Below are 72,089 nucleotides of genomic sequence, written 5' to 3' on the forward strand. Positions count from 1 at the left end.
CTGGGTTACAAGCCACCACATTCGCGGACCTGGGGCGCCTCCTTCTGGACCTTCCGAGTGGCCTGCTGGTGGTTGGAGGGGACTTTAATGCGGTAGCCTCTGGGTCTATGGATCGCCATCCCCCTAGGGACCTCCCCCGGGCACAGGCGTGGCTGCCCGGCCTTCTGGACACGCTGGGCCTGGTGGATTGCTGGCGATTAAAGCATCCCGCATTGCGACAGTACACCTTCCACTCGGGTGCCCATGGTAGCCTCTCGCGGCTTGATTACATCCTTGTCCCGGCGGCCCATGCAGGGAGGGTGGGGGAGGTGCGCCATCTAGCGCGGGGTATCTCAGACCACTCCCCATTGTTGTTGCATTTCGATGTCTTCCCGAGGGGGGATGGCAGGGTGGCCCCAATCAATGCATGGTATTTGCGCGACCCCACCATTCGTGCTGATTTGATCAAATCCTTACAGCGATATTTCGACGAGAATGTGGGGTCGGTCTCTTCCGCCATCTCCCTGTGGGAGGCTTTCAAGGTAGTCCTTAGAGGGGAGGCCCTCTCCTTTATCTCCCATGCCCGGCGGCTCGAGCGGGAGGAGGTGACCCGGGTAGAGGCCGAGATTGCAGAACTGGAGGGTGACCTGGGGAGCGGGGTAACAGACGCCAAGTTGCATGTTCTACACCTAAAGCAGGCGGCCTATCGGGCCCTCGTCACGGAGGCGGCCAGGGGCCTCAGTAGAGAGCAGCAGGGGCGATTGTATGATGTGGGGGATAAGGCTGGCAAATTGATTGCGTGGTTGGATAAGAGGGAGAGAGCGAGCCGCGTGGTGCCTTTGATTGAGAGTGTTGATGGTGCGTGTGTCACCGAGCCGGAAGCCATTGTCTCCTGCTTCGCGGATTATTTCCGCGAAGTCTACTCCCCGGTTTCCCCCTGCTCGGAGGAAGATTCCCATGCCCTGCTTCGGGACATCGCACTGCCCTCCCTAACGGTGGAGGACAGGGATTCGCTGGACGCCCCTCCCACCGCGGACGAAATTGCCTTGGCTATTCGCTCGGTTGCATCCGGCAAGGCCATGGGCCCCAATGGTATTCCCATCGAGCTCTACAAGCTACGCCCGGATGTGTTGGCGCCCCACCTGCGCGCGATGTTCCTGGCGGCCCACTCGCAGGGTTCCCTCCCGCCGGACCAGCGCCTGGCCACAATTGTGGTGATCCACAAGGAGGGGAAGCCCCGTGAACGGGTCACATCCTATAGGCCGATTTCGCTTTTGAACGCGGAGCCCAAAATCCTTGCCAAGGTGTTGGCCAACCGGTTGGTTGGCGTGGTGGGCGACCTGGTCCACCAAGACCAATCTGGCTTTATACCGCACCGCAACACGGCGCTCAATCTGCGGCGCTTGCACGGGGTGCTCGCGCGTGTCCCATTTGTGCGGGAGCCGGCCATCTTGGCGTCCTTGGACGCCACCATGGCGTTTGATACGCTTGAATGACCATACATCTGGGCGATGCTGGCGAAATTCGGGTTCGGCCCGGGTTTCATTAGCTGGGTCAAATTGCTATATTCGGGCCCATTGGCGCAGGTGGTAGTGAATGGGCGAGTCTCGGCCCCATTCGCGCTGGGGAGGGGTACGCGACAGGGTTGCCCCCTGTCGCCTCTCCTGTTTGCCCTGGCCCTGGAGCCCCTGGCGGAGTGGCTGCGGTGGCACCCTTCTATCCGTGGTCTCCGCTGGACCCCCGAGCATGAGGACCGTGTGTCCCTCTACGCTGACGACATCCTTCTGTATCTCGCCTCCCCGCGTAAATCACTGATCGTCCTGGTTGATGTTTTGCGCTCATTCGGTCGCAACTCAGGCCTGGTCATCAACTGGGCGAAATCCTGTGTCTATGTGCTTTCCGGGGAGGCTCCGGCCCTACCACGGGACTGTCCGATCCAGATTGCCTCCCAAGGTTTTCGGTACCTGGGTATCTATATCACACTTGACCCGGAGGCCCGCTATGAGCGGAATTTGCTGCCCCCCCTCCAGCGCTTGAGGGAGGACGTGGTGCGCTGGCGGCGTCTGCCGCTCTCGCCGCTCGGCCGAGCGGCTTTGTTCAAAATGATGTCCCTGCCGCGATTCCTCTACGCCCTCCAGAATACTATGGACTTGGTCCCGGCATGCTATTTCCGTGAGGTGGAGGGCCTCCAGCGGCGCCTGTTCTGGGACGGGAGGCCGCGCATTGCTCTGGCTAAATTGACGCTCCCGTGGTACGATGGGGGGGTCGCCCTCCCGGACATTAAACGGTATTACTGGGCCTCCCAACTAGCTGCAATTAATCATGGCCTTTATGGGCCCGCCTTGAACCCGGCATTTGAGATGGATAAAATGCTCCTACCCGGTGGCGATTACAATCGCGCGCTCTACTCTGGCGCGCCCGACTCCCGTTTGACGGGACCGACGCGTGTTATGGTGCGTGTCTGGCACGCGGCTAATGCAGCTATGGGGTGGAAGGACCGTTTGACCCGGGCGTCACCGCTGTATGCGTCTGAGAGGTTGGGCTCCCTATGGACGTCGAAGGGCTTCGAGAAGTGGGACACGATAGGAATCAGCACGGTGGGAGATCTCTGGACGAGGGGGGGATTCAAAACTTTTGAGACGCTGCAGGCGGAGTTTCAGCTGCAGGGCAGTGAGTACTTTCGGTACCTACAAGTCCGCCATGCGCTGGGCTCCGTCTTCCCGGACGTCGCATCCATTCCGGAGTCTTCCCCCCTGGAGGACAGAGTGCTGGACGGCCATGTACCGGACAGCACGATCTCCCTCATATACAAAAAACTGATCAACGATAGATCGTGCCTGCTGACTAGTCTCCGCGAGGCCTGGGTTGCCGACGGGCTGGAGCTGGACGACGAGGATTGGATTTCCGCGGTGGCCTCTCCGAAAGAGGTGGCCATCCCGGCTCGCCTTCGTTTCGTCCAGCTCAAGATCCTTCACCGGGTTTACGTGACGGGGCCAAGGCTTCTGCGTATGGGTTTTGCTGGTGACGGACTGTGTAAGCGTGGCTGTGGTGCGCTGGCGACTTTCATGCATATACTGTGGGAGTGCCCGAAGGTGGAGCGATTCTGGCGTGGTGTGCATGAGGTCCTGCGTGTGGTTACGCGTGTCGCGCTGCTGCCTGAAGCGAGGAGATGCTTGCTGAATGTATGGGAACCGAATGACTATTCGGTCCCGCAGACGCGGTGGGTGACTCTGGGATACATGATAGCTAAGCGTGACATTGCTCAATTGTGGGGATCCCAGAGGCCCCCTGCGGTGTCGGCCTGGAAAGAGCATATGGATTGGTGTATGTTTCGTGAAAAGGTGGTGTATGTGGCGAGGGGTAAGCCTGGGGCGTGGGTGAAACTCTGGGGCCCCTGGAACGCCTACCGCGGGGGTATTTGTGAGCCACCACTGCTACCGGCTGCCTCGCCTGCTCCGTCTCCCTAGACGGCCCCCCTCCCTCGGCCGCGGGCGCGCGGTCCCCCAGTCCCTGGCCTACTCCCATTCCCCTCCTCAGAGTTCTGCTGCTGGTTTGGATCCCCCACTTATGGAGCACGTGCTGTCACTTTGGATCTCGGGTTGCCTTGCGGGTGTGGTTTTTTGGTGTTGTTTATTTCAAGAAAAGGGAACCGTACTGTGGGCTTGGAGCTGTGTGGCCTGCACCATTGATTACTCCTGTTTCACTGCTCTGCACTGCCGAGAGACTTTTACTGTATGTATGCAATATGCTTTTGTTATTCTAGCGGCCGGCCGGGTGGTTGTAGGCCCATACCTGTAACTTTTACAACCTGCAATAAACGGTTTAAAAAAAAAAACAAAAAAAAAAAAAAAAAGAACTGAGAAGGAGACTTAGAATTAGTTTGGAAGCTTTGGTCATCGACTTTTAACGTGGATGCACTTCTTAGGGAGTCTTCACGAGCTGACACCTTTTCTTGATTTTGCCTGGGAAATGCTAAATAGGAATGCCACTTTAGTGTTAGTGTAGGGACAGACTAATTGTTTCTTTTTGCAGTCTAATGAAAACTGACTTAGATATTGGAGCAATCATTGCAAGCTTAATCTTTTTGGAATTTATTATCCTCTTTATGCTTCATCGAATTAGGTTGTTGCGTAGACTAAATTTTGTATTAGTGCTCATGTATTTCTTGAACCTCGTCATGAGGTGCTTGTATATTCAATTGTTTTTGGCTTTGTAATAAATCCCCTAAAACTTAATTCGGAGTCAGTGATCCTTCAGAATTGTTATTGATTGGCTATTGGTTTTGTTTAAATGAATTGGTTTCTCCCCTTTACACTCCACAGCAGATAAAAAGATCCAGTCGACCTGAGGATTCTTATGAGTGGTAATAGATGGTAAGATAAGATAAGAATCCAGCGTTATCAGTACTACGAAACAGGTGTTAGATGACCATTCATTGCACAGGCTGGGTGCGACATAGTTCGCAGTTTACATGTTTATCAGATTTGACAGTTCCACCGTTTATTTATTGTGGAAGAGACCAAATAATATATGTTGCGAGATTGATACATGGGAGGTGTCATGTACCTCACATTTAGTATGCATCTGCTCATCACATCACTTTGCCTATTATCCACAGGCATACCGTTGAAGATTCGTGCTTTATGTTTTATGCTGCTGGACATGTCAATTGTTTGTTTCACAATCTTACGATGTACTCAAGCCACCATTTTGCAATATGTATGCAAGAAATATGAGAAATGTCAAAATGTTAATAAACAGATTTAAACAAAAAAAAGGTCAGTCAAGGAGAGATGTAAAAGCATTCCATCCAACACTTTTTTGTATACTTCCAATAGGATGCCCTAAGTGGGATGGGTGTGCCGAGACGTGACACTCTGCACCACTGGAGCTAAGCTATATCTGATTACCTGACAAATGATCACTAAAAAGGGCGTGGCCGGTCTTGGGTTGCTTGTGTTCCAGTTCATGGAGGGCCTGGCAATTTGGGCTGGACTCTTTCCATTGGAGCAGGGTCAGAACTGATTTGCATAAGGCTGGGTCCAAACTGAGGTGGCACAGAGTGCAAAAAAACGATGGCCTGTGATGCGGCCCTGAATAATTATCGGTGGCTGATATTAATCCAAGCTTTCCATGCATCACTTTTGTATATATACAAGATATGTAACTCCTACACGTGGCCTATCTCCAGGAGAGTTAGCCATCTCATAATCCATCTCACCTCAGAACACTCCACTGTTTTTCTCTGCAACCTTCCTTTGGTGAGCTTTTACTTGGAGAAGCTCAAATAGCTAAGTGGGCAGAGTGAAATTGCATCTCTTGGTAAAGAAATCATTCAGATGGAAGTATTTTTAGCTCACACTTTGTGTCTCTTTCGTGAAATTATGGGCCTTTCGTAATTTGAACAGGGTCATCAAAAGCGTCTAATGTACACTTCATAAATGCCAAACATTTGCACTCAAATAAATATTATCCCAACGTCATGGAGCAAGGGACGGCCTGCTGTTTCATTTTGTATCTGACTGGGTCAGAGAATCAAAGTCCAAATTCATCCCACTGAGCTCTCTCACTCGTGGTCCAAAATGTAGTGAGTTGAATGCTACTTGTTCACCAAAATCGCCGTGGTGCCTTCTCGGGGGTAATAGCGCTATATAAAAATAATTAAAAACCGATGTAATTATCAGAAACCCATTGAACATGGAAATAGTTGCTAAATCTACCAACGTGCCTTGATGTATCTTAGCTTGGTAAACTTTAAATTGTATAGTGGTGGGGCGTGGTATGAGAGAAGAGGAAGGGTAAGGTTGGGATTAACATAAGTATTTAGTCTTAGGCAAAATGTTCCTAACACCTAAAAAAATTATTTTTCTTAGAAATGAAAGTCAGAAATAAGGCACTTTTCCCAGAGTCTCCTGTTTTGCCCCATTCCAAGGAACAGAAGGTAGCTTCATAAAGTCATGAATTGGGCTGGTTTGTTTCAGTCTCCCCATCCGCTGCATTTTATAGCAGTCTGTGGTGCGTCCTCATTGCCATGAGCGCTGCAGGACCTAATTACTAAGAATGAGAAATTGTGAAAACATTGCAACTGGAAGAGGTTACACAAAGGGTCCTATTTTATGCATCCCAGCAGTTACCTCACACTGAGTCAGAGTGAAGTGAAATTGTCCAGTTGATGACGTTGTTTGTGTCTTTTACAGGAATTGCTGTGCATCATCTCATATTAGGAACGCTTAGGGGTAGAAAATGCCATCTTTCTTACATGGGGCATATTAAAGCAGTTTACAACACACAGGCGCCAGAAATTGACAGGAGGTCCACAGTACATGCGGTGCAAGACCATGTATTCCACTGAAGCCCTTTTTATGATTACATGACAGATATTAGAGAAGGAATGCAACATGTGGATTTCAGGGTAACTACTTTTGACTCCTATCCCTATCTTAAAATTCAAATTGTTAGACTTTTTCACAGGTCAAATCAATAAACATAGCTACAGAATTAAATACTCTGTCACATTTGCGTAGGGCAGACCCATGAAATTATTCAATCGGAGGCTACCACCATTACAATGAAAACATATAATATTACATGTGGTCGCTCTTTCCTACTACTGTAAATAACACATGTTATTCCAACCCAAGTCAATTCAGTAGTACTCATTTTTAGTCCTCAGATGGACGAAGTCTGAATTAGACTTGCTGGTATCACCGTAATGTACTGCAAAAGAGTCCACTTAGATGTCCACTTTAAGCACTTCTTCTAAAGGATCAGTCTATTGCAAACACCAGTATAGCTACTTTTGTTTGTATCAAAAGCCTCTTCCTAAAGGTGAGAGCGGAGCAAACGGGGATTATGGTTGAGGGAGGGGGAGTGGGTGGGGAGGGGCCAAGTAGAGAAGATCAGAATGAAAGTTAAAATTTGTGGAGACATATATAATAGCACAAAGGATTTCTGAGACTACATGGCACCACTAGCACGCATTGCCCGACAGCACGACCTCAACATAATCTCCTATGCCGACGACACTCAGCTGATCCTCTCCCTCACCAAGGACCCCCTCACCGCCAAATCCAACCTCCACCAGGGAATGAAGGCCGTCGCAGACTGGATGGAGGACAGCCGCCTCAAACTGAACACAGACAAGACGGAAATTCTCATTCTCGGGTCCAACCCCTCCGCATGGGACGACTCTTGGTGGCCCACGTCACTGGGGTCCCCCCCGGCCCCCACCGGCCACGCACGCAACCTGAGAGTCGTCCTCGACTCGAAACTCTCCATGACCAAACAAGTCAACGCAGTCTCCTCCACCTGTTTCAACACCCTCCGCATGCTCTGCAAGATCTACAGATGGATCCCGACAAACACGAGGAAAACAGTCACCCAGGCCCTAGTCAGCAGCAGACTCGACTACAGAAACGCCCTCTACGCCGGAGCCTCGTTCAAGCTCATCAACAGACTACACAGAATCCAGAACGCCTCTGCACGCATGTTTCTCGACGTCCCACGCCGCAACCACATCACCCCCCACCTGAAGAACCTGCACTGGCTTCCCGTCGACAAAAGAATCTCCTTCAAGCTCCTGATCCACGCACACAAGGCACTCCACAAAACCGGCCCAGCCTATCTCAACAGTCAACTCTCCTTCTACGTACCCAACAGGAAACTCCGCTCTGCGGACCACGCCCTGGCCACGGTCCCACGCATCCGGAGAACTACTTCCGGAGGCAGATTCTTCTCCCATCGCGCCGCCAGACCTGGCTCTTCGACCAATAGCAGCAGCACCCCCCCGCGCCTTGAAACCCTCACGGGTATGTAGTGCGCTTTACAAATTATGTGATTGATTGATTGATTGATTGATTGATTGATAGGACACTAACACTAACGACATGTGACAATGCCATTGCATTGACTGTATATGCTATATAATAACAGAAGTTAATGTGTTGATCTACACTTAAAAGAGTGCATCGCTCCTGCAAGCTGTCTTTGGCCCTAGAATCCCTTCCCCACCTATATCTTCACTTCTGCTGAGGGTTTCTTCAGAAGCGGAAGAATGGTAGCATGTCTCCAGGCTTTTTACAAATCCGAGCACTCTAATAATCATTTGTACAATTGTGTGTAGTTAGTAGTCCATTAATCCACGTTCAGGCCCACGAGTATAGTCCAAATCTTCACATTAATTTTGTTTGAATGTCATTACAGTTGTTTCCGAAAGGAAGGCAATCCAACAGCAATTGTTCACAAAGTCGAACAATTAGAAAGTCAATTTAGAAACAACAAGCCAACACATGTTTCGTCGGTAGGTCATACACCTCGACTTCTACAGGACTGTTCGGGCGGTGTGTGGATGACCATCAACCCGGTAAATATCAAATCCGTAGGGCAGAATATTGCTAGAGTCCAGTAAAGCCAAAATTACATAAATCATAAATCCGAATAAGAATTCATGTCTCATAGGAGAATGCTTATCGTGTCCATATCTCCCACGCGATATTAGATTATTAGAGTGCTCGGATTTGTAAATTTACTCTTCTTTGGGAGGGTAGTGTAGGATTGTGGATGGTAACCAATCCTTTCCTAAGAGCACCACGTATATTTTGCAAACTTTATGTACTCTACTGTAAATAATAGTGCAGTGTGCCCTTTTGCTTGCTTTATACTTAGTTACCCTATCTTTTTACGCGCTGCATAGGAAGAGACCTCTTGGAATTGATTCGCTTTTTCGGGCAAAAACGTGCACGCGTTGCATTGCTTTCAATGGTAACGCGTGCACGTTTGGCGATTCCCTTGCAGGAGCGAGCTTTGGCGACATATGTTTGTAATTATCTGGTGCCCCTGCTCGCTCCGCAAGGGAAACGCTGTGTATGTGTGTGTGCACGCGCACCACTACACGCCTGCGCCCAGCCTTATCTTGTTTTTATTATACAAACCCCACCTCAACGTTTGTTTGCGCAGGGCTCACACATCAGACATACTGCAGAGTTTAGAGAATCCAGTAATTATCAGATGCGAAGGAATCTGCAGATGAATACATTTGGCACGATATACCAGCTGAAGTTTAACTTTAGGGAAACATGCCCGGTATTTACTGAGACCAGCAGATTTTGATACAGAAAGCACAAAATCCGCATGATAGGCCACATTTGACGGGTAAAACTTGTAACGGGTGCTGTTTAGAACACCCCGTAAATTCTAAACCCCGGGGGTTTGTTTTTATTGTATTCTATGAATACAGGAACCCCACCCCAGGCATTCGCAGTAAAGGCTGAAGCCTCGGAAGCAATATTCCCATAGCCAAGCCGCTCATAAAGTGTTGACGAAGAGAGGGACATATTGAGCATGCGGAGAAGACCGTATATGAGCTCTGGGAATTACGGCATGTAGACTGACGCACTGTCAGTAAATCGATGCTTTTCCCCCCAGTAATGCAGTCTGAACACTAACACACTAAACCCAGACTTAGATCACATTTACTTCAGCGCTATTGCGTAATTGCTTGCCTGTTTCCGTGCACCAGTTTTTAGCAGCAATTGCCTCTAGCCTTCTTACATTGATGTTTGCCGAATTCTCTGTTGGCCCCTCCAATTGTGCAGCAAACCATGATATTCTGCTACATCGAAATATACATTTCATATTTACCTTCTTTCCCTTGGTGTGATGCGAACAGGTGCTGTAAGCCTTTGGTGACGCGCCTCTCTAATATGCTGATTTCTTGCAGTGGTTGTTGCCTCAGTCTGCTTCACACAACGGCCACCTTCTCTTTCCCTTCCTCTCTCCAGACCAGGCTTCAGCCACCAGCTGGTGAGCCCTACAGATATATCCACGGCCACTGCAATATGTAATTCTGAGGCTGTGACGTTTTCAGCATAAATATGGATTTGCCACATAATCCATCATCTGGAGATTTTACTCAACAAATGGTTCCGAGCTCAATCGGTTCAAAAGTTCCTAAAACATGTTGACAAGTGTATGCACACAGTAGAAGGCAGTTCACAATGTTTGACTAGTTGTCTTTCAGTTGCTTATTGCTGTATTTGGTGTTAAACTGGTGCTAATAAGGTGAACCATTTGCCAAAAAAGTGTTACCATGTGAAGAAATGAGAAAATAAAGGAATATCACATAATGTGCTGCATTACACTGCATGATTTCCCTTTAGTCACATATTTTTGTCATCCCTGCCATATAATTTGAACTTCCCCTGCTGCATAATTCAAGTGGTACTGCAAACATCAAAAGACATCCATACCATGTGAACTGTAAAAGGGGTACGCGCAGAGTTAGCCTGCAGCAAGAAAATATCAAAATCCTATTGGACTGTGCCATCAATGACCAGTGGCATAATACAAAATCGTGGGTGCCCCCTGCAGAACGTGGTGAGAGGTCCCAGAGCACCTCATATATCACTGATATTTATAGGCCTGGGGATGAAAGTGGGAACTCTGAAGGGTGCAACCACTCCAAATACACTGCAGGGGCTTCATTACACCCCTGGCATGCTCCTCGTGCAATTTTAACTCCATGCAGGCATTTCCTGAATTTATCAAACATCTACTATCACATGCACGTAGAAGACACTTAATTGTACTTAAAAATCTCATCCCCTGAATATATTTGGTCTCTAAACTCAACCCTACAAAAACAAGCATAGGCATAACCAATAAGACTCGCCTTTGGGAACTTATAAGTGTTTAGCTATGCAACAGTTGATGTTGTTGCACCAATTATATTGTGCTGGATAACTAAATACTTATAAGGTCCCAAAGGTGAGACCTATTGGCTATGCCAATGCTTGTTTGTCATGTCTCTAGGCTTCGAGGAAGGTGTCAGAGGTGAGGGAGATGGTGAGGATCGGGGTGAGCATAGAGCAGATGGGGTCTAGACCTCTGGTGAAGATGAAGTGTGGGCAGGGGTCCAAAGAGGCTCCAGTTCTGATGGATCGCAGGGTTGTGGCTGTTTCCGTCATGGAGACTGTCAACTAGCAAGTCAGGGTGGTTCCTGGTGGATCATCTTGTCAGGTTGGAGGGCAAGGGCAAATGAGTCCAATTGGCTGGCAAAGGTGTTGTAGATATTGCTTATTCTGTCATGGAAGAAGAGGGAGAGCTGGTTGCAGAGGCCTTTAGAGGGGGGATGGTGTGGAGCTGGCTGCATGGTAGGTGAAGTCTTTCACAATTGCAACAATTTCTTTGGTGCTGTTGGCGCTGTTTGTGTGCCAATCAGTCAGGGCTGAGCTCTTGGCATCTTTGATTTGCTAGTGGTAGTGTCAGAGGGCTGATTTGAAGTTTCTTCTGTCAGAGTCGTGTTGTGTGTGTCTACTGCGGTGACCCAGCTGCTTGCAGTGCTGCTAGGAGAATCTGAGATCGTCCCTATACCAACTTGTTTGTGGTCATGTCCTGGGGATGGTGGTGGTTTTGAGTGGGGCAAGGGAGTCTACACAGGAGGTGATCCAGGCATTGAATGGAGTGATGGTATGTGTGAGGTCATCTCAGAGTTGCAGATGGCTGGTTTAAAGTTCAGAGATCCAGGCTTATTCTGAGAATTGTACAGTTCAGTGCTGGTGGGGGATGTGCAGGCTGAAGCTGAACAGAGATTGTTCATCCCGGTGAAGGGGATGGGTTTGTCCACTGTGATGTTTATGAAGTTAATGAAGAAGGGGTTGAGGAGAATTCTGGTGGTGTGGGTGGACTCTTCACGTGCTGGGTTGGTCTGAGAGAATTGAAGTCTTTCAGGAGGTTGGTGATGTTCAGGACTGTAATGTCTTCCAGGTGGAAGCTGAGGTCTTGAAGGAGGATGATAGTGATAGTGTTTCTGAAATTGGCCCATGGTCCTGGTGGTAGGTAGACACATGCTCTGTCTCGAGTGGTGTTGTTGTAGATGTGAAGTTTGAAGGTCAGGTGCTCTAGGTGACTGTTGGAATTTGTGGAGGTGGTGGAGCATCTGATGATTTTTTTTTGTGGATGACGGCAAGGCCTAGTCTTGGTTTGCTGGTTCTGTCTTGACTTGTCAACTTGAAGCCAGGAAGGGTAACCATAGCAATGGCAGGGGCTGACATCGGGGTGAGCCAGCTTTTGGTCAAGAGGAGGAGGTCTGGGTGAGAGGTCTTTCAGGTGGTCCTAGCTAAAGATGTTGTGGGTGTGAGTAGGAGAATCACGGGTGCAGTGGCGGGTAGGTCTTCCAGTGTTCAGGGTGCGCAGGTCAGTCGCACAGTAGCACTTGGGGATGTGGGGGAAGGGAGGAGAACCAGGGTTCCTGCCGCTGGACACTGGTGGAGCATGGATGGGCTTGCCGTTAGGATGCCTACAGAGCACCAGCAGTGTTCTAGTTGCACGCACCCTCGTGCATCTGCATTGCTGCCATCAATAAACAGGTTTGAGGGGGTGAGCCAGGGGCATTCAGCAGGGCTGGAGGGGGCCGCAACGAGTGTCTGGAAGTAAGAGAGATCAGTGCAAGGAGAAAAGGCAGGAAGGCCGCAGATGAGGGAATAGGATCCAAAAGGGCTGAAACAAAAGGTAAGGAGAGAGAGAGAAGGAGGAAAAAAGAGGGCAAACAACAAAGGAAAAAAGGCAGAAAAAACAAGCCAAAAAAGGTCAGACAATCAAAAAAGGAATGTGAGAAGTTGGCCTGGTATATGATGTTCACTAGTTAAAGTGACCACCTTGTACCATGCCAAGCAACCCTTATGGTGTGGTTGTAAGTCAACCTTTTCGGACTAGCTGCCCTAGTGGTAGCGTAGGCTAAGCAGTCTTTGAGGCTAAACTCGTGAAGCGTGTTAAGCCAGCTGTTTTACCAAATGCAACCCCCTTTTATACCAATGAAAGGACACCACACAGATATATATTCAAAATATATGTGTATTTATTTCTCAAAGTAACCCCTAGTCTCTTTATGAGCACAGGAGCACAAATCGTCAAACAAGATTACAGTAGAATACACAGAAGTTGCACTTTATATGGATAGGCCCTGGTGGCCGCTCAAACCATATACTAAAATAGTGGTATAAGTACCACGAACAGAAAAGGGAAAAGGCCTAGGGCCTCTAGAATCGCTGGGCCTACAAGGAGCTAACTTCAGTTAGTGACCAGGAGGTCCACGGGTTGCGTGTGCAGAGCAAATAGTCACACGCGAGCTCCCATAGGTTTTCAATGGGTGCGTAAAAAGTACAAAGTTACTGCAAAAGGAATCTTCCGTATGGGCTAGGAACTTAAGATTGGAAACACAGACACTAGAGATGATTCTCAACACTTGGGCACCGGAGTGCCAGCTTTACCTCACCCACAGGAAGCGGGTGCATAGGCGTCGAAGTGCGTCGGGTTTCTTCTATCTGTTCAATGGAGCCTGTAGATAAAGATGCTGCAGGCGGTCGCCCCGGAAGAGATGCGGTGGATCCAAGAGTGGATCGGAGATGTTGAAGACCTGTAAGCAGAGGGGACAGTGTTCACAGTCACTAGCCAATGACCAGCGTGGCACCAGGTGGGTACCAGGCGATGTCGGGTGCAAACAGGAAGGAAGGTGTAGCTTGTCTCTGCAGCCACGCGGTCCCTGAAGGTCGACGACGTCCAGGAGTCGAGTCACAAGCTGTCCCACGCAGGCTCTCGCTGTCGGCGGTGTCGGCGACTTGATCGAAGCAAACAAGCCTTGGCAAAAGCAATTGTTGTAAGAGATGAAATAAGCTGATGGTTCTGACCAGCAAGGTCAGAGGGATTGCTCCTTTGGAGGGGAGCAAGGGCCAGTCTGGAGCAACCAGACCAGCGGTGTATTTTGTAAAGTTCGTCGCCAAGATGGCTACTAGCCAGCGGGCCAGCAACCGGTTAGGCGCGTCGAGTGGCAAAATGCAGAAGGGCCCCACGCAGATCGTGGAGATGCTGGAGGGCTCACCTTTGGAGCAGATGCTGCTCGAGGGTTGGGCTTCTCAGATCCCAAAGCACAACTTGGAGGGAGCCTCGGTTGTTGCACTTGTCAGCTTGTCGTGGTCGTTTCAAGATGGCTGGCTCCACGTGTCTCGGTGCCTCCACGGGTCTCCTCTTTTCAGGGACTGTGGATCGGGCGGTGAGAGGTCTGGAGGTCCAGGTCTTGTCAGTCTCTGGGCTCGGGCTCCGGCGGGAGGCGGCGGCAAAGCAGACATTGATTCGCTGGATGGTGCTTGCGTTAGCAAGGTGGTCACTCCCTGACCACAGGGGAGATTGGCTTCAGTCCTCTGTGCGGCAGAGCGTCGAAGTTCCCGTCTTCTTCTTAGTTTCAAGTTGATTCCAGGATGTCTGAAGTCTTAGGACACAGCTCCTACCTTTAAGCGGATTCTAGGGGCCGGACTACCTGCTAGGTCCCTCCCTAAGGGTGGGACCAGGAAGGGGGGTGGTTACACCCCCAATCCTTTGTCCAGCTCGCCCCAGGCCCGGGACTGGTGTGCCCCAGGACTGGATTGAACTGGCATATGCACCGAGGCTCCTTGTGAGCCTCAGGCATGTCTGGTTTCTTTCAAGCCCTACCTGACCAATACACAAAATCCTGTCTGGGGTGGTGCACGCACCTCCCCTGGCAGGAAACCCTTTGTCCACACCTCCCAAGCTGGAAGGACTCCCAGCAGCAGGAGGGCAGACTTGTGTCTGTGGTGGCAGCATCCATTTTGTGGAGCTGAGGCTATGTCTGATTTTACCCAGGTTTCAGGTACTGTACATGTCGTGTCCCTCTAGAAGGGTGGAATGCTAACCCCGTCGCCAGAATTGGCGAGGGGTTAGTATTCCAATTCGTATGACACCTTACTCGACATGTTTTGATAAAGCCAAACCAAAGATAGCATTTAACCGCGAGGTTCATAATGCACTTAAGAGTATATGGTATGACGATATCTGGAAACAGTAGAAGGAAGTTGTTCCGACCACGGCAGACAGGCTCAGCTCATGCCAGAGCACCATCTCACATGGAACCAAGCACTCTGCCTTCAGGATTGTTAAGGCCTGCCATAGGAGTGACTTATAGGTTAACATGTGTTCCATTTAAGGTTAGGTATAGGTATACTACACCTAAGTAAGAGGTGGTTACACCAACTCACCCCAGCTGAGTGATCAGCCAGTTGTGTCAAATTTGTTAGGCCAAGCCTGGGGTGGCATAATACATGCTTCAGCCCCTGGCAGGCCTTAGATACACCAATGCCCTGGGTACCTAGTGTACACTGGTACAGGGGCTCACAGGGTGATCCACTTCCAATTGGTTATGTACCTAGGGTACATGGAGTCCATTTTACAGAGAGAGCAGATAGCCTGAGAGCCTGAATGGCAGGATCTCAGGCCAACTAAGTCGAAAAACCAGCTAGACACTAGGCAAAAATTTGGGGGTAACCATAGTCAGATATCCACCTTCCTACACAACCCCCCCCCCCCAAACGAAGGGAGATAAGGCTGACCTTGCCCAGGTATGCCTATATTGCCAAGTGGCCATACAAGGAGGAACCAGCACTGGCATGGTTACCGCCTGTCTCATGGTCCACTAAGCAATCCCTCACCCTAAGGGTATCAGAGGGTCTCCACCATAGGGAATCTCTACCTTTGGTGTGTCTTGGCAAAGTAAAAGGCTGGTGTTGAGATGGAGTACTGAAGTGAGTGTCCTCAAAGTGAGGCCTCAGCTTCCTCCAATCATCCTCCACCATGGATGCCTTTCTTTTCTTAACTGAGTTGCACTGTGCTCTCAGGGTCAGCCTCTGGCTACCTAAAGCTGGAGGCTGGGTCCCTTTTGTGGGCTTACTGGAGGGACAGGTCAGGTTTGGGGCCCTAAGGTCCCATGTTTGCCTGTGCCCAACAGAATCCCTCTGGGGGAGGTCCCTAACTACCTGTAAAGGAGATCCCTCAGGAATGTTTTTAACCATCACCTGACTAGGGCTACTAGCCAGGCAATCCTCATTGTTTTGATGGGGGGGTTCTTGGGGACAGGGGCCCTCTTGGGGTCCACTGGCCTCCCTGACCTCTGCAGCCCTGGGCTGATTGAGGCAGGGTAGAGAGAGGCAGGCTACCTGCACCAGACTGGGTCCCACCTTGGAAGGGGCCACTGACATCAGAGGCTCTGCCAGGCCAGGCCTGGCTACCTCTGGGGCAGTTCCTTCACAAGGGGTGAGGTCAGCTCCCTGAGGAGGCTGACTTTTTCCTAATGTCTGGGGAGAGGGAGACTTTTCTTCCTCCCCACTACTCTCTGTTTGTGTGGAGTGATCCATAGTTTCAGGCTTCACTACACCTATGTCAGTCTGAGTATAGGCTGAGACCATTACAGCCTTGCCAACCTTTTCAGGGGGGCACTCAGTTTGTGTTTGAGCTGTGACTGTCACAGCTCTGCCAGTCTCTACAGGGAAGTCTGTCTGTGCCTGGGCTGTGGCTACCACTGCCCTTCCAACCTTTCCAGGGAGGAAATCTATTTGGACAGGGGTTGTGAATGGCACAATCCCACTACCCTTTTGTGGAAGGCCTACCATTTTAGAATGGGTGTCTTGTTCAACTCCAGCCCAAGCTGAGAGTTCTAAGTCATTCCCCAGTAAGCAGTCTACAGGCAAGGTTGGGGACACTGCCACCCTTTTAGGGCCAGTGACACCTCCCCAGCTGAGACATACCTCTGCCATGGGATGACTGTTCTGTTTGCCATCAATGTTAGTTACCTGGTAGGAGAAACCAGGCAAAAGCTGCTCAGAGGGAACTAGCCAATGGGCCACCATAGTGACGCTAGCTCCAGTGTCTCTGTAGGCCTCAGCTTTTGTACCATTGATGTAGGGCTCCTGTCTGTACCTACCCAAAGTGTTGGGACAGGCAGTGAAGTTGGCAAACCCCATGCCACCATCACAGACAAGAGTAGTTGCTGTAGGGGAATTGGCTAAGCCAGGGTCCCCCTGTGTTCCCCAAGTAAACCCACCCAGATTTCTGGGGGCACTCCCACCACCTGGGGGATTACTGCTGACAGTAATAGGTGGTGTGACAGGAGTAATTGGAGGAACAGTTTTGTTTTTAGCCCTTGGGCAACTGCTGTCAGTTTTCCAATGCCCAGGAGTTTTACACTCATGGCAGTAGGGCTTTTTAGCTGTGGTAGAGGAGGGAGCTTGGGACCCACCACCCTGTGTGGAGTTTTGGGGCCCTGAGGAAGAGTTCTCTTTTGCTTTATCCCCACCCTTCTCTTGAGGCTTGGTGGTATCTTTCTTTTGGTCACCACCCTGGTTTTTAGGCCTGATCCTGGTCCTGACCCATTTATCTGCCCTCTTTCCCAATTCTTGGGGAGAGGTCAAATCTGAGTCTACCAGGTGTTGATGGAGAAGCTGGTTTTGACAATTACTTAAAATCTGCTCTCTCATCATCAAATTGTACAATCCTGTATAATCAGACACCTTACTTCCCAGCAACCAACCCTCCAAAGCCTTAGTTGCACATTCCACATATTCAGACCAGTCCTGAGTCTGTGTCTTCTGGGTGTCTCTGAACATTAACCTGTACTGTTCAGTGGTTAAGCCTAACCCATCAACTAGGACACTCTTCAGGACTCTGTAATTTCTGACATCCTCTTCTCTAACAGTGAGGAGTCTGTCTCTGCCTCTTCCTTCAAAGGAGAGCCAGAGGATTGCTGCCCACTGGTCTTCAGGAACCTGCTGCACTTTGCAGGCCCTCTCAAGAGCAGTCATCCATTTGTGGATGTCATCCCCACTTTTGTAGGGGGGCACAACCTTAGACAGGTTCCTATTATCAAAGACCCTATCTTTGTCCCTAGGGACAGTGCTGCCACCAGTGGGTATAGACCCACTCTCTCTATGCTGCCTAGCCTTGCTCAGTCTCTCTTCCATCAGGGCTACTTCTAGCTCCTGCTTCCTGATCCTCAGCTGGGCTTCCTGCATTCTGGCCTCATGTTCCCTCCTCTGAGGGGTGGTCATCCTTTTCCTGGAGTGACCTTGAGAGCCTCTAGAGCCATGAGAAGCATTGGATTCACCTGAGCGATTCCTTTGCCTCCCAAGCCCTGTGTTAAGTCCACTGGGGAGATCCAATGGGGTAAACCCACTGTCAGTCCCCAATAGCCTTAGTTTAGCTGGGCCAAGTATAACACTTGGCACTGGGCTAGTTCTCCCTTCATCCTCACTCACATCTGTATCCCCCTCACTTTCCTCCTCTGTAGTATGGTGTTCATCTAAGGGATGGCTATTGGAAAGGGGTACCTCAGTGGCATCTTCAGAAGGGGGGCCTCCTGTTCCTGTCCCTAAGGGGGCAAACTGGGAAGCTTTCTTGAGCTCTCTTTGATTTTCATCATTTTGCAAGAGTTCTCTGAGCTCAGCAGAGGTAGGGTTCTTGGGCTGTTTAAGGCCTCTAAGAGTTGCCAAATGCCTGAGCTCATTCTGATTTAGGGTAGCAAAGATGGATGGTGCCCTCTTGGGGTCACTCTCAACAGAGATGGGTACCTTGGACCCCTCTGCCCCAGCCATTGCTCTTAGGTGTGGGTGGATGTGTTGCAATCTACCTACACTTGGGTTTACCTACTAAACCTATCTAGTAGTTGTAGTCAGGGTGTGCTACTCCCTTTGCTCTACAACAACTAAGTTCAGTAGAACTTAAGTATATCTAATCTTGTTTTATATGTACCTACAGGTACCAATGTGATCTTTCAATTGGTAACCAAGAGATTACAATGGTAAAACACAGCAAGCTCAAATCCAACCGCTGCTCACCAATGTGAGAAGTTGGCCTGGTATATGATGTTCACTAGTTAAAGTGACCACCTTGTACCATGCCAAGCAACCCTTATGGTGTGGTTGTAAGTCAACCTTTTCGGACTAGCTGCCCTAGTGGTAGCGTAGGCTAAGCAGTCTTTGAGGCTAAACTCGTGAAGCGTGTTAAGCCAGCTGTTTTACCAAATGCAACCCCCTTTTATACCAATGAAAGGACACCACACAGATATATATTCAAAATATATGTGTATTTATTTCTCAAAGTAACCCCTAGTCTCTTTATGAGCACAGGAGCACAAATCGTCAAACAAGATTACAGTAGAATACACAGAAGTTGCACTTTATATGGATAGGCCCTGGTGGCCGCTCAAACCATATACTAAAATAGTGGTATAAGTACCACGAACAGAAAAGGGAAAAGGCCTAGGGCCTCTAGAATCGCTGGGCCTACAAGGAGCTAACTTCAGTTAGTGACCAGGAGGTCCACGGGTTGCGTGTGCAGAGCAAATAGTCACACGCGAGCTCCCATAGGTTTTCAATGGGTGCGTAAAAAGTACAAAGTTACTGCAAAAGGAATCTTCCGGATGGGCTAGGAACTTAAAATTGGAAACACAGACACTAGAGATGATTCTCAACACTTGGGCACCGGAGTGCCAGCTTTACCTCACCCACAGGAAGCGGGTGCATAGGCGTTGAAGTGCGTCGGGTTTCTTCTATCTGTTCAATGGAGCCTGTAGATAAAGATGCTGCAGGCGGTCGCCCCGGAAGAGATGCGGTGGATCCAAGAGTGGATCGGAGATGTTGAAGACCTGTAAGCAGAGGGGACAGTGTTCACAGTCACTAGCCAGTGACCAGCGTGGCACCAGGTGGGTACCAGGCGATGTCGGGTGCAAACAGGAAGGAAGGTGTAGCTTGTCTCTGCAGCCACGCGGTCCCTGAAGGTCGACGACGTCCAGGAGTCGAGTCACGAGCTGTCCCACGCAGACTCTCGCTGTCGGCGGTGTCGGCGACTTGATCGAAGCAAACAAGCCTTGGCAAAAGCAATTGTTGTAGGAGATAAAATAAGCTGATGGTTCTGACCAGCAAGGTCAGAGGGATTGCTCCTTTGGAGGGGAGCAAGGGCCAGTCTGGAGCAACCAGACCAGTGGTGTATTTTGTAAAGTTCGTCGCCAAGATGGCTACTAGCCAGCGGGCCAGCAACCGGTTAGGCGCGTCGAGTGGCAAAATGCAGAAGGGCCCCACGCAGATCGTGGAGATGCTGGAGGGCTCACCTTTGGTGCAGATGCTGCTCGAGGGTTGGGCTTCTCAGATCCCAAAGCACAACTTGGAGGGAGCCTCGGTTGTTGCACTTGTCAGCTTGTCGTGGTCGTTTCAAGATGGCTGGCTCCACGTGTCTCGGTGCCTCCACGGGTCTCCTCTTTTCAGGGACTGTGGATCGGGCGGTGAGAGGTCTGGAGGTCCAGGTCTTGTCAGTCTCTGGGCTCGGGCTTCGGCGGGAGGCGGCGGCAAAGCAGACGTTGATTCGCTGGATCGTGCTTGCGTTAGCAAGGTGGTCACTCCCTGACCACAGGGGAGATTGGCTTCAGTCCTCTGTGCGGCAGAGCGTCGAAGTTCCCGTCTTCTTCTTAGTTTCAAGTTGATTCCAGGATGTCTGAAGTCTTAGGACACAGCTCCTACCTTTAAGCGGATTCTAGGGGCCGGACTACCTGCTAGGTCCCTCCCTAAGGGTGGGACCAGGAAGGGGGGTGGTTACACCCCCAATCCTTTGTCCAGCTCGCCCCAGGCCCGGGACTGGTGTGCCCCAGGACCGGATTGAACTGGCATATGCACCGAGGCTCCTTGTGAGCCTCAGGCATGTCTGGTTTCTTTCAAGCCCTACCTGACCAATACACAAAATCCTGTCTGGGGTGGTGCACGCACCTCCCCTGGCAGGAAACCCTTTGTCCACACCTCCCAAGCTGGAAGGACTCCCAGCAGCAGGAGGGCAGACTTGTGTCTGTGGTGGCAGCATCCATTTTGTGGAGCTGAGGCTATGTCTGATTTTACCCGGGTTTCAGGTACTGTACATGTCGTGTCCCTCTAGAAGGGTGGAATGCTAACCCCGTCGCCAGAATTGGCGAGGGGTTAGTATTCCAATTCGTATGACACCTTACTCGACATGTTTTGATAAAGCCAAACCAAAGATAGCATTTAACCGCGAGGTTCATAATGCACTTAAGAGTATATGGTATGACGATATCTGGAAACAGTAGAAGGAAGTTGTTCCGACCACGGCAGACAGGCTCAGCTCATGCCAGAGCACCATCTCACATGGAACCAAGCACTCTGCCTTCAGGATTGTTAAGGCCTGCCATAGGAGTGACTTATAGGTTAACATGTGTTCCATTTAAGGTTAGGTATAGGTATACTACACCTAAGTAAGAGGTGGTTACACCAACTCACCCCAGCTGAGTGATCAGCCAGTTGTGTCAAATTTGTTAGGCCAAGCCTGGGGTGGCATAATACATGCTTCAGCCCCTGGCAGGCCTTAGATACACCAATGCCTTGGGTACCTAGTGTACACTGGTACAGGGGCTCACAGGGTGATCCACTTCCAATTGGTTATGTACCTAGGGTACATGGAGTCCATTTTACAGAGAGAGCAGATAGCCTGAGAGCCTGAATGGCAGGATCTCAGGCCAACTAAGTCGAAAAACCAGCTAGACACTAGGCAAAAATGTGGGGGTAACCATAGTCAGATATCCACCTTCCTACAAGGAAGAAACCACAAGTCAAACAAAAATTGGTAAGGTCAATAAGTCTATGCAATCCGAGAACTATTGTCGTTGCCAATGGCAATTTCTTTTAGCCATGCTGAATAGTCATGTAAAATAGAGCTATGACCCAGCCTGCGCTGTATTCTGAACACACACATATGTGAAAGCACTGCACAGCTGTCATCGCACCTCAATGAAAAAAGACTAAGGTTTTATAGATGACTTTTTTTGTGTTTGTTTCTCTGTGCTGGTACTATGTTTCATATTGCAAAATGTGTGTGGTTTTACTTCCAATTGAGGTGTATGTCCAGTCTCCTTACAGTGAAGAACTTGAGGGAAATGTTTAAAAAATACTAAGCATATGGCAGACACTTCAGTTTTTTCCTTGAAGTAATACACAAGCGTGCACATGTACCAAAGCCCTATTGCTGCTGTCTCTGAGAGTGGGAGGAAAGGCAGGTTGAGCTTGGCTCAGGCCGAATTTATATTCTGTTTAACAGACATGAAAAAGCTGTAAAAGATAGGGAGGGAGGCATAAAAAGAGAAATAAGGCAATCTCCAGCCATGATACCTACAAACCAGGGAACTGTGCAGTTTTCATGTTTATATTCAGTTGGGAGAGGATGCAGTGTTATGGCAAGAGCAGCTGACCCTGCAGCTGGGTAACTGGGTTTGAGTCTCAGTGGGAGGCTCAACATCCTGTGATACTGGGCAAATCACTTAATCTCTCCATGCTTAAAAAAAAATGAATGTGTCCATCTGTAAGTCAAATGGTGCTCATGTAAAGCGATCCATGGACAAAAGCAATGGAAAAAGATGCAAAAGAAAAACAGCGGCAAAAGGCAGAGAGCTCCACGGACAGTGTGTCTGTAAGGGTGAAAGAGCACTATGCAAAAAAGCAGAATCAGTGGAAAAAGGTGAAGAAAAAAACAGTGCCAAAAGTGGCAGAAAGATGTATATGAAAGTAAGAGCATGATGCAGAAATGCAAGAAGAGGGTGAAAGCAAAAGAAAGAGAGACTGCAGCGAACAGCAGCAGGAGATTGAGGCTCAGCCACAAAGGAGTGTGTGCTGTCAGCAAGGGTTCGGGCCTGGTCACATGCCTGGGCACAGGTACAGGTAAGTCTGAGGTAGGCCTGGGGGGCGGAGCTTGCCTGGGACCAAGATGGCCGCATAGTTCCCGGGCTCCGCCGAGCCCTCGTAATATTTGCTAACATCCGTACATAATGTGCTGCATAATTGCCTGATTCTGACCTGCCAACAAAGTTGGAGACTAACTCCGTCACCCGGTGCTGTTTAGTTCCCGGAACGGAGACCCGGGAACGGTGTGGCAGCAGTCTACAGCAGACTCCCGACTCTTACTAGCGGGGCCCGCAGCAACGACGGGGACAGACTGCTGGCCGGACCTGTGTGGCTGCCCATCCTCTGAGAACGCCAAACGGAATGTGAAAGGGCACATTGGGCGATGTGAGGGCTGCAGGAGGCCCTGTGAAGCTGTTCGTTGAGCCGGAGCTGAAGAAAGAAGCAGCCGCTTGACCAGCTACCGGGCTCGGAGACGCTCCCCCTCCCGGAGTGAGACCGGCGGAGCGCGTCATTGACTGGTGTTGCTGGCGACCGTTACACCCAAATTGCTGAGGGCACTCTCCCCCTGAACACTCGTGTCTCCCACGGCCCTGGGCTGGCGGCGGTGATTATACCTCGGGCAACATTGGTACGAGGGGGCCGGTCGCGGTCATTTTGAGAGTCGCGGTGCCTACATTATGGAGGCCGATTTGGGCTGCAGAGTGGAGGTGAGGAGGATCGGGGGCATGGCGGCGAGAATGATCGACGAGCGCTTTTCTGGTGGGGCAGACGCCTACACCCCTAACTGAATCATTGAGTGCCCCAACTGTTGTCACCACGCGGCTGTCTGCTGACTGGAGTCCTCACGGAGGCGCTTCCAATGCCCCAATGCGCACAGTTATAGTTGGACAATATTGCGATGACTGTGTGAACTGCGCTGAAACCCTGGAACATTTGATATCTTTGCACTGGGACAGGTCTGCTGGATTCCACTGAGTGCGGGGGAAGCCACAACCTACACACAGGAACACGCGAACCATGACCACATGGCCAGTTTATTGCTGTTGTCGCCGATCTGCATAGTGACAACACACAGATAGCGGTAGTGGTGCGCAGACGTGGAGGTGAGCAGGACCGTGAGGAGGGTGTTTGCTGGCGATAGTCCTGATAGATTCAGAGTCTGCTCATCAAGCCACTGCAATAGCTGTGGTCGCTGGGTCTCTTGGCTGTGGTGGGATACCTTGCGCGTAGCAGATGTGGTGGGGTACGCTGGAAAAGCTTGTGGAACCCATGAACCTTGCGCCGAGGAGCAGCCCCTCTGATTGAGCTGTGAGGCCCTACACCCCCCCTTTTTTCTCTCTCTGCACCCTCAATTGGGATGAGAGTTGACTAATACCAACCGTGCCAGGTGCCTCGTGGGGCAACAGCCATTTCTACGGACAGCTAACGGAAATTGGGGAGGGAAGTGGCGCTTTGATCCAGCGAAATACGGCGACACTGGAGAGAAGATGAACACATCCTCGTGTCACCATGGGAAAGGTGGATAAAACGCAACCTAAGCTCAACTTTGACCAACGGAAGTTCAGGCACCGGGAGCAGGACTCGGAAGAGGGCAGGGATGCATACGATGAAGACGGAGGGGGATATTCATGCTATATTAGCTTCGATGCAAAATAGTCTACAAAAGAGTCTGACCAATATAGATAGCAAGATAGACTCTCTAGCACTGGGCATGGACCGTCTAACAGAACGTACGGATAAACAAGCGGAGCTCCAGGACATGATGGAACGCAGAGTCATGGAGGTGGCGGAATCCCAAACAGAACTTAACTTAGAACAGAAACAAATGGGGAAGTTGCTCCTCACTCTACAGGACCAGGCCGAAGACCTCGAAGCTTGCCCTAGGAGGATTAATATTCGAATCACGGGCCTGCCAGAGACCACCAATGTGGGCAATATGGAACTCTTTGTGGAAAAACTATTGGAGACACTGTTTAGTCGTGACACTTTCTCTGTAATGTTTATAGTAGAGCATCCTCACTGCTCACTGGGTCCCAGACCCCCCCTGTTGTGGCACCGATACCGATCATCGCGAAATTGTTAAATTACAGGGACGCAACACTGAAAGCAGCAAGAGAGAAGCAAACACTCCACTATGAGGGATCCGCAATCTCGCTGTACCCGGATTTCACAGTCCATTTTCAGGAGGCATGCAGACGGCGGAGCGCGTCATTGACTGATGTTGCTGGCGACCGTTACACCCAAATTGCTGAGGGCACTCTCCCCCTGAACACTCGTGTCCCCCACGGCCCTGGGCTGGTGGCAGTGATTATACCTCGGGCAACATTGGTACAAGGGGGCCGGTCGCGGCCATTTTGAGAGCCGCGGTGCCTACATCATGGAGGCTGATCTGGGCTGCAGAGTGGAGGTGAGGAGGATCGGGGGCATGGCGGCGAGAATAATCGACGAGCGCTTTGCTGGTGGGGCAGACGCCTACACCCCTAACTGAATCATTGAGTGCCCCAACTGTTGCCACCACGCGGCTGTCTGCTGACTGGAGTCCTCATGGAGGCGCTTCCAATGCCCCAATGCGCACAGTTATAGTTGGACAACATTGCGATGACTGTGTGAACTGCGCTGAAACCCTGGAACATTTGATGTCTTTGCACTGGGACAAGGTCTGCTGGATTCCACTGAGTGAGGGGGAAACCACAACCTACACACGGGAACACGCGCACCATGACCAAATGGCCAGTTTATTGCTGTTGTCGCCGATCTGCATAGTGACAACACACAGATAGTGGTGCGGAGACGTGGAGGTGAGCAGGACCGTGAGGAGGGTGTTTGCTGGCGATAGTCCTGATAGATTCAGAGTCTGCTCAACAAGCCACTGCAATAGCTGTGGTCGCTGGGTCTCTCGGCTGTGGTGGGCTACCTTGCGCGTAGCAGATGCGGTGGGGTACGCTGGAAAAGCTTGTGGAACCCATGAACCTTGCGCTGAGGAGCAGCCCCACTGATTGAGCTGTGAGGCCCTACACCCCCCCCTTTTTTCTCTCTCTGCACCCTCAATTGGGATGAGAGTTGACTAATACCAACCGTGCCAGGTGCCTCGTGGGGCAACAGCCATTTCTACGGACAGCTAACGGAAATTGGGGAGGGAAGTGGTGCTTTGATCCAGCGAAATACGGCGACACTGGAGAGAAGATGAACACATCTTCGTGTCACCATGGGAAAGGTGGATAAAACGCAACCTAAGCTCAACTTCGACCAACGGAAGTTCAGGCACCGGGAGCAGGACTCGGAAGAGGGCAGGGATGCATACGATGAAGACAGAGGGGGATATTCATGCTATATTAGCTTCGATGCAAAATAGTCTACAAAAGAGTCTGACCAATATAGATAGCAAGATAGACTCTCTAGCACTGGGCATGGACCGTCTAACAGAACGTATGGATAAACAAGCAGAGCTCCAGGACATGATGGAACGCAGAGTCATGGAGGTTGCGGAATCCCAAACAGAACTTAACTTAGAACAGAAACAAATGGAGAAGTTGCTCCTCACTCTACAGGACCAGGCCGAAGACCTCGAAGCTTGCCCTAGGAGGAGTAATATTCGAATCACGGGCCTGCCAGAGACCACCAATGTGGGCAATATGGAACTCTTTGTGGAAAAACTATTGGAGACACTGTTTAGTCGTGACACTTTCTCTGTAATGTTTATAGTAGAGCGTGCTCACTGCTCGCTGGGTCACAGACCCCCCCCCTGGTGCGGCACCGATACCGATCATCGCGAAATTGTTAAATTACAGGGACGTGGCACTGAAAGCAGCAAGAGAGAAGCAAACACTCCACTATGAGGGATCCGCAATCTCGCTGTACCCGGATTTCACGGTCCGTGTTCAGGAGGCATGCAGACAATTTGCACCGATGAAGAAGCAACTACGGGAACTACAACTGGACTACACCATGCTGTATCTGGCGAGACTGAGAGTGAACAGGCAAGGACGCTCTCGCATTTTCACTGACCCCAAAACTTTGCAAAAAGCCCTGAAGGAAAAACCGCGCCAGAAGAATTTGCCTATCCATGAGGGGGCTTCCGGAGGCGACCTCGATGAACAAGGCTGACTGCTGAATTATTATACTTGTCAAATAAGTTATTGTGGGGTGGGGGCAGGAAACAGTGTCACATAAATGCCTGCAGAGTTCTATTTATGAGGTTAGCGTAGAGCGATAAGTAAAACGTCTGTGGTAGCTAAAAAGGTTTTAGACTACAAACAGCTCGGTATGGACCTCCGTAGAGTCATGTTACCTCGAGATTGTTTTAGATGGGGAGACATATGATACTAGCATTTTGGCTTGACAATAATTGTTTGAAGCACAGTACTTGCCTGATGGCGAAGGGTCACCCTGCAGCACTTGTTGCATAGGTAAATGTGCGGGGCCCAAGCAACATCTGCCCTAGCGTGTGAACCACAACCTGGAATTTTTCAGTTTTTTTCTTTGTTTGTTAGTTAGAACAGTTTTAGATGAACAAACAGTAGTTGTATCGGGGTTGTTAGAGGGATTTTGCCCCTGCAGAGATGGGTTATGCAAGGTGTGGGAGGGAGGACCCGGGGACAAGTGGTAAGTCTTTGCCATGGCACAGAGAACACAACACAGATCAAGGACAGAACAACACGCAGTATGGCGATGCAGAGAGTTACGCAGGCATTAACGGGTTGTGATATAGGAGACCTATACCCAAACACATGACACAGGAACAACCCAATATGCTTAATATACCGACCTGGAATGTTCGAGGCCTGAATGACTACAGGAAGTTGAGGAAAGTTCTGGCATATCTCACCAGACATAATATTGATATTGCATTGCTACAGGAGTCCCACCTCCCACTTAACAGCAAAATGCTCAGTTGTAAGGGGCTCCCTGGTAGCCTACAAGCGGTGGCGTTCACATCTCATGCCCGGGAAGTCATTACTTGGCTAAACACACGAAATCGGGACTGCAACATTGTCCATTGGAAACGGACACTGACGGGAAGTATGTGATCACGAGATTTAGGGGGAAAGGACTTGATCTGATTATTGTTAACATATACGGCTCGAACTATGACATCCCCAGATTTTTTAAGGGATAGCTAGGAAGATGCGATTGCATGAGAGGACTTCCCAATTTTGGGAAAACTGTGTGTTGCACCCGCAGTTGGACAGGTCAGGAGGTCCAGAGAGTCGCCCCACTGCTATGGCTCGGGCAATTGCAGGGCCGATGGCACAATTGGATCTATTAGATGTGTGGAAAACGAGATCCCAGGGTGAGGGGTGTATAAACACTACTCTCCATGCCACAGCTTACACACACAAATTGACTACTGGTTAGTTTCTAAGGGCTTATATGCAAAGGTCCGGGACTGCATGGTGCTGCCCCGCACTTTGTCTGATCACTCCCCAGTGCTCTTAGTCTCGGAGTGCTCAGGTAAACAAATCCCTCCTTTCACATGGAGATTCCCTCCTTACTCTCTGTTAGACTCTGCCTTTAAAGCTGATATGATGGATGCGATAGAAAGTATTTTTGAACATAATATAGGGTCCATGGACACCTTTGCTGTAGTGTGGGAAACTTTCAAAGTCTACATTAGAGGTATTGCCATGACTAAACATTTAGGTGTCCTTCAGGCATTGCGAAAACGACTATCGGACTTGGAGAACAGACTGCAGACACTAGAAAGTAGGACACAGGTGGACGCTGATGACTCAGTGCAGGGGGAACTCTGGGACTTACTTAGCGAGTATCATGAGACAGCTGACTTGGAACTGAAGCACTTAGGCAAGTATGCCACGGGCCGTACGTATGGAGAAGGCGAGCAACCGGGCTCAGTTTTGGCTTTCCTGCTTAAAAAGCTAAGGGAAAAGGCAGAGGTGACGGTAATTAATAACGAACAGGGGGAACCCATCACAACACCATTAAATATAGCTGACAGATTTCAACACTATTATTCCACATTGTATGCCTCCAGAACCGGAGAGATGGGCGCACAGATTATAGACTATTTATCGCACATTAAACTTCCTTGGCTCACAAATACACACAGGGAATACCTCATGCACCCATTAGAAAAAGAAGAAATATCGGCAGCTCTATCTGAAATTAAGCCGGAAGCGCTCTTGACGCAGACCGTGAACAGCTGTCCCGTGCATGCCAAGCTAGGATGCCGTTCTTTCTGAGCTGGAAGGAAGGGGAGAAGTGTTAAATGGGAGGGTTGGTCAACACGGGCGAGCCAGCAAATGTATAGGGACTGCAGAGCCGAGGGTTTAGGTTGATAATAAGAGCACGAGCCAAGCCATCAAAATGTTCTGGCAGGTAAATCGTACAACTAACGTCACTTTTGCATAGGACGAAAACGTCAAGTGTATTTCTTTATAACGCAAGAACGGTTAATTTTAGGTCATTGTCTTGTTACATTGAGTGTCTTTATTTAGAAGTGCTGATTTCTAAACGTGAACCTAGGAAAAAAAATCAACGAACCCTCACTGTATTATCCCATTACTTAAACAAATCAGCTGGAGAAACGTTATAAACTTATAAACATCACAGCTCCCATCCTCAACTAGGTGCACTCTCTGTAACCACACCTCTGAGGCGGAAGCCGGAGGAATTACGCGCCATTCCTTTAAAACTGTTATTTTGTTTGTAACATATTTTAAAAACTTTGATTCCTGCCTTGAGCTCTCTGCTGGGCTGCTTGCCTTATAGGTATTCCACATTCAGCGGACTCTAGCGCTGCTTCGTGGAGTTTGTTGTGGTCGGCTGCCATCGCCAGTCGCGAGGCCACGCCCACCTGACAGGCCACGCCCACCCCTCCCGCCTACAAGAACGCGCTGAATCACGAATGCGCTCTCTGTAACCACACCTCTGAGGCGGAAGCCGGAGGAATTACGAGCCATTCTTTTAAAACTGTTATTTTGTTTGTAACATATTTTAAAAACTTTGATTCCTGCCTTGAGCTCTCTGCTGGGCTGCTTGCCTTATAGGTATTCCACATTCAGCGGACTCTAGCGCTGCTTCGTGGAGTTTGTTGTGGTCGGCCGCCATCGCCAGTCGCGAGGCCACGCCCACCTGACAGGCCACGCCCACCCCTCCAGCCTATAAGAACGCGCTGAATCACGAGTGCGCTCTCTGTAACCACACCTCTGAGGCGGAAGCCGGAGGAATTACGCGCCATTCTTTTAAAACTGTTATTTTGTTTGTAACATATTTTAAAAACTTTGATTCCTGCCTTGAGCTCTCTGCTGGGCTGCTTGCCTTATAGGTATTCCACATTCAGCGGACTCTAGCGCTGCTTCGTGGAGTTTGTTGTGGTCGGCCGCCATCGCCAGTCGCGAGGCCACGCCCACCTGACAGGCCACGCCCACCCCTCCTCTCCCTAAATGTGCTTCCCACGCAAGCGCAGCGGACGAGTGCAGCGGGAGCGCCGTTTGCGCGCCGACGCGCGCCTAAGGCAAGCCCGTCTGCGCCCGTCATCGCCAGACCATCGCCTCTCGCCAGTCCCCCTGCTCAACTCGTACCACATTTACTGCAGTACGATTGAAAGTCCCTCCTCGCACTCAAACCAGACTCAAGATGCAATAAACTTGAAGGCTGCCTTGGGCAAACAGGTCTGTACTGCAAGCCGTGTTGTTTTTTGACATCTTCACCCGGGCTAGCCAGCCACAATACCACTGCTTATAAGCATTACACCCTTACCATCTTCCAACTTAATGTTAGATCCCTTGTGAAACATCACGCCGATGTGTTCACCCTTATAACAGAGGAACATCCAGACATTATGTTTATATGCGAAACCTGGCTCCACGATGACCAAAACAGCATCCTAAATCTCTCGCTGCCCGAGGGTTTCTCCATCAAAACCATCAATAGAGACTCCAGGGTTGGGGGGATAGCCGTCATTTACAAATCATCATACAACTGTACTTTTGAAAAGGAAGCCATTTGGGGCTGTGAAAGCGCAAGATTCAAAATCTCCACTAGTCCCCAGCTCACCCTTTCCGGACTCTATATCTACCGGCCCCCTGGCCCTACTGCCAGGTTCATTGAGGAATTCCTAGATGTCGCTCACACTCTAGTGATATCCTCTCCTAATTTTACCATCCTGGGAGACTTTAACTTACATTTCGACTCCTTGACCGATCCTACTATTAAGAACCTTCAGGCAGACCTCACAGCCCTTCAGCTAAACCCGCTCATCCAAACTCCCACTCACTCTGCCGGGCATTTACTGGATCCAGTTTTCTCCAACCTCTCAGATGCCTCGGCTGCCCCCCCCAAACCCATGGGGTGGACTGACCACTCTCTTATCCAATTTTCCCTGAAAATCAGAGACTCGATTGTGAAAAACACCACCAATTCCCGATACAAGAGGCCATGGCATAAACTGGCACCTAGCGACCTTACTAGTAAACTAGGTAACCTCCACCTCAACCTCACAGACGGAGATATTAACTCCGCCTACGCGGCCTTTCAAAATTGGATCAACTTACGACTAGACTCCCTAATACCAGCAAAACGGACTAAAACCTGTAACACTCCATCTAACCCGTGGTACAATGAAAATCTTCTAACCATGCGGAAAGACTGCAAAAGAGCTGAACGCCAGTGGAGGAAAGAATATAAGGACACCGACAAAGCTGCTTACCTGCGAAAATTGAAATCGTACCATAAGGCGGTTCGCACCACCCGTGCTTCCTACTACGCGGAAGCAATCAGCTCCAGCGGGAATCCCTCAAGAACTATTTTTGAAATTGTTCATAAACTTAAAGATAGTTGTAATCCTGTCCCTGGTATTACCTCTGCACAACAATGCGAGGAACTTGCCACCTTCTTTACGGAAAAGGTAAAGAAAATCTACACTTCCTTTCCTCAGAATCTCCCGGATACCTCCAAACCACGTGAGCCTTTGCCAGACAATCCCAGTTTGTCTCTCATCCCCAGCTTAACACACGACGAACTTGCCAAACTGTGCACTAAAGTCAAATTTGGCTCGCCCACAGACGCCATGAGACCCGCCAAATTCCTAGAATCTCTCGAGTTCTTCCTTCCTCCTCTTACTACCCTACTTAACCTATCATTCTCCTCAGCGGTGGTTCCCACATGCTGGAAGCAGGCCTGGGTCTCTCCAATCATAAAAAAACCCACCCTAGACCCATCAAAACCAGAAAACTTCAAACCAATTTCATTGCTTCCATGGGCCTCAAAATTGGCAGAAGCCCATGTGAACAAGGTGCTAGCCAACTACATGACGCAACACCAAATTCTAGACCCATCACAGAACGGCTTCAGGCCAGGATTCAGCACCGAATCCGCCCTGCTGACCACCATCGAACACCTACGGAACATCCTGGACGCCGGTCAAAGTGCTGCGCTGATTTTACTCGACCTTAGCGCAGCCTTTGATACGGTCTCCCACTCTATCTTACTGAAACGCCTCGAAGCCATAGGTATCAAAGACCTTGCTCTAGAGTGGTTTCGATCATTCCTGACAAACAGATCTTTCCGGGTCTCTGCCCCCCCGTTCATATCCCAGCCTTACCCCATAGAGCAAGGCGTTCCTCAGGGATCGGCGCTCAGCCCGTCCCTATTCAATCTTTATGTCCAGCCTCTCGCTGATATAGCAAAAGAATGGGACCTGACGCTAGTGTCGTACGCCGACGACACCCAGCTCGTCATTTCTCTGACTGAAGGCCCCTCGATCTCAGCGGCGAGATTCAAGAACGGGTTAGAGGCAGTTGCACGCTGGATGTCACACAACTGCCTCCAGCTGAACGCTGGCAAAACAGAGGTGCTGCTTCTGGGTAAAAATCCTGACTATTGGACTGATCACTGGTGGCCGTCCGCACTGGGCCCTATTCCCCCCCCCCCCCAAACCGTGGTAAAAAGCCATGGTGTCTGGGTGGACGCATCTCTTAATTTCCAGACCCACACCAAGAAACTGGCTGCCACCTGTGTGGGCCTGTTGAGGAGCCTTCATCCGATCCTTGGCTTTTTTGACCATCATACGCGCCAAATGATAGTCCAATCTACCATCCTGGCTCGACTGGACTACGCCAATATCCTTTTTCTTGGCCTTAATAAAGCTGAGATGGCGCGGCTACAACGTATACAAAACTCTGCTGCCAGGGCAGTTGTAGGCCTCCCTCGTAGGTGCTCTGCAAGAAACACCATCCAGAAACTACACTGGCTGCGCATGGAAGCCCGAGTTCAGTTTAAAGCCCTCACTACTGTTTTTAAAATTCTCAAAACTGACTGTCCTGGCCTCCTGCGTCCACTCCTAGAGCCCTATACCCCTCAGCGGGCCCTACGCTCTTCGGGTCAAAACTTGGTGGTTACCCCACGTATAAGGCTAAGCAGAATGGGCGGTCGCTCTTTCAGAGTCTTGGGGGCAAGACTCTGGAACTCCCTGCCACCTCACATTAGCTCCATGACTAACCTGCTGGCCTTCCGCAAAGCGATCAAAACATTTCTATTCTCCCCATCTTAATCTCCTACAGGCCGTCCTTTCCTTCTCCCCTCTCAGGTTATCGTTATAGTTCAGCGCCGGGACGCCTCGTTGCTGGGGCAGCTGTTCGCGCTCAATGAAACGTTATAACATAACATAACATAACAGACGGACTAACAGTATCCTTTTATAAAGAGTTTAAGGATGTACTCATTCCACTTCTCCATACGCTGTTTGAAGAGATCTATGTGAGTGGACAACTGCCTTTGTCCATGAGGGAGGCTCTTATTGTTGCCATCTTTAAGCCAGACAAACCGCCAACAGAGTGTGCGTCGTACCGCCCTCTGTGGTTGTTGAGTGTCGATACAAAACTGTATGCTAAAATACTTGCGAACCGTTTAACCCCACTTGTGCGGCTGCTGATTGCACCGGAACAGGCCGGCTTTGTTCCCAGCAGGAACCTGACGTATAATTTAAGAACAGTATGTGGAGCGATTCAACATATCAAACCAGAAGTGCAAGCAGTGGCAGTGTTCCTAGATATGGAGAAGGCCTTCGATTCGCTCGAATGGTCTTTTATGGGACAAGTTTTGACACGCTTAGGACTGGGGGGCATATTTCTGCAGATGCTGGGTGTTTTGTACAAAAATCTAACTGCTAGAATAAAAATCAGAGACATGGTAACAGACACCATACACATTACCAGATGGACAAGGCAAGGATGTCCGCTCTCCCCAATCCTATACGCGCTGACCGCGCTGACCGCGGAACCGTTGGCCTGCGCATTGAGAGAATACCATAGATACGGAGGTATTCGCTTCCCGGGGTACTAGTTAGTTATATCGACAGATGCAGATGATACGCTGCTTTACGTTTGGGACCCCACAATCTGTCGCATGTCCTTCGTGAGGTGGTACAGTTTGGTGCACTATCTGGTCTTATGGTCAACTGGGCCAAATCGATTATATTCCCTCTCACTACTGCCACTGTGCAGTTTACCCCAGAGTTCCCTTTGCAGTGGACTACGGACCTGGTGCGATACTGGGGAGTCAAAGTAAACACAGATTTGGATTAATTTTCCGAGAAAACTTTGGAGTTGCAGTTAGCAAGCTGGAAGACGATGTAGAGCGTTGGCTTGGACTCCCACTATCACTGTTGTGCAGGGTATCCATCATGAAAATGGTGGTACTACCTCGGGTTTTGTTCGCTAATATCCCGATGGTCCTTCCTAGCTCCTTCTTTCGCACGCTCACAGCGCTACTACTTAGATTGGCCTGGGCTGGGAAACATGCCAGGATACGATGGGATATACTCACGTTGCCTTATCGAATGGGTGGTCTTGGGGCGCCGGATCTGAATTTGTATTATAGGGCCGCACAGTGCGCACATGCTCATTTTTGGATATATGGCCCTGCAAACACACTGCACCTTTAGATTGAGAAAGTGGTTGCAACGCCGTTTCCTATGCCAGCGCTCTTATTTCAACCCCGAACCGCAGAACTGGGACTCTAGATTCAATCAATTTGACCGTTCATGCTTGGTACTATCTTCTTAAGTTGCAAGCTGGAGTCATATTAAATTTCCCACTGGCCCCTCTTGATTGGTGCTGTTGGCTGCCGGCATGCACCAGCCGAGGGGTAACTCGGGCACTGGGTATCAATGTTACTAGATAGGTGAACTGTTTGCAGAGGGTCTGGCGAAGACGTGGGATGATGTGGTCACACAGAGTCAACACACTACATTGCTACACAGATTCCACTTTCATAGAATGAGGCTCTTGCTGAAGGAAACACTGGGGAGCGATCTCGCTGAGCCACCGGATGTCGCTCCACTCACTGCTATGATTAAAACAGAATTGTCAGAGCGGATTGTGTCCAGGTTATATAAATCAGCACAGGACTACTGGGCCAACCATTACACTAAAGCCCGCCTGGCCTGACAGACGGACTTGGGGATGGATATAGACAATCTAATGTGGAGGTACTGTTGTGAAAGTACAAAACGCATATCACTAAATGGCATATATCGATTAATTCACTTTAGATTTCTAAATAGAATATACTATACCCCTGAAACATTACATAGGTATGGTTTGAGGGAGACTACCGATTGAGAAAGATGTGGTACCACCCCAGCTGACTTCTTTCATTTGACATGGTTGTGCCCGGGGATTGACAACTTCTGGGATTTAATATTTAAGACACTGGGGGAAATCACTAAAGAGCAGCTCACTCTAGATCATGCACTGGCGCTATTGGGATACTCTAAACACCTGCCTGAATCTATTAGGCGGTTAATTGACATGGGGTTACTTGTGGTGCGACGCAGGGTGGCTATTTGCTGGTCTCGTGGCCCTATTCCCACCACAAACAGATGGTCGCGAGACATGGTTTACTGCTGCACACAGACGGAAAATTATAGTGAGCTTCTCCCACCACGCAATCGCCCTAAGAATTTTTGGGAACTAAATGCAACTTATAGGGCTACTAAAGGCAACGACGACGCCAGCAGGGACGCCCCTCTGTAGAATTAGTATCGAGGGAGTAGGATAGACAGGATATGTCAGTTAAAATAGGCCCCCGAGTAAGCTGCCAGGGCCCTATAACTGTATAATTCTTATATGTCATGTTGGAATGATCTAGGAGGTAACATATAGGTGGGAATTTCTTCTAGGCTCGCAGTACCCTATAGGTTGTGTTGAGGTGTAATTCCTGTGAAAGTGAATTTTACTCCTGTAACGTAACTCTCAGGACTAAGAAGAAATGTTCAAAGGTCTGATATAATGTTGGCAATGTATAAGGACTTATCGTGAAATGTCTCTGTTAATTTTGTTTGCTTTTTGATTTCAGTTGCACTGTATGGAAATACTTAAGAAAAATATTAAGGAAAAAAAAAAGTCTCAGGTAGGCCAGGCAACACCTACATCTAAATCTTTTTGTGCGTTTGGGGGCAGCCTATCTGATGCTGTGTGTATTGCCAGTTTAAAAAATGACTTACATATTCACAGTGCTTTCTGTGACAACTGGGACCTTGTAGCACTGAAAAAACGCTAATCACTATTTCCCACTGCACCAACAGTATTCAGTTTTGTGGCTCTCTGGTTGCACGCAGACATCTGCAGTGATTGCGTTAACTGATATTTCCTAATGTAAAATAGTGCATTTCCCAATAATTGGTTCAACGTGTGTTTATTTTTCATTTAGGATGTGTGCATTTTTGCAGTTACCAGAAAGGGAATGACCAACAAGATAGTTACATAATATTTTGTTCTTTTTAGCCATGTCTTTGTCCCAACCTTCATCTTTGCTTCGTTACCCAATGAAAATCCTAGAAAAACTCAAAAACAGACTACTTTCGGTACACCTCAATGACCCCTCTCAATCGGGCTTCGGAGTCAACCAAAGCACCAAATTCACCTTTATCGCTACCACCAACAATATTGGAATGATCCAGGACAGAGGAGATACAGCAGCACTCGTCCTGCTTGACCTTTGCACCTATTTTGACACCTCAGAGGACCTGAACTCTGATGGATCTGCTCCTTCCTCACAGGAAGATCACAGTCAGTCAACCTGCCACTTTACACCTCTATGGATGCCAACCTGATTTGAGGAGTCCCCCAGGGATCCTGATTCAACCCTACACTCTTCACATATATAATACTCTGCTCACCGGCATCATCAGATCCCACAGAATCAACATCATATGTTATGTGGACAACACCCAACTTATCCTCTCCATCTCCAAAGACGCGCCCAACATACGGACCACCTTCGCCACCTGCATGTTAGAAGTTGCTAACTAGAGGAAGGTCAACTGCCACAAGCTCATCGACAAAACAGAAGTGGTACTTTTCAGGATGGACACCACTCTTTGGATTTTGGCCTGGTGGCCAACCAAACTTGTACAAGCACCCAACCTTATCATTCACGCCAGGAACATTGGCGTAGTGGAGGACAAACAACTCTTGATGACCAACCAGATCAACACTGTGGTATCATCCTGCTTCTACACCCTCAAATTCTTCAAAAAGCTCTTCAAGTGGCCCCCTCTCGACACCTGGAGAGCAGTCACCCAGGCCCTGATAACCATCAAACTAGACAGATTATTCCCTGAGCAATATCAAATTATATGTCCTTATAATACAAAAAGAATCAAACTCCAGATTAAAATTGTAGTAAAGTCCAAAGGAGTAATAAACAAAGTTTTTATTTTCAAATTCCGTGATTCCTCTCCAAGACTTGTTCGTTCACGATTCCGTCACATAGTACAGCCAATTCTTATTTGAATTAGTACAATCGTATGTACTGTTGTTTTCAATTCGTACAACCCAACAGCCAACACGTGTTTCGTCAATGGTAAATTGCCAAATGAATTCCTCAGGGCTGTAAATTAAACACATAATACATTGATCGTAAACTCCCTTTACTAAATAAAGTTTGGTTTAACCTCCACCGAAAAGACGAAAATGAGAAACAGAAACCAAGAAACATAAAGCTCCCACCATATCGTGTATAGAGTACCAACCACCAAGAAGATGTATTCTGCACACCATGTTCTTGCCCTCAATTACATAATATCCATAACATGAATATAGAAGGACGTGAATCCAAGATTGAAGTAAAACGATTACCATGCTAAACCATTCTCAATATAGCGCTGACCTTAGACGGATAATGTAGTGTACACACTACTCGTATTAATAAGATCTAAAGTAATGAATAGAACACCAAAATTCATCATCAGTTGTAGCCCTGATAATATATTACACATATATATCCCTTGTTTTTATTTCCCCTCAACGATTAAACATCCACTCACCAGAAGTTTCGAGAAATTCTTACTTCTCACTGTCAATTCTGTATAATCAGTATATTCAAATCCAATACATATCCAAAGTGCTTCCCGTCTATTGTCATCTAATATAAAAGATACAATATTGTTTCAGCCACAAAAAGTCGTCCTAAGATATGTCAACTACCAAGCCCACTCAAAACCACCCTAATTATTTCCTTAACAAAATATTACGAAAATACCTTAAAATCATATCTTTCTTAAACATGTATAATCCGAAACCACATCTGGCTCATAACAAACTTTAAGATACAAATTTGGACCCTGTTATTTATGTACTCACCTCCCGTAACGGGACAAAAGTTTGCAGCGTGTTCTGCCGACAAAATATTTGGCGTGTTGCACCAGCGCCATGTTTCCAACGTCATTTATTCAATATAATGGAAACTGAAAGCGGACTTTCCACTTGCTTTCACAAACAAATACCGCAATAGTAAACGCCATTATAGAACGATACGAGTGTTTAACACAATACTGAAAATGTTTTTGAAACTTATGAAAAAGGAGTATTTGAGGTCGAGTAGTCAACCGACAGATATTTCAATCGGCAAGTCCAAAATGTATTATAAAGACTATCATTACTGTCGTAATGATTGACCATAGCGAATTTCTAAAAATGAAAACACAAATCATTCACAATTAATGATTCTCACATTAACTCCAAGTGATGTCCAAACTAATATCACAAATTGAGCTAAAAAGAAGAGCGAAATAACGCTTACTAATTGTGTTATGGTTACCCAAATACGGGCGCCTTCTTGGAACGGTAAAACTTATCGTAATCTTGCCAAGCGATAAGAAAATGTCAATCAAAATTGACAACCACCTGTTCTTGCTAAGTCTACACGACCATAAATAATTAGACTAAAATTCAAACAGCGAGCAAAGGTAGTCCTTCCTGTTCATATGTCATACTTAGAATATCTAATTCACAACAGTTGAATATCACAAGAAAAGAAGCAGAATATAATGGAAAAGGAAAAAGTAGCACAGAAGCAGCTCAACCCATTAGAGAGAAGCACCATTACCGCACAATGCGAGTGTTAAAAAATCATTTTTACAATAACATATATTATTGTTGAACAGTTCCCAAATAATGGAGCACATTATATCACATTTTTACATATCCATGAATAATTACTAGTGTCTTACTATTGATGTACAAGATTGTATGGAAACCATATTCAGATTCCCTAACTTGACATAATCTAATACTAGCCATTATTCTGCATTTGTCATATAACAGTTAATAGCATTTTGTAGTACTATCGATGTCATTAAATGACATACATTTAGTATTTGAGATCTTTCAAGTGGCCAATAGATCTATACTTTACATTCCATAATTTAAAATTACGATGTTACATGCGGCCAAGTATCATATAGTGATATCTTATGGTATAAATAACAGATTGGTATAGGTTCATCTTTTTCATACAGAAATGTCCAACATTTTAGTACCCCTAAAAACACTGTAGCTCTGAGTCAACATTAAGACCCTGTTCCACAGCATGCAGATTCAATATCCATCTTGCTTCACATTGGCGTACCTTGAGTTCCCTATTGCCTCCACGGTTATCACTCATAACATTCTCTATCCCGTGAAAGGAAAGGGATAATTTACCACTCTGGCTTAGGCAATTCCTAGCATGATTTACAAGAGGGTATCTCAAGTCCAGATTTTTTAAAGCTCTGAAGTGTTCCGCCATTCTCTCTTTTAAACATCTGATAGTACTACCCACGTAGATTTTAAGGCATTTACATCGTATGGCATAGACAACATATTTTGTCGAACAGTCAATATGTTGGTGGATCTTATATTTAACTGAACCATTATATTGAAAATCCAATATTCCATGTTCTGCGAATTTGCACATACTACAATGCCCACATTTGAAAGAGCCTACGTTTAGTTTATGTAACCACGTATAGTCAGATTTTTTGCTTTGTGGATAACTTGGGCTAATCAAATTACGTAGTGTAGCACCTTTTCTATATGTGATACTTGGTTTGTTATAAATGTGAGCATTTATTGTGGGATCCGATGTTAATAAATGCCAATGTTTTTAAAGTATATTATACATCTTATGGGACCAAAGGTGGTAATTGGTGACCATTCTCACACATTGCATTTTGTTATCATCTCGCTGTCTTTTAGATTTCAAGGTATCCTGTCTTCGTAGCTTAAGTGATCTCTGTTTCGCTTTACAAATGGTGTCCTTCTGATAGCCCCTATTCATGAAACGCACTTCCATTTCTTTGACACAGCTAAGATAGTCCTCATCCCTACTATTGTTTCTGAGTGCCCTATATAATTCACCATAGGGTATTGCATTTATCTGAGCTTTAGGATGGGCACTAGTCGCATACAATGTTGAGTTACAGGAGGTACTTTTTCTATGAAGTCTACTGTTGATTTTACCATCTGCCACAAAAATTCTGTATCGAGGAATACTATACTCTCCTGGCTAGATGACATAGTGAATGACATATTATATTGATTATCATTCATATTATCAAAAGATTTTAGCAACTCATCATCGCTTCCAGTCCAGACTTCATAGAAAAAGTACCTCCTGTAACTCAACATTATATGCGACTAGTGCCCATCCTAAAGCTCAGATAAATGCAATACCCTATGGTGAATTATATAGGGCACGCAGAAACAATAGTAGGGATGAGGACTTTCTTAGCTGTGTCAAAGAAATGGAAGCGCGTTTCACATCACAAGCCACCTAAAAGAAATTACACTGGCTCCCAGTTCACAAACACGTACTCTTCAAACTTCTCACTTGTACATATAAGGCACTACATAATCTTGTCCCACACCTACCTGAACAGTTGCATCAGCTTCCATTTACCATCCAGAACCTTCTGTTTGGCCAACTTCCTGCTAGCTCATAATCCTGTATCAACAGAACTAAAGCCGGCAGTCAAGCTTTCTTGCATGTAACCCCTAAAGTCTGGAATGACCTCCCCCTGCACTTCAGAGCCACAAGTTCTGTCCTTGAGTTTCACAAGAGACTCATAACCTGACTCTTTAACTAGGTCCCAGTCAGGACCCACCAATCTACCTGGATGATATGCGTGCCATACAAATACACTTTACATAACATAACAGGTTTCAGATAATAATGTGCTTTCAAAATATAGATTTTAGTAATACACAATCAGATGGTACACAGTGCACACATTTTATATAAATGTCCATTAAAAGCAGGCATTCCAGTACTCGGCTACTCAGCTTATCTCCCTAAAACAAATCTATGTCACCATGAAGTTCCAAGTGATTATGTCAGTTAAAGCAAATACTGGCTTCCAAGCAGCCTTTACATTTTCAAATTAACCATTTGCACACATTTACATTTCTTTGAAGGACAAGGCATCCTGACAAGAAGACTTGTTTCTTCTTTAGCTGTCTGTCCTTCTCTTGGCTGCATGCCACAGGAGATTCCCTCCCATCTCAACTGTTGGACTTTAGCCTTCAAGGAAAATTGTCTTTTAACAAAAAGTAGAGAAATTTAAAAAATATAGGCATGTCGTTTTCCTCAGATCCCTCCCTCTTTGACCTACGGTATTGTCTCACCAACCCCTTCCCATTCCTGTGGGACAGCGTACAGTCTCATTCTAATCACTATAGTATGTTTTTGCGGTAGAGTTATGGTTCTTGAAAGAAGCCGGGATCTGTTGAAGTCTTGGTTCTCTTAGTTCATTACATTTTTTACTCTTGGCAAAATCATGTTCTTGCATAGGTCTACTTATCTGCCATTAATTGAGAATTTTGTAAGCAGTTCATTACAGAAAATGAGCAACAGTAAACATAAAGGACATTTTCCCAGGACAGTTGCGGTTATCATTCACGTATGCTTATGATTGAATAATAGTTGGAGAATTGTTGACCAGTCTTCTAATTAATGAAAGACTATTTAGGCCCTGTGAAGATTGTTCTAGAACAGGGTGCAATATTTATTGGATCAGATTGTTAGACTTGGCATCTTTTGGCGTGTTTCCCCTGAGTCTTTGCTTTCTGACCTCCCGGTTTTGACTGTTTTTGCTGGCGTAGTGTTTCTGCACACTTTTCTCACTGCTGATCAGTGGTAAAGTGCAAGTGCTCCTGTGGTAAATTGTGTTATGGATTGGTGTTTCCATGATTCGATATTTGATTTACTTGTTAGTCCCTAGTAAAGTGCACAGAGTGTGCCAGGGCCTGTGAATCAAATACTACTAGCGGGCCTGCAGCACTGATTGTGCCACCCACGTGAGTAGCCCTGAAAAGGTAACTAAGACCCGCCATTGCGAAGTCTGCGCGCAGTTTGTAACTGCCATGTCGACTTGGCCAGTGTACATACTTGCCAGTCCCTCACCTTCCCTTTTCTTACATGTCAGTCACCCCTAAGGTAGGCCCAAGGTACCCCTGTGGGCCGGGTGCAGTGTATGTGAAAGGTAGGACATGCCCTGGTGTGTTTGGCATGTCCTGGTAGCGAATTATCGCCAATTTTGGTTTTCGCAATTGCAAGGCTACCTGTTCCCCATTGGACAGAATGGGGAGTTTGTTTATAACATTGTATAAACATAACTGGCCCGGGGAACTAGGTAGGAAAATAAAGTTTAGTATGCCTGAACTCAGAATCTAAAGCTGCATCTTTTAGTGAAGGTGATTTTTACATTCTGTGTTTGAAAATACCACTTTTAGAAAGTAGGTATTTTCTTGCTTAGTCATCCCCTGTGCCTCTGCTGGAATGTGGATTGCCTGTCTGCGTTTTGGATGACAGAAGGCTGGGGAGCAGGAGTGGCTCCAGATAGTCTAGGTGGGTCAGGAAAGGGCTGAATAGACCTGGGCTGCAATTGGGGAAGGGGGAGGAGATTTCCTTGCACCTCAAAGGACCTGGTCTGCCTCTCACAATGCCGTCTCCACCTCTTGCCAGGAAGTCACACCACAGAAGGCAGAACTGGTTCTGGCTGGGCACAGACATTCTCTGCCTAAGAGATCAAATAATTTTTGGATATAAATATTGGGGCCCAGACCCTGAGCTTTAGAAATCTTTTGGACCAAGAAGACTGCCAAGAAGGAGAGCTGGAGAAGCTGTGAGGAGGAACTACCACTTTTCTGTGTGCTTTGCTATGCTAGCCTGCAGTGGCTGCTTCTGTCTTCTTGGGCAGTGAAAGGACTGGACTGAACTTTCTGCAATCTATTTTTGTGAGTTTCTCCAAGGGCTTGAGGTAGAGCTTGCCCGCTGTTCAGGAAGTCTCAGGATCAGCAAAGACTTAAAGCTCTTCTGCCCTCAGCACTGGTGACTGTGTGTTTTGTGCTGAAACAGAAGAAAAAGCAACTCGACAAAGTCTACGACGCCGCTGCTGATTACTTCGTGTCCTGAAGGCACCGCAGAGGGCACCGCAGCACCGTGACCCTGGTCTCACCGACGACGCCTGCTGATGTCGTGACCGAGCTGCTGCTTGCACCACAACCTGTGGGCACCGCACTCCGCACCGCCTCACCTCACGACGACGACTTGGTATCCCTGACTACGTCGCTCCATGCCGAAATCTACACCGCTGCTTGCACCGTGGTTTGAGGGCACCGCTCGTAAAGTTGCACAACGCACCACCCTCATCCCGCACCACAACCTTGGTCTACCGACGCCAGCGCCATTGACTCCAGACAAAAACGCTCCAGCAACGACGCCACGCCGCTTGCATTAGGACCTGCCAGCACCGCGATGAGCACCGCATTCACTTCACACAGCGACTCTGGTTTCACCGACGACGCCATCTGATGCCGCCACTGAGCTGCTGCTCGCACCGCGACCTGAGGGCACCGCACGCCGCACCGCTGCACTTTGCACTGCAGCCCCCGATGCCTGTCGACGTCAGCTTTCCTGACTTCAACCGAGAGGAGTTCGATCTGCAACGCGTGTGACTTCGAGGGCCCCGATGACCCCTGCACTGACCTCCGGAACCAACACCTGCGGACGCTGTGCCTTCGGAAGCTCAATGAGAGGTCGCCGGCACCCTGCATTTCTAAAAGGTACTGTTTGCAGGTCCTCCCGACACCGTAGCTGGCCCGCAACGCCGCGGTCAGCCAGAACTGTTTGGATTTGTTTGCACACGACGCCGTGATATCCCCAGACGGAGTCATCGACATCAAGGAACTGTTTTTCAAGCATATTTTGATAACTGAATTTTTTTAGGTACTGTATTGTGGATTTTTATCATTTTTGGTCTTGTCTTAAGTATATAAAAATATTGGATATTTTTCTAAACTGGCGTGGTGTCCTTTTGTAGTGCTTACACTGTATTACTGTTGGTTATGTGCAAATGCTTTACACACTGCCTCTAAGTAAAGCCTGACTATCGTGCCAAGTTACCAAGGGGGTGAGCAGGGGTTATTTTAGGAGTGTAACACCCTTATCCTGACTAGAGTGGTGGTTTCTGCCTGGCTTTGGCACATGCCCTAGCCTGCCAAAAATCCAATTTCTAACACAGATAAAATCCAACATGCAGTAATTGGAACTTAGCAAGTGTGATAAATAATAACAATTAAGGTCTTTGCTCTAAGAATGGGGCATTATATCCAGGATTTTGGTGCTTTTCACACCAAAATCTGCATGTTCTGGTCATTGCTAGGTATTGTTTGTGATGTTTGCTGCAGAAGTTAACTGAGCCAACCATAATCAAGCTTAAGTCTAAATTTCTGCCTATGCTCTTATATTCAAGGATGTAGGTATTAACGGTGCACCAGGAGCTAGGAGTTTCAGGGGCTCACTGGATCCTAATTATGGTTGACTTCCATTTCCCAAACAGGAAATGTTGGGCCCATTTTCCTTCCTTGCATTATAGCCCGTGAGGCCCTTGATACTCCATTGCTCACATTATGATTACAGTAACACTCTGTGGGAGTACAAGAGGTACATCACATTCATTAGTGCTAGAAAATTGGTTAGTAAGCTGAAATCATAAACGCCTTACCGTCAGTATTCACATTCCTTCTTGATATGATAGCGTCTCTGAAGGAAAAGGTGACCCAGTCTATCTTTTGCAAGACACCGCCTGACCTGCGTTTCTTGACTAGAGTTTCCGAGTGAATAAATGCACTTCTATACAGCTATTGTTTACTGTTTGCAGTGCTGCTCTGGGGGCTTAATAGCTCTCCCCTCTTTGTCTGGCATTCTTCAAATTTTCAGTAGCCGTCCTGGTAAACCGAGAGGGTTGAAGGAAAAAGGGTAAAGAGCTGCAAGCAGCCAGAGGGTTGTACTATGAGTAACCCTGCCATGGACCATCCAGCTAGATACTTGCCTTCTGCATAAAATTAGTGCTTAATTTGAACCGGTGGTTTCCTGTGCTTGGCACTGGCACTAAATTGCCAACACCTGCACTCATGACAGTCTACCACATGGTGGCGCTGTTTGTTGAAATTAGAGCTGAACACAACAACAGCTTTTTATCAATTCGATATACATTAAAAATTACTGTCTGTTGCCCAAGCCATTCTTGTAGCTTTGGGGGTCTGAAATAGTCTGAATTGTCACACCTGTAGCGGAGTTATGGTAATTGTTTGTGTTGGTTCTGTCACTGGTGGCAATGGCAGGAGCAATAGGTGGTACAAGCTGCAGTGGCCTCCTCACAAGGGCCCTGGCACTTTTTTTTGTTCAAATTAAGCACTGCTTAAATCAACTTACATGGGACAGACAGACTAAAACCATAACTGGCAGTTAATTACAATTATATTTTGTGCGCCTGTTTCTCATACCTCCTCCATCACACTGCTAGGCGCTGAACACAAGATAAGAAAGGGGCACTACTCTGCTCACTAGTTCATGGCTCCAAAATTTCTTACACACAGGGTCACAACAAATACATCATTCAGCCAAAATGCAGTCCCTCACAGTGTAGCGTGCTAGGTGTTTAAAAATTCACTTCACACCTCTCAGTGGGGTTTACTGTGCTGCACAAATGATACAACATAATAAAGTACAATTGCTAGGATTGTAAATTCACATCTATTTATCTGGATTGGTATCAAAGGAGCCACAAGAATGCACAAAACACATAAAGAAGCATGTGGTTTCAAAGTGCTAACAATGACTATTACATTTTGTAGTAAGCACGCGGGACAAGAGTTAGTTACGTGGTTTATTACGGTTACATGGTAAGGGAGATTGAAGGACCGACTCCAACAGCAGCTTACAGTCAACTGAATAATCCTAGCATGGTTGCTAGGAGCGTCATAACATTCTCAGAACAGAGAGCAAAGCAACATTCACAACAAGGATATCCATAAGATATTATATATCTTCCTTTCTTCTAACGAAAAAAACAAACAAAAAAACAACAACACTGAATTAAGATCTATATCTAGCAGGTTTAACAATGGACCTAGAACTCCGTCGAACTTTGGTCAGGTGATTAAGAGAAAGTTCAGGAGACTGACCAGAAGGAGAGGAGACTTTGTTACAAACCTTAACAACTCTGTTGAGGTTCCATCAATGACCACCTTTGACTTTGACGGCATCGCCAACAATTTTAATCACTTCGACAGGCTCCCCAAATTTACTGCCACCCTTTCTATTATGCACTGTAGATTTAATTTTGACCATGTCACCTACATCAAGAGAAGAAACCTTCATAGCCTTTTTTACATCGCACCATGTTTTTTGTTTGGATTGAGATTCAGACATATTTTCCATAACAGCAGACATCAATTTTGACATATCAGAAACATACTTCACCTATTTAGTCATTCAACCAGGCCTGAAGCTGGTATTGGCCTTTCTCCCTCCTAACAATTGAAAAGGACAAATCTTTGTAGAAGTGTGAGGTGGAGTTCTATAGAATCAAACCATACTGTCAAGAGCCTTTTGGACATCATAGTCTCCTGCCCTTGCCCATCTGACACATTCACCAATTACCCAATTCATCCTTTCCACAAGGCCATTGGACTGGGGATGATATAAGGAACTTTTGATGTGCTTAACCCCAGATGCCAAAAGAAAAGATTAAAATTCATGACTAACAAATTGCGTGCCATTGTCCGAGACCAACATTTCTGGACAACCTTCTCTCAACCACCCTTCTCTCAAAAACTGAATAATGCACTTGGTGGTGGCTTCTTTGACAAGTTTAACTTCGGGCCATTTGGATGCATAGTCCATGAGGACTAAAATAAAGTGGAAACCATCTTGGAGATAATCATAAGGATATCTATCCCAAGTTTCAACCAGGGTCCCTGTGGACACTCAATAGTAATCATTGAAGGGACAGACACTTTCAGACATTTATCAGCTGCACCACAAATACAGCAACCTGCAACCATACCTTCAATCTCTGTGTCCATTCTTGGCCACCAAGTAAGTGTCACGAATGCGGTGCTTCGTGAGAGTGCATCCAAGATGACCCTCGAGAGCTCTCTGTATTATCTCATTTCGGAAAGAGTGAGGTGGTACAAACTTATCACCTCTACGGAGCAAACCATCTACCAGAGACAGTTCATCTTGCACTTTCCAGAATGGTTGAACAAGGGATGAAACAGCCTTTTCACTAGGCCAGTCACTTGTCACATGATTACAAACTTCTTGAAGTACACAGTCAGCCTCTACAGCCCGCATCCATTCATTCTATGAGCAAAAATTCAAGCTGGGTATTTCCACAACTGCTACTAAGCAATCATCACAATCCTCGCTAGAAAAGTCATCCAATTTAACATCTCCAGGATCATCTGACTTGACCGGGAAACGGGGCAAAAGGTCCACTCGTCCATTGCTTCCCCCTGAGATATGTTTGACATCAAATTGATACTGAAGAAGTTTAGAGACCATCCGCAAAATCCTTGGAGTGGAACATTTACTCATGGCACCTCCAAGTATGTTGACCAAAGGTTTATGTTCGGTTTGTAACAAGAAACGTTTGCCCCAAATATAAGAGCGAAACATTTCAATAGCCCAAGTACAGGCCAACAACTCTCTCTCTATGACCTCAGAACTCAAGATGCAAAACACACAGTGTTTTCTAACCCATTATCAGACTGAGTCAACATGGTGCCCAAACCTACTTGACTAGCGTCTACGGTGACAAAACAAGGCAGATCGGAATCAAAGGGTTTGAGTGCAGAACCACATTTCAAAGCAGTTTTGATGACATCAAAGGCAACATCACAGTCACCACACCATTAAAACTTCACTCCTCTTTTGAGGATGTTGCTTATTGGCCTCACAATAGAGGTAAAATTAGGGACAAACCTTGAATAATATTCGCACAACCCAAGAAGAGAGTTGACACCTGACTTGTCCACAGGTGCTGGGGCATTCATGATTTCAGCCAACAAACCAGGTTTAGGGCTAATACCATCACTTGAAATCATGTGACCTAAATACTCAACTTTGGAGCGTAAGATTTCGCACTTTTCTTCCTTTAGCACTACCCCATATTTTCGAAATAGAGAAAGCACTTTGTCTAAGATTGCATTGTGAGAAGCAACGTCTTTACCGAAAATCAAAACATCATCTTGAAAGATCAAAACTCCGTCCACTTCTTTCAGAATGTTGGCCATAATCCTTCGAAAAACTGAGGCTGCCGAAGCAAGCCCAAAAGGCATGTGGCAATAGCGGAAAGTACCTAAGGGGGAGATAAAGGCAGTTAAGTGTTGAGATTCTGGATCCAGTTCCACCTGGTGGTGTGCACTGGCCAAATCTAACTTCGTGAAATAGCAAGCACCTTTGGTTGAAGTGAGCAAGTCACTTATTTTAGGTAAGGGGTGTGAGTCTATCCAGATTTCCGTATTTAGAGATCTCAAGTCCACACAGACTCGAAGCGCCCCCCCTCTTTTCCTGGCGACAACCATAGGGAAAAGCCACAGAGAAGACTCTGTCTGTTCAATAATTCCCTTTTTAGCAGAGACTTTTGAGTTCTTTATCTAGATCATTGTCGGATGGATGGTTGGAAAAAGAAGCGGGGAGTCCGTATAGGGTTAATTATGAGTTTTTTAAATTTGGGCTTGTACATGAGATTTCAGAGGATTCGTAAAGTTCTCAAAAAAATAATAATATTCTGAATGTCTGTTCCAGCACAGCGTTCATATAATAGTCCTTCTCTTGTTTTGGGGCGGAGATCCAATCGGCTCTGGTGCTTCTGTGGAAGACGCTGGGGTCCCGGTATTCTCTCGAAAACAAAAAAATAAGAAAAGTGGCAGTCAGTATTGAGTCCTACATCGTTTTGAACCGTCACCTAAGCACGTGCAGTTATAAGAGATAAAGGGGCTTAGATGAAGATGATCAAAAAGGAGGGTAGAATGAGGTGGGGAGTTTAATCCGACTGGTGGATTCTTGTGGTAGCGTTTTATAATGCTCGTTTTACTCTTTATCTAGTATTTGGGGCGAGGATACTTGTGATCAAGAGAGGTGAGGTAAGAGTACAGAAACTGAAAAAGTACAGAACACCCGTCACCAGAATGTCCTTCTCGTGTGTTCTCCTTTGTTGTATCAGCTGTTTCCCTCCCTCCGCCCCCTTTGTCCCGCCACGTACCGCTAAAAGCTACAACTCTCCAGAGTTGTGGAGGCTTGTGCGTTTTCCGGGCTCCACCAGTCGTCTTCTTCCTCGGTGGTTTCAGCTCCGGTGCTTGCAGCGATATCGGGCGGCGTCTCGGCGTCTCTCCACTCGTCCGCGTCTTCCCCTTCCGGATGCTTTTCCTTTCGCTGAGACCCCGGATGCGGTCTCTTCTCCGCTTTTCTGCCACTCATGACCTCGGCCCAGCGTAGCTGATTGGTGGGGCGGGATATCCGCTCCGCCTCCTTCGGGACGCTTGGCTTCCGGGTTACAGGCTTCGTCCTGTGGTAAGGAGAAGCCGTGAGTTAGTTCCGATGGGGACATTTCTTCATCCTCATTGCGGTAAGGTGTCCACACGGTCTCGGTTGGGGCTTGGCCGATATTTGTGATTGTAAGCCCAGGGTCTTCCTCACAGTCATCCCTAACACTAAATGGTACCCCTCTGAGTTTGTGTTTGATTGGTACAGCTCCGTCCTTTACAGTTATTTTATGCTTGAAACCTTTAATTTTGCCTAAGACCTTTCCAAAACCATCAGGGAACTTGTCGTTCCACACTTGACATACTTCTCAATTCCCAAGCACTAGGACCTGTTCTTTGGCACCAGGTTTGAGAATCATGCTGAAGAGGCCTCGGTGAAACCACCCCAATATGTTAAGACCTTTAACGGCAACTATACTTTATCCCTGATCCTCCTATTTTTAAATGTAAGTTCTTCTTCAAAGAAACCCAGTAATTCAATTCTTCGTCCTTCATATGACACAGGTGACCTATCAGGAGGAGACAGAGACTGCAAACCTTTCCAAACTTCCTTATAATAACTTCTGTGTAATCATTGTTATTTTAGTTCCAGAGTCCACTAACAATTTGATGGTATAAGGACCTACACCGATATCAACAATTGGATCAACGCAGGATGTGTGGTAAATAATTTTCCTTTACCTGGACTTAATTTGATACAGAAACATAATTAAATAGCTCAGTAAAATGAGAGGCAGAATCCGTGGTATTAGAGGTTCGGAATGGGCTTTATTCCAATGATCGATTATAATCGGTTGCTCCAAGTTCCATCACCACGGAGGTTCAGGAAGTGAAGTACATACTTTATTGACAAGAAGTAACCTTTATAGTACATACATTACAATGAAGCGAATGCAATAGGCGTAACAATTGATAAGGAAAATGACGATTTATCTGCGTAACCAAAAAATGGGTGTAATAAGGAGTAAAAAGGAACATAATTGGTTATGATGTCACATATAGGTGGATCTATAAGATAATACTTGGCATAGATGCGCGCGCAGCAGTATGACGTGTGATTGACGTGCAACTAGGGGGTGAAGGGGACTTGACATTTAGCTCTACATGTGGAGACAAAAAGTCTGGGGGGTCAAGTCAACCTAATCCCAAATCATATCTAACATCCTATGTTTAAAGAACTATGTTATCCACAAAAGAAGGACTCTCGGACAGAATCTATTCTATACTGACTGTGCGTGCGTGTACAAGCGTCTAAGTGTCTACACTGAAAGCGAGGGGGTAGGAATATTCCATGGTAACAGGGCTATGAATTACTTGCATGAGGACAGAGAAGTCGAGCCTTTTGCTCGGTAGCTGGAAGAATGTTTACTTAAACTACTAGACAGGAATGCATCGGCTGAGGGGGAAGCAGATAACTCGAAGGCGAAATACAGTTCTTGGCAGAGAATAGGCTGATGTCAGGCTTCGTGAGCCGCGCAGAGAATGAGACAAAGTTCATGGTCACAGATGCAGGCTCGAACTGGAGTTTTCAGAGGCAGAAAGCAAGAGGAGTTTGATGACAGAATCAGGGCCTACTTGCCTGGACTGTAAAATGGCATAAGTGAACCATATAAAGCCGGTGGCCTTTCATATTTAGGAATGGAATATCCGGCCTATTCATGGCGGATCTGACAGAGGGCATGTTGACGGTGGACGCACATGTATTTGCGTCTTCATAACTGGAACTGGAGGGAACATACATGTACTTGTGACATGCACATAGAACCGTTGGGGTCCAAGATAGGGGACATAACTGATCGGAAAAATCCATATTTCCACATTCCCTCCTTGTCCCCTACTTGCCCGTTAAGAGATATCAATCTTCATCAATCCATTGATCTGTTCATATAACATCATTTGTTCTTCTTTCTTCTTCCGGGACGAACGAAATCTTGGTGGTGGAATACACGATGTGGTACACAGACCACAAATCGCTGGTCCACATTGCAGACATAGACAGCAACTGAATAGTATGAGAAGGCCAATACCTAGGAAGGATAAAACTCTCCATCCCCAGGCTGATATCACACTCCAAAACCAACTGGACCAAGTCCAAGTGCCTGGGTTCTGGTGTATCTGGTTTACAATCTTATGAAGGCGAGTGATGGCTTTATATACAGATGGCGAATTTTCTGGTATGAATACGCAGCAGCTTGATCCGATGACCCTACAAGCTCCGCCCCTATCAGCCAGGATGACGTCAAGAACAAGACGATTTTGAAGCACAACAATCCGCATAGCAGACTGCTCTTCCGTTAAATTGCCTAAGGCGGAAATAGTCTCATTCACTACTGCTTCAAGGGTTCTAGTTAATCTACGTATCAGTTTACTATTAGTAACAGTACCTATATAAGGAAAGATGCCTTTATTGAGATCTGTGTATTTTTCCCATGCTGTTTCAGTGTAATCGACAATTGGGAGATCTCTCCGCTCTCTGTTGTGTACTAAATGAATATTTCTGTAATAATCAGGAGGAGCTAGGAAAACAGGTGGCAAAAGGAATGCAATGTAGCAGGTACCATCCCAGTCTAGAGGTAGACGCATATATGCAGTCTGACCACATATAAAGTAGGAGTGGCGATAAGCTCTAAATGAAGATTTGCCTCGATCACTGAATTCTACTATAGTAGTGCATTTACTATGGCCCATATGTATGGAACCAACCTTTCTTACACATAATTCACCCTTCGCTGGGAATACTGACATGGTGGGCAAGACTAGTTCAACTTCGGATACGACATTTAGAATCATGAGATTAGATGTAAAATTACCTAATCCATATACTTCATTTTCTAGATCAGTTCCTGTTCTCTTGGGGCGACCCTCCTTGTCAGGGTAGCAGACCTTGAGTAAAACTAGGTTCAGATTTCCCCATACCCAATGATCTTGGTAAACTGCTGTGTCTGAGTCTATGGAATTGATTAAACTAAACCATGCTCCACAGGATCCATTATGTGTAAACGGATGTGGAAAGAAAGGCAGGACTCCTTCATAATTCTGATAGGGAGGGAGTCGGCCACACACCCAACAATTAGTGGCATTACTAGTCTGATGGGAATGATGTAACATACTAATGAAAGTGTTATTGTGCAGCGCAAGTCTATAAGACAATTCATGCGGGCCTGCAACTCACCGCCGGCGCGTGAGATGAGAAAGTGTCCATTCATGTGGTAAATAATTTTCCTTTACCTGGACTTAATTTGATACAGAAACATAATTAAATAGCTCAGTAAAATGAGAGGCAGAATCCGTGGTATTAGAGGTTCGGAATGGGCTTTATTCCAATGATCGATTATAATCGGTTGCTCCAAGTTCCATCACCACGGAGGTTCAGGAAGTGAAGTACATACTTTATTGACAAGAAGTAACCTTTATAGTACATACATTACAATGAAGCGAATGCAATAGGCGTAACAATTGATAAGGAAAATGACGATTTATCTGCGTAACCAAAAAATGGGTGTAATAAGGAGTAAAAAGGAACATAATTGGTTATGATGTCACATATAGGTGGATCTATAAGATAATACTTGGCATAGATGCGCGCGCAGCAGTATGACGTGTGATTGACGTGCAACTAGGGGGTGAAGGGGACTTGACATTTAGCTCTACATGTGGAGACAAAAAGTCTGGGGGGTCAAGTCAACCTAATCCCAAATCATATCTAACATCCTATGTTTAAAGAACTATGTTATCCACAAAAGAAGGACTCTCGGACAGAATCTATTCTATACTGACTGTGCGTGCGTGTACAAGCGTCTAAGTGTCTACACTGAAAGCGAGGGGGTAGGAATATTCCATGGTAACAGGGCTATGAATTACTTGCATGAGGACAGAGAAGTCGAGCCTTTTGCTCGGTAGCTGGAAGAATGTTTACTTAAACTACTAGACAGGAATGCATCGGCTGAGGGGGAAGCAGATAACTCGAAGGCGAAATACAGTTCTTGGCAGAGAATAGGCTGATGTCAGGCTTCGTGAGCCGCGCAGAGAATGAGACAAAGTTCATGGTCACAGATGCAGGCTCGAACTGGAGTTTTCAGAGGCAGAAAGCAAGAGGAGTTTGATGACAGAATCAGGGCCTACTTGCCTGGACTGTAAAATGGCATAAGTGAACCATATAAAGCCGGTGGCCTTTCATATTTAGGAATGGAATATCCGGCCTATTCATGGCGGATCTGACAGAGGGCATGTTGACGGTGGACGCACATGTATTTGCGTCTTCATAACTGGAACTGGAGGGAACATACATGTACTTGTGACATGCACATAGAACCGTTGGGGTCCAAGATAGGGGACATAACTGATCGGAAAAATCCATATTTCCACAGATGAGAGATCACCCTCAACCACACCTTGAGAGCAACATATGAATTCATTATTATCAACAGAAATTATCTCGGAATCTGAGTCGTCCTCAGATTCGATTCTACAAACAGCTTGTTTTTTTAATTCTTCTTTTTGAGACAAACCTTCGCAAAATGTCCTATTTTATTGCAGTAGTTGTACATTACCTCTATAGGAGGACATTTTGATCCTCTGAGATGCCATGGATTACCACATCTCAGACATATGTTGTTACCATTACCTCTATTAACACCAGCATTTTGAGACTTAAACTTGGAAGAGGCGTTGGAGGAATTAACAGTGGGCTTCACACGTTGTTTGGAAGGATTGTTACCATTAACAACATTTACAACATCGTTAAGTTTCTCATCTAGTTCTTTCAAAGAAACCATGGAGATTTCTATGCTCTTGGCAATCTTAATGGTTTCTTCTAAAGAAGGGTCACCCATGCTCAACAGTTTCTGTCTAATGTTCTTGTCTTTACAATGGCAGACAAATTGGTCCCTGATCAACTGGTCAGTAAAGTTTTCGAATTTGCAGTCAGCTGCAAGTCTGCGTAAAACTGAAATATTGGAATCAACATCCTCGGATTCCGTTTGTTTCCTTTTAAAGAATTTGTGTCTTAAAACCAAAAGACTTGGATGTTTGTCAAATCTGTGTTTTAGTTTCAACACCGCTTGAAAATTGACCTTCCTTCAAATCCCAAAGAATGTAGTAATAGACATTTCTTTCTATCTGCAGCAAAACGAGAAGCGCCCATGGCACCTAAGTATGTCTCGAAAGCATCGTGCCATATTTCCCAATGAACTGTAGGCTCTCCTGGGGAATCTAAAAATGCAGGAGGAGGATTGATGGATTGCGTGGTGCACATTGTAGTTTTTTTTGTTGAAAAATGTTATAAAATACAGAAAACAGAGATGTAAAGTAAGGTTGCAGCAGGACGCTGGTTGAAATGTAACAGGTGTGTGTATTAGCACCGCGACACACTGTATCGGAAAACATGGAGTAATGGTATTGACCACTTTGTAGTATAATAATGAAGTTTCTTAAAAAAAACAAGCTTGTTGAAAATTGTTAATTCTTGTGCAACTGTAGTGCACCGCTGCTGCAATTCGCTTTTTAAATAGAAAAGGGTGTGTGTATCACCGCGTAACACACTGCGTGAGGAAACAGAAGTAAATGTGAGGAACTTGCCCCAAACAAAAATGGCTGCTGGTGCGTGGCGTAATGTGAGGACGTTGTTTACGTCCCAACATGAAGGACGGCAATGCGAAGGAAGGAATACAGTCTGCACAGAGAACAAACAACCGCGCTGGTTGCCAAGCACAGGAGCGTCAGTGTTGGTTGCCAGGTGAGGAGCTTCAGTATTCAAGAGAGCATGCACGGTCGGCAAATCAAAAGATGCCGGGAAGAAACGAGCTCGAGGCAAGACCGTTGTTCCCAATGGAGACTTAATGGGAATTAAAATATTTGATAGCGAACGGCAGGAGGCAAGGGTAAAGCAGGAAAAGCATATGCCCTCCCGTATACGATGGCAGCAAACGTCCTGACATACAGAGTGGTGCAGGGTATATTGCTAGTGCATCTAGTTGGAGACACAAGCAGTCCATAAGTAAAAGAGTAGAAAGTTCACCGCTACAGCTGCGTGCTCTGGGTACAAGTAGTCCACAGCTCCATACACTGGTCACAAGTTGAAAAGACTGCTAACACAAAACTTGTTGGCTTGAATAGTTCCTCGATGAGCTCACACACCTGGGCAGGATGACCATGTAGCCTTAGCTCGTCGCCAATAATTTTGTAGTAACCACGCTGGACAAGAGTTAGTTAAGTGGTTTATTAAGGCTACATGGTAAGGGAGATGGAAGGACCAACTCCAACAGCAGCTTACAGTCAACTAAATAATCCTAGCATGATATAACATTCTCAGAACATTCACAACAAGGATATCCATAAGATTTTACACATTTATACTGATCCAGCGCAAACCCAATATTTCGGACAGGGAAGAGCATTCAAGAATTTCATGTACTGTGGCCCATACACATACACCCAGTTGGCCCTGTTGCGCTGGTGGTCAAGTTAGCGTTTCCTTCACAAACAATACATAGTCACAGATCTAAACAACATTTCATTTAATCACTTTAAGTCAATTATTCATCTACTTGATCAATGGATCAATTAGTTGATTAATTGAAGGTCAATAGTCATTTTAAATTCATTGGCAGACACAAATAACCACAACTTCTTTGTGACTCGTTAATTTTATCTAACTCAATGTATACATTTGAGAATAAACACCTCATGAGAGAGAATACAATCTAACGATTATCTAGCAAATAAATCAATTTTAACCAATACATTTGTTGCATAGAGGGGCTAGATGAAGAGACATCAAACAATTGTCACTATTCAAATTCTCATTCAGAAAGATAGAAGAAGAGACAAAAGCACAGATCAATTAAATTCTCAAATTTATCAGTAATACCAACCCAAGGAAATAAGAACGAGGAAACCACCACCCAGGCCTAGGTAGTGGCAAGGGACCCCCAATCAGAGTGTCAGGGATCAAGTCTTAGATCAAGATGAGGACAGGACTGGATCAACTAGGCCTCTCTGCAACCCAACAATCAGCATCGCACCCTCACTCTCCCGTCTCCCGCAAAAGACCTCTCAACCACAACCAGACAGCATCAAGGAAAACGACGATGGCCGACCAGACCCCACCCCTTAGTCACCTATACTTTATACCCTTTTCATACATGTCCATCCCACTAAAGATGCTAATGTCACCCATTCTAGCTACGGGATTGGTTAAAACGAGGGGTGGATGATCATCCTACATTAGATCATGCTTTCATTAACTACCCCATTGTTCATGTTCGTTTCGCACCTATTCAATATACATCCCTACTCTCTCATGAGGAAATTGTAACAGCATGAGGACAAAGTTAATACATTTTATAAATTCGCAGACTTTCACACGGAAGTACAGAAGTTGGCTGCTTGTTAAACATGGTGTCCTTCACCGCATCACACTCTTCCAGCAGGCTCAGCAAGTTTTTCATAATCTAACGTGGTTTGTACGTGGCGCAAGTTTCACTCATCGCAGTTTGGTCAACTTAGGAAAGAATGGTGACTTGACCATTTTACTAAAGAAACTGAAAACAGACATTTATTAATAATGTGGTAATGAAATGTTCACTGTTAACCACCCTCCCATACCCAGATCCAGGTTAGCAGTTATTCCAGCAAAGCATAAGTAAAAGCAACAGCAATTAGTGTTACTTAAGCATCATATGCATGCCTTCTAATATACTATGTGCACAATTTGCAGTGTAAGCCATTCGCAACACATTCTACTCATCGTATTATTACATCTAGGGTTATGTACGTTTGGTTAAGATTAATTTCATGCATTTTGCGAAGTAATGTATTGTATGGGTGCACATTAGTATTCTATCTACTTAACATTAGTATATGTTACGGGGGTACTCAACGAGAGTGGGTTTCTTTTTCGAAACCCAGCTCCATCAGTCCCCCCTTTGATGGCTTTTGAAGCCATCACAAATACTCACCATACCGAGTACCACCTTTTGTGTTATTTAAAGCTTAGTATTTTCCTCCTCTTTCATGGCACTCACGTCTAACTTTTTCATCATATCATAATATTTTTCATTGATTTCTTCAAGCTCTATCTCATCTCTTTCCTCCTTTCTTTTTATACTATTTATCTAATGTAACCTTCTTTCTTTTTATGCACCTACAACATTTATACATTATTATTATTATTATTAAAATTATTAATTCTACTGAAACTATAGGCATTACTACCTTCCCTAAAACACTCTCTCCAAACCGCAAAGCTTTTTCCAACTCTTTCCCAAATACCGTCAACCTCCAGTTGGTATAAATCCTTGTGTAACCTTGTAATGTTTCTAATGTATTTGTCTATCCCTTTACTTTTATCAAGGATATATGTACAACAATGTTGAATTTTTAATGTTCCACAGACTCCACCCTCTTTGGCCAAAATATTATCAAGGGCAAGTCTATTTTGCAAAACCATTGATCTGATTGCCACCATTTCGGTATCAATCATCAAAAATCCACCCGCAGTATCTGTTGATAATCGATCAACCACTGTAGACAGCTTTTGAATTCTATGCGAATTTAGTACTACCCCAACTGATGGTATCAGTGCAGAAAATAAATCACCCACTATTCCAGTAAAACTTGCTCTTTGGCGTGTTAGTCCTTGTTTTATTTCATTGTAAGTCCGTTTTTGTAAAGCGCGAGCCTCAAGGCGCTGGGGGCCATCGTGGAAATTAAGTGAGCTATTGCCCAGGGTCACATGGTGCTGAGCTGAGCTGCCGTCGGAGCCAGGGATTGTGAGAAAGTGGCTCTGTATATACTGTTCCCAAATAGGAACCTCTGGGGACTGTGGACTCTGTACACACTGTACAGAGTCCACAGTCCCCAGAGGTTTGACAGAGGCTAAAGTTAGATATAACCTTACTTTCTAAAGTGGTAGCTTGGTCGAGCAGTAAGGCAGTATCGAAGGACAGTGTAAAGCATTTGTTGTACACACTCATTCAGCAAATGGTCTCACACACTCAATCACTGAACTCTAGGCCAATGGTTTATATAAAAAATATATGCTTGTTTTATTTTAGTACCAACAATAGGTATTAAAATATATTTTCTCAGAATGAGATGCTTTAGTTAAAGACTTTTGCAATATGCAATTGACTTGTGTAAATACTGATTACAGGTTGTTGCAATAGGCAACACAATTTCAAACACAATAATGCATTGAGCTCAATGGAAGTTTTAAGTTACTTGCAATAGATTACTTTCAGGATTACTTTTGTAACTCCAGGACTTGATCTTAGATTCAGTCCTGGGACAGTTCTTAGAAACAAGTGATAAAAGTCGACTTAGTTACTGTTGTGATTTTTAGGCAATATTTTGCTATTTTAAAAGTTGACACAAGAAATTTCATGATTCCCTATGAGAGAAAATTCAAGTTGCAGGTAAAGTAGGTTCTCCTTACTTTTGTAATCCAGTACTGGGCTCCTAGACTCAGTACTGGGACCTCTATCTAAAACAGGTAAGTAATTACGTTTTCACAGTTGGGAAGATTTTTAAAGAATTTGAAGTTTTCAAAAATCGACACTTAGTATAAATTTCACAGAAAAACAGTCAATGATTTCCTATGGAAGAAAATTGGGTTACTGGTAAGTAAGGTTGTGAATATTTTTCAGGGTCAGCACTGGGATCTCTCCTACTAGCAGGTGAGTATTTTCGTTTTCAGTACTCGGTTGATTTTTGGTGAATATTTTAAGTTTTAGAAACTCCACACTTAGAAGAAATTTCAGAAGAAACCAGTCAATGTTACCCTAGGGAGGAAAATTGGGTTATCGGCTTTTGGGTAAGTACTCGACTGGCAAAGTTAAGGTTCTGGGCACAGACTCAGGGGTCTCCCAGGGTCAGGTAGGTACAGTTGTTACACCCTCAGCGGCACAGGGGCAGCCGGGTGCAGAGTGAGTTATATCCAATGTTATCCTACGGGAGGCAGGGGGACCTTGGTTGGTGGCTGCTGATTAGCAGGCCACGCGGCTGTGGGAGCTGGGCTCCTGGTCACTTGCTCAGGGCAAATGGGGAAGTAGATAGGTGTAGAGGTTAAACTGCCAGGGCCACTCGGGCGGCTGGGTGCAGGGTGCTATTGCGCCTTCGGGCGCTCAATGGATTTCAATGGGAAAGCTTCTGGTTGAACAAAGGCTGCAAGCTCGGGGACGAAGATTTTTCAGGTGCCACCACCACTTCGAGAGGTAAGTTGGGTAGTTGGAGGATAGATAGGTACCCAGGAGCTGGGCACAGGGGGCCGCAGGGCGCCGGGTGCAGGGGTGCCTTTTGGTGTCGGGGAATCTTACCCTCTGTTGATCGTGGTTGGGGGGTACCTGGTTCTGAGGCTGCAGGCTTCGTCAGGAGCATTAAGGTGAGTCCTTGGGTGCCGGATTCGGGGTCACAGTCGCCGGGGGGACGTCCTCAGGGTCTTTGTTCACTCCAGCACAGGCTTGGCTTGGCGGATGCAGAGTGTGCAGGGTTCGCAGTTCCGGGCTGATGCCAGAGGTTAGAAGCTGGTTTTGAGCAGAGCCTCTGCTCATGGGAGTCCCAGGTGCTTAGAGCCAAAAGGTAGCCAGGTCCTCTGGGGTTTGTGAGGTTTCTGGCCACAAGAGGTGCTGGGTTGTAGCAGGAGCAGGTTCGAGGGTCGACAGGCCGGTAGGGCTGGGGCCAAAGCAGTGGGTGTCTCCCTCTTCTTAGCAGCTGCACGGCAGGTCTTCTTTCTTCTTGCTCTTCTTTGTTTTTCGGAATCTGGACTCTAAGGAAGGAAGGTTCAGGGTGCCCCTAAATACTAGATTTAGGGGTGTTACAGGTAGGTAAAGGGCAGGGACCAATGGGTCCCTGCCCTGGGGTAGGTACACCCCCTATCCTGCCACACTCCTGTGGGAGGGGGGCAGTAGCCTAGTCCTGATTGGGCAGGGCCTCCCATCTTTAAGATGGCGAGCGCCCAGAGATGTGCTTCACCTCGCCTCCTCCACCTGAGGGGTGGGGTTGGCAAGCTGGCACATCCCCTGTCCTAATTTGGGGTTTCCGGCCAGGCTTCCCGCCAGAGTGGGGGCAGCAAGTGGCCTGGGGAAGCTCACAGAGGTGGCATGCCTTTAAAGCTTTTCCCTGTCCATCCTGGAGGAGGAGACCCAGCACCTCGCCCAGGATGTGCATTGTTGCAGGCCCAAGAGAGCAGGGGCTTTCCTACCCAGGGGTCCAGCAACATGTCTGCTTTGTGGCAGCCTAGGCAGCCTCCCAGACCTGACGTGGATTGTAGGTTAGGTTTCAGGGGGCATCTCTAAGATGCCCTCTGGGGTGCTTGGTATATTAAATCCCACACTGGCATCAGTGCGGGTTTAATGTGCTGAGAAGTTTGATACCAAACTTCTCAGTCTTCAGTGTTGCAATTATGGTGCTGTGGAGTTCGTGTTTGACGAGCTCTCAGCACCATGTACTCTTAAATGGCAGCACTGCACTTACAGTGCCCAGGAATGGACCTCGGTACTGTAGGGGCACAGGGCTCATGCTCCTGTGCCCACACCACTGGCATAGGGCACCCAGCTAGAGGGGTGGCTGATGTATGCCAGGGCAGTGTAGGTGGTGGGCATGGCACACAGGGATGTGTGCCATGTCGACTCTTTGTTTTGTCTTGTACCCAGACACAGGGCAGTGTGTGTGTTTTAGGGTACAGGGCCTCTAAGGGTGGCACAATGAGTGCTGCAGCCCTTAGAGGCCTTCCCTGGTCACAAGGCCCTGGGTACCTAGGGTACCATTTACTAGGGGCTGACATGTGGCCAGGGTTTGCCAATTTGGGTTTGTGGTTTTTTTTAGGGAAGGAACATAGGCCCTGGGAACCTGATTGGCAGGAGTCCAGGGCACACTCAGTCAAAGTACATTCAGCAATTCAGCAAAAAGTGGGGGCATACCATGCAAGAAAGATGGCACTTTCTCACACAACCCCCCCCCAAACGAAAAGGTGATGAGACTAACCTTGCCCTATGGAGTCTTCATTGTCTAAGTGGAAGAACCTGGAAAGTCCATCTGCATTGGCATGGGCAGTCCCTGGTCTGTGTTCCACTTCAAAGTCCATTCCCTGTAGGGAGATGGACCACCGTAGTAGTTTTGGATTTTCCCCTTTCATCTGCATTAGCCATCTGAGAGGTCTGTGGTCAGTTTGAACCAGGAAGTGAGTACCAAACAAGTATGGCCTCAACTCCTTCAGGGACCAAACCACAGCAAAGGCCTCCCTCTCAATGGCATTCCAACACTGCTCTCTGGGGAGTAGCCTCCTGCTTATAAAAGCAACAAGTTGTTCTTGGCCTTCATCATTGGTCTGGGATAGAACCGCTCCTATCCCTAGCTCAGAGGCATCAGTCTGCACTATGAACTGCTTGGCATAATCTGGAGCTTTTAGAATTGGTGTTGAGCACATTGCTTCTTTCAGGGTGTCAAAAGCCTTTTGGCAACTAACTGTCCAGTTAACCTTCTTGGGCATCTTCTTGGAGGTGAGTTCTGTGAGGGGGGTTACAATGGACCCATATCCCTTCACAAACCTCCTGTAATACCCATTCAAGCCAAGGAATGCCCTGACTTGGGTCTGGGTTGTTGGAGCTACCCAGGCCAGGATGGCCTGGATTTTGGGTTGTAAGGGTTGTACCTGGCCTCCACCTACAAGGTGGCCCAAGTAACCACAGTGCCCTGCCCTATATGGCATTTGGATGCCTTGATAGTGAGACCTGCATTTTGCAGAGCCTCTAAAGCCTTCCCAAGGTGGATCAGGTGATCCTAACAGGTGGAGCTAAAGACAGCAATATCATCAAGATAAGCTGCACTAAAGGACTCCAACCCAGCCAGGACATGGTTCACCAACCTGTGGAAGGTGGCAGGGGCATTCTTTAACCCAAAAGGCATCACAGTAAACTGATAATGCCCATCGGGTATGAAGAATGCTGTCTGTTCTTTTGCTCCTGGGGCCATGGCAATCTGCCAGTACCCTGCAGTTAAGTCAAAGGTACTGAGGAATTGGGCTGCCCCTAATTTATCTATCAGCTCATCTGCTCTTGAAATAGGGTGAGCATCTGTCTTGGTGACAGAGTTAAGCCCTCTATAGTCCACACAGAACCTCATCACTCTCTTTCCACCCTGTTGATGAGGTTTGGGGACCAGAACCACTGGGCCAGCACAGGGGTTCTCAGAGGGTTCAATGACCCCTAACTCCAGCATCTTGCTGACCTCAGCTTTGATGCTTTCCTTGACTTGGTCTGACTGGCAATAGATTTTGTTCTTGACAGGTGCACTGTCACCAGTGTCCACATCATGGGTCCACCAGATTGTCAGACCAGGGGTCAGGGAAAAGAACCTAGCATACTGTTGCAAGACTTGCTTGCAGTCAGTCTGCTGTTGGGCAGAGAGGGTGTCTGAAAAGACCACACCATCTACTGACTCATCTTGTGGGCTGTAGGAGAGGGGGTCAGGGAGAGGTTCACTCTCTGCTTCCTGTTCCTCATCAGTCACCATCAGCATGGTGATGTCAGCCCTGTCATTGTAGAGCTTAAGGCAGTTCACATGGATAACCCTTTTGGGTGTCCTGCTAGTGCCCAGGTCAACTAAATAGGTGACCTCACTCGTTCTCTCTAGGATAGGGTAAGGGCCACTCCATCTATCTTGGAGGGCCCTTGGTGCCACTGGCTCCAAAACCCACACCTGTTCCCCAGGTTGAAATTCAACCAGTGCAGCTTTTTAGTCATACCCGTTCTTCTGAATCTCCTGGCTGGCCTCAAGGTTCTTGGATGCTTTCTCCATGTACTAGGCATTCTGGACCTTAGGCCAAGCACATAGTCCACAATATCTTGTTCGGATTCTTGGAGAGGCTTCTCCCAACCCTCGTTTACAAGACAACGTGGTCCCCTCACAGGATGACCAAACAGAAGTTCAAAGGGTGAGAAACCTACTCCCTTCTGTGGTACTTCTCTGTAAGCGAAAAGCAGGCATGGTAACAGGACATCCCATCTCCTTTTGAGTTTCTCAGGGAGATCATGCCTTTCAATGTCTTGTTGAATCTCTCAACAAGGCCATTGGTTTGTGGATGGTAGGGTGTAGTAAACTTCTACTGCACTCCACACTCCTTCCACATGTGTGTCAGGTAAGCAGACATGAAGTGGGAACCTCTGTCTGAAACCACCTCCTTAGGAAACCCTACCCAGGTGAAGACACCCAGGAGGGCCTTGGCTACCGCAGGGGCTGTAGTAGTCCTAAGTGGAGTTGCTTCAGGGCACCTAGTAGCATGATCCACTACTACTAGTATAAATGTGTTCCCTGAGGCTGTGGGAGGCTCAAGTGCACCCACAATGTCCACTCCTACCCTTTCAAAGGGCACCCCTATCACTGGTATTGGGATGAGGGGGGCCTTTGGGTGGCCACCTGCCTTGCCACTGGCTTGACAGGTAACACAGGAGCTGACAAACTCCTTCACCTTTTGGTGCATCTGGGGTCAGCAAAAGTGACTAACTAGCCTTTCCCAAGTTTTGGATTGCCCCAGATGTCCAGTTAGGGGGATGTCATGAGCCAAAGTTAGGAGGAACTCCCTGTACTTCTGTGGTACTACCACCCTCCTGGTGGTTCCAGGAGTGGGATTTCTTGCCTCATCATACAGTAATCCCTCTTCCCAATAAGCTCTGTGGGTACCATTGACATCTCCCTTTGCTTCTGAAACAGCTTGCTGCCTCAGGCTTTCAAGAGTCGGACAGTCTCGCTGACCCTGGCACAGCTCTTCCCTAGAGGGTCCCCCTGAGCCCAAGAGTTCAACCTGGTAAGGGTCAAGTTCCATGGGCTCAGTTCCCTCAGGGGTATCCAAATTCTCTCCCTGTGGAGAGGGGTCCTGAATGTTTTGCTGTACAGAAGCTGGTTCCCCAGTCTTCTTATCTTTTCTCTTGGTTGGTTGGGCCATTATTTCAAGCTCCAGACCTACTTTTTCACCCTTCTTCTTGCTCTGCACTCTGGTTTGCACGCACACCAATTCAGGGATGCCCATCATGGCTGCATGGGCCTTTAGCTCAACCTCAGCCCAGGCTGAGGTTTCCAGATCATTTCCTAGCAGACATGCAGCTGGCAACTTTGGAGAGACCACTACCTGTTTCAGGCCAGTAAACCCCCCCCCCCCCCAGCCTAATGTCACCATGGCCATGGGATGACTAGTGGTGACACTGTCAGCATTGGTGACTGGGTAAGACTTCCCAATCAAATATTGCTCAGGGGAAACCAGTGTGTCTTTCACCATAGTGACACTGGCACCTGTATCCCTCAGAGCTTCTACCCTAGTTCCATTCACCCAGGGGTACTGTAAGTATTTCTTTAAGTTGTGTGGCCACACAGCTACAGTGGCAAACTCCACTTCCCCAGTGAGACTAGACTTGCCTCAGTGTGTTCCCAGATTTGCTCAGGGTACACTTCTGATCCCATCTGTATACTTGCTGCCCCAGGAGTAGCTGTACGGGGTGCCTTAGGGGCTTTGTTGTGGGGGCAAGACTTATCTACAGTTAGCTGTCCTGACCTCTTACAGTTATTACACCAGGCCTTTAAGGGATCAAATTCGTCCCCCTATAGGGTTGAGGCACATAATGAGTAGTTTGGGTCCCACCCCCCTGAACAGGTTTTTGGGGCCCTTTTTATCTTGGGGACTCTCACCACCTTTCGCCTGGGGAGGTTTTGTGACCACCTTCTTCTGGTCACCCCCAGTGGCTGTCCTTGTCACCCTAGTCTTGACCCAGTGGTCTGCCTTCTTTCCCAATTCTTGGGGAGAAATTAGACCAAGGTCTACCAAATGCTGATGCAACTTTTCATTTGTGCAATTACTTAATATATGTTCCTTCATGAACAAATTGTACAATCCAGTAAAATCCTGCAGACCATGTCCAGCTAACCAACCATCCAGTGTCTTTACTGAGTAGTCCACTAAGTCAATCCAGGACTGGGTATGGGTGTTGTGAGCCCCCCTGAATCTAATTCTATACTCCTCAGTAGTGAATTCAAATCCCTCAATCAGAGTCTTCCTCATGAGGTCATAGGATCCTGCCTCTGGCCCAGAGAGGGTCAGAAGCCTGTCTCTGCAGTTACCAGAGAACAGTTCCCACAGGAGTGCCCCCCAGAGAGGTTTCTTTACTCTTCTTATCTCACTAGCCCTTTCAAAGGCTGTGAACCATTTGGTGATGTCATCACCTTCCTCAAATTTAGGGACAATCCCTTTGGGGATTTTAGGATCAGAAGTGTCCTCCCTATCGTTGTTTTTATTATTGCTGCCACCATTGATTAGTGCTAAACCCATCTCTCTCCTTTCTTTATCTAGAGCCAGGAGCCTGGACTCTAGCTCCAATCTTTTGGCCAGCCTTGCTAAAAGGCTGTCCTCTTCACTGGTGGGTCCCCCAGTGATCTCTCTGGTACCAGGGTTACCTGTGTGACCTCTAGGTTCCCAGATGCTAATTTTTGGATTGAAGGGTATGGGGGCCCTCTCCTCCCTAGGGAATAGTGTGTGGGGGGGGGGGTCATTATCCACCTCCTCTTCTTCCCTTTCCTCATCTGACTGGCCATCACCATGTTCAGATGGGTGGTCCTTAGCATACTCAGCCAAGAGCTCCTGGAGCACTAGTTTGGTTGGATGCAGGCCCATTGGTATATTTTTAAGTTTGCATAGGGACTTCAATTCCTTGAAAGACAAGTGTAAGTAAGGTGTGAGGTTGAGCTCCTCCACCAGGTCCATGTTATTATTTTCACAAATAGCTGGGTTTGTTTGAGTCATTCTAACCTGACAGTTCTAATCCTCTACCCTGACTATAGTGAGTTTTATTTTTCTAAAATTCTAATGGGACTTAAACAAGGCCCTGACAAGACTTTTAGTATTTTGGAAAAGACCAATCAGAATTCTAAAGGCAATTTGAAGAGTTCTGTTGTGTGATCAGATGGTAACTAAGTAGTCCAACAAATGCAAGTTTGTATCCTACCGCTGATCCACCAAGGTGAGAAAGTGGCTCTGTATATACTGTTCCCAAATAGGTACAGTGTGTACAGAGTCCACAGTCCCCAGAGGATTGGCAGAGGCTAAAGTTAGATATAACCTTACTCTTTAAAGTGGTAGCTTGGTCGAGCAGTAAGGCAGTATCAGAGGACAGTGTAAAGGGGGGTGTGGCTACGGCTGCGATGGAAGACGACGTGTTCGGGTGAAGCTCCAACAGAGGCTCCCCCAAACAGGCTCTACACCCAGACGATGTACACCCACAGTACACATAACCAAGTGCAAACCTGACAGGAACCCGGCCTGGACCTCCGCTGCTGTTCTTGTCCGCTTCGAGACCTGCTCCGCGGACCTGGCTGAGACGGACCGCCCAGCACCTGGTCGATGTGGCTGGCGCGCACTAGGTGAGCCCGGGGACTGGCTACACCCACAAGGCCGCGAAAAGATGGCGCAGCGGCATGCACACGGAAAGTAACGGGTTGTGTCCACTCGCACTGCTGCCGCCTGACTCAACGCTTGCTGAAGGAGGGTTGCACTGCCTGTCAGCCATAGTCTCCTGGGCTCCCTATGCTGCCTGCCAGGTTGAGGAGGTGTGGACGGCAGGCGGCAGCGCCGCATGGGCAGCTCGCGGCGCTGCTGCATCTGGAGTGCTGTTGTGACGCGTGACCCCCGCCGCGTGAGGACGCTGAAGACTATTTGCCCCGTAGCCTGGAAGGATCGGGCTGGCGGCGGACCGCGGCCCCTGTTGGGCCGCCCTCGCACCTGCTCTGTACGGCGTGCTCTGTACTGGCTGCGGACACGGCAGCTATATGGCTCACTTGGCTGCCCCCGCATTGCATCATGGCGAACAGTAACCCCATATACGGGAGGAGTTGGGGTTGCCCACTTTGCTGCCTGCTGCAGGGCTGTGGAGTTATTGTAGACCTGCTGGTGGGAAACTGCTGCGTGGACTTCAGGGGGGGAGCGACTGACCAGTGCTGGAACGAGAGGAAAGTGACAGCAGAAAAGAATGCCAGCCCTGCTGTCATTATGACTGTCCTCCTGGCAAGCTCAATCGGAGTGAGCCTCTGCTGCTAAGCTGCCTGCTGAGACCTGTGGACCCATATCTGCCTCATTACTACCCTCCATGCTGCTAATTCAGGTCCGGCGTCTATGGCGTGGATGTCCTACACTAACAGAGGTATGAAGAGGAGTACACTACTGATGCGCCTGTGAAAGTGATGTGGTGATACATAGTGGGGAGCGGAAACTGCCCCACCTTATGCCCAAGAGTGGCGGTGCTTGAGATCCCCTGAGCCCCCACCATTTGGCTGATATTCTGGAACATTACACCCTAGCCTTTGTGTTGAGGGAGGGACACATATTGCTAACCTGCAGGTAATTGAACTATTAGCACGGGGAGGTTTCTGCATTGCTGGGACGGGCCTGGAGGACTATGTGCGCGGCATTTGCGTGGCATTTGGAGATGTGACTTGCTAGCGCCCACAGACTGTTGCGTTGCAAACGCGGGTGGTACCCGCTCCTTCCCGAGGTGGCAGTCAATGCCGCGACCTGAAACAAGCCAGATGCCTGCGGGAAGTGGATGGTGATCGTGTTGCGGTGGAGACACCAGTGCGCGGCAGGAGTGCCCTATCGCCAAAGTCCCGGGCAGCAGGTGGGACGCAGTTGCTGGTCGCGACCTGTGATTGTCACGGCGGGCCCGCCGTGACCTTCAGGCCCTGGCGCCATCACCTTGAAATCCTGTTCTAAGCGGAGTGGCGCAGAAGTGCGACCGCGGCGACCCATGTCGGGGGGCACCCGGGCGGGGGCCGGAACGAGAGGTACACAAGCCCCACAGCTGCCGACTATGCCCAAATCAGACAAAATGGCGAAGCAAGGACACGCTGATCAAACTGCAAATAAGTTGGATGCGGTGCTGGCTGCAATGGGGCATATGGAAGAAACCCTCAATCAGACCCGTACATCCTTGGAATCTAAGATTGACAAGGTAGCCATTGATCTCACTCACCGCACAACCGCTATTAGAAATGGGATTTCTGGTTGGGTAGGGCTTGCGCCAAAGCCAGGCAGAAACCACCACTCTAGTCAGGGCTGGGGAGTTACACGCCAAAGATAACCCCTGCTCACCCCCTTGGTAGCTTGGCACGAGCAGTCAGGCTTATCCCGGAGGCAATGTGTAAAGCGTTTGCGCACGCATACAGCAACAACACCCTAGGCCCACCACAAAAGAAACTCCACACAAGGTTATCTATAAAAAATAGCCTTTGTATTATAATAAACACATTAGATGATAATCACATAATTTACACTGTGCCAACTGGCACTGGGCAGAATTTTACAAGGGACTATTTACACGGGACAGGGCCACATGGACCACTGTCAGAATCAGCACAAATCACCAATTGTACATGTAGAACATATACTATCTGTAACACAAATTATCACTGTAGAGCACAACCAGTAACTACTGGCGCAATAATGACCTCAGCATCATCACAATAGAATCAGGTATAAAACCTATCCTGCCTCCATCACAGGGGCATAAACACATTATGCAATTTCTCATAAGTCTAACGCACTAGACCTAACCTCCTAAGTATAACTACACTAGGGGCGTACATCACACAGGGAAGTACAATCTCCCTAACATCAACCTAAACAGGTAAAACAACCACCTAGGCAGAAATCCTATCTAGAGGTATAAAACACAGGGTGCGCAAAACATGCTACACACAGTACATTTCCTAACACCCAACGCATTAGTATATAAAGCACAATAACACCTAAATCACATTAGGGTCCAGGTTGCGCCAGAACCTAAACGTAGCAGCTGCCCACTACTTGCTGGGCAGCTGGGGACAAGAACAGGGCCTAAACGCTACAGCTGGCACTAAGTGCTGCGCAGCTGGGGAAGTAGAATGAGGCATGGGCTCTCAATGGCCCTTGAAGTAATGTCCAAAACGTTGGAGCCACCTAGGCTCTAAAAACGACATGTCCACCAGTACTGTGGAGCCACACGGGGCTCCTAAAATTAGTCTGCGCCAAACGTTGGATCCATCTAGGCTCTAAGAACCAACTTGAGCAAGCCCTGGGCCCCTCTGGGACCGTCTAAAACAAATATGGCCATAACTAAAGTCCCAGCTGCCCTCTAGCAAGCGGGGAAGCTGTGGGGGGATGGCCACACAACAGGGGGAAAGAGTCTGAGCCCCTCTGAGCCCGTCTAAAATAAATGCGACCATCGTTGGAGCCCTGTAGGCTCTGAAATGCAGGAATGCCCATGCTGGAGCCACGGGGCTCTTCAAATACACATACACCTGTTGGAGCGGCCCGCTGCAAGACGGGGCTGCTCAGAGACTAGGGAAAAGCCACTGTGCCTCGAGGTGCACCCACAACACAGAGCCCCCACTTACCAGGCTCTCCATGCTGTGCTGCTCCGGTCTTCTCTGGGCTTCGCTGGGACTGGCAGCACTTCTCATGCGGCGTGGGACTTCCCTCACTCCTGGGAGCCCCACGCTGCCATCTTCACCCGGGCCCCCTCCTGGGACCCGGGACTTTACCTCTCGGCTCGTGGAGGCGGGGTGGGCTCCCGCCCTCCTTCTTTTCACCCGGGCCCCCTCCTGGGAGCCCCGGGACTTGTCACGGGCATTCGGGCCAGGGTAAACAAAGGATCACAATAAGCGTCAAAGTCGCGGAGTGGGCACCCGCGCACTATAAATAAAATAAGCGGCCATGCGGGTGGGCACCCGCGATCTAAATACAAAAACAAGCGGGGTGGGCACCCACCGATCAAAAGCGCCATAAAGCGGAGTAGGCTCCCGCTAGTTGAAACAACGCCAAAGCGGGGTGGGCACCCGCCATCTAAGCATAAATGGGGGAATCTCCACGTCAGGATTCCTCCAGGACACGCCGCCGCCCAGTGCTGCAAGGGCAACCAAAGGATAGCGCTTCCAGGCGCAAGATGGAGCCAAAGTCCTGGGGCAAGGAGAACAGCAAATGGTCACAAAAGTCTGCAAACATGAAAGCAAAGGCAAAAGGCTCCAGAGCATAGCTGGGCCCAGGGAGGCAACTCTCCTGGCAAGTCCTCCTGGGCCCCAGCAGCAGCACGCCCGGCAGCAATCAGGATCCAAAAGCAGAACATTTTTCTGAGGTCACAGCCCCTTCTTTTATACACCATTTCCCTTTGTCTCAAGGTGCAGGGAAGGGGCGAACCAGATGCAACTGGTTCTTGAGCACTTTGTTTTGCTCAGCCCCTCTCCCTATTCACAGGACAGGCCAGGGACATTAGACGCACCACAGGGGGTGGAGCCAGCATTGTGTGGGGAAAGCCCAGCCCTATTCAGGTCCCAGGTGTATTCCTCCCTGCCATCAACATGCAGCTCTCTCCACTCACCACCGGGGCAGACCAATCCTGACTCCTGGAGCCAGACACACCAGCCAATCACAAGCCAGACAGTCACTTCACATTTATGCCAGCGTCTAGAAGTGGCACTTCTACACTAGCCACAGTAACGCTGCACACATCATTGCGCAGCATTTAATCTCACGAGTTCGCACATACCAAACTAGACCCTGCACTCCTCTCACATCAAGACTTAACACGGTCACTCAGATCCCCCATGCATTCCTATGGGAGGGCAGGTCAGTCTCACTAAAACATACACAGAGCGCACACACTTTCCACTGGGACACAGTGTAAAAGCGCCTAGAGGCCTAAAACCACTACTACAACATAGGAAAAAGGCTAAGATAACGCAAAAAGTTCTAGGGGTGACCTTGCCAGAAGGACCAAGTCCAACACAATCCCCTTCCAGCCAAAACGCAGGGCAGACCAATCACCACCGTGATGGTCTTCCCTGCTTGGGGCGATAGAACACAGACGCAGGCCTGCACTGCAGGGACACCCTCCGGTTCTACGCCATTCTAAATCAACGTGGTTCCATCTGAAAAAAACTACCGAAAAAAACCTCAGGCCCAACTAGGCTATCCCACTGGTACTACCTAGTTGTCCACGGCCAGGGCCAGGCCCTAGGCCACCCAGATACCACTGGTCCTTGCCAAACCCAGAGTGGGGGGTAGTAACCCCTGGCATACAAGCCATTCTCCACTCTCCCTCTCAGTGTAGTTCCAAACTGCCACTGATCCTTCAACCTAGGGTCCGCACCCTCAGGCTGACCAGAGGTCACAGGCAAGAATGCCCCACCCTACCTCTACTTCTGGGGTTCCGCACCCTCCCAGGGAAGCACCCACCAGAACACAACTCTCCCACCAGTTCAGGACCTCTCTCCACCAACTGGTCTACCACCTGGGATCCACTGGGTCAAAGGTGAGGACTCACTCCCTCTGCACCCCCTTCCACCGTAGAGCAGGGTCTCTTCACGTACGATGAGCCCCACCTGCCCTCAGGACTACAGCTGCCTTTACGTCCAGATCCGGAAACACCGACCCAACCGAGGGACGTACCCTTTGGTCAGATGCCTGGCGAACCAGGAC

Source organism: Triturus cristatus, chromosome 2_1, assembly GCF_964204655.1.
Source record: "Triturus cristatus chromosome 2_1, aTriCri1.1, whole genome shotgun sequence".
NCBI lineage: Eukaryota > Metazoa > Chordata > Amphibia > Caudata > Salamandridae > Triturus > Triturus cristatus.